General features: G+C 43.7%; 2 protein-coding genes and 1 pseudogene across 4 annotated transcripts; 2 read left to right on the forward strand and 1 right to left on the reverse strand.

Moving 5' to 3' along the window:
• Positions 1-2,813: 2,813 nt before the first annotated feature.
• On the reverse strand, positions 2,814-37,295 carry Enoph1 (enolase-phosphatase 1). 2 transcript variants are annotated; one of them, XM_045142754.1, is made up of 6 exons: positions 37,141-37,295; positions 15,473-15,574; positions 13,194-13,396; positions 10,349-10,481; positions 5,897-6,020; positions 2,814-3,850 (listed from the first exon to the last, which is right to left on the reverse strand). In XM_045142754.1, the coding sequence occupies exons 1-6, from the start codon at positions 37,222-37,224 to the stop codon at positions 3,669-3,671; spliced, it is 828 nt and encodes a 275-aa protein (XP_044998689.1). In that variant the 5' UTR covers positions 37,225-37,295; the 3' UTR covers positions 2,814-3,668. The 2 variants fall into 2 exon arrangements, with proteins under 2 accessions (XP_044998689.1, XP_044998690.1); XM_045142755.1 differs by having other exon boundaries at positions 2,814-3,808; positions 37,141-37,288.
• Positions 37,296-38,106: 811 nt separating this feature from the next.
• Hnrnpdl (heterogeneous nuclear ribonucleoprotein D like) lies at positions 38,107-43,138 on the forward strand. Of its 2 annotated transcripts, none has more exons than XM_004653387.2 (8): positions 38,107-38,573; positions 39,232-39,400; positions 39,494-39,655; positions 40,294-40,425; positions 40,543-40,657; positions 41,014-41,184; positions 41,653-41,745; positions 42,882-43,138. In XM_004653387.2, exons 1-7 carry the CDS (start codon positions 38,122-38,124, stop codon positions 41,721-41,723), a joined length of 1,272 nt encoding a protein of 423 aa, XP_004653444.1. In that variant the 5' UTR covers positions 38,107-38,121; the 3' UTR covers positions 41,724-41,745; positions 42,882-43,138. The 2 variants fall into 2 exon arrangements, with proteins under 2 accessions (XP_004653444.1, XP_004653445.1); XM_004653388.2 differs by lacking the exon at positions 42,882-43,138 and adding an exon at positions 42,111-42,270.
• A 1,635-nt stretch (positions 43,139-44,773) lies between these two features.
• On the forward strand, positions 44,774-55,012 carry LOC123458688 (annotated as a pseudogene).
• Positions 55,013-71,155: the final 16,143 nt, after the last annotated feature.

The following is a 71,155-nucleotide window of genomic DNA, read 5'->3' on the forward strand; positions in this document are numbered from 1 at the left end:
GGAGCATTGGAATCTTACCAGTGGCTACAGAACTTCAGAAAATGTCTCTCCCTCCCCCAGGAGCAACAGATCCCTTGGGAAGGGTGGGCCCCGCACGGCCGCCCACCTCCACAGCAGTTGCTTTGACCAACTGAATCTGACAGTCCGACTTGCTTCCACGGCTTGCTGTCCTCACACTGCTGCACCCCACACTGACACTCGTCACCCTCCCCTGCTGTGCACGCACTGAATGCCTTCCACTCAAAATTCAATCCCATGTGCAAAGTATTTCTACCTCTGCCGCCTGCCCATGAATGTGTCCAGATAGTGTATGGAGTTAATTCTTATTCCCACTTCTAAGATGTGCTTAAATTCCTGACTTTCTATTCTTACCTTGATCGTCTGTAGGATTCTGCCCTGCCCCCCATCCCTCCCCCATGTGGGAGACAAGCAAAAGGGTAAGGGGCAGGTACAGGGGACTCAACCCTGTCTCGGAAAAGCAGCCAATGATGAACTGGTCCTATTGAGGTGGGATAGAAAGACAGGAAAATAAATTCTAGTGACATGGGAATAAGTGCCTAGACTAGGGAGGAGGCTGTCTCCAAGATCTAATCTTTTGCATCTGGAAAAGGCAGGAAACTTCAGATCCACTGACTAGCCAAACGGCCATCCCATCTAAGGGTGTTTTCTTTTTCTCTGCCTATTAAATAATTAAAAGGCAGGAAACTGGGCTAGAGAGTTGGCTTAGATGTACTTGCTTGCAAAGCTGTAGTACCCAGGTTCGATTCCCCAGTGTACCCAATAAGCCAAATGCACACAGTGGCGCGTGCACCCACAGTTCATTTGCAGAGGCTAGACAGCCTGGCGTGACCATTCTCTCTCAAATGTATGTGTGTGTGTATATAGATATTGGAGGTAGGCTCTCACTCTAGCCCAGGCTGACCTGGAATTCACTATGGAGTCTCAGGGTGGCCTGGTACTCATGGCAATCCTATCTCTGCCTCCCTAGTGCTGGGATTAAAGGCGTGCGCCACCACGCCCAGCCAAATAATTTTTTTTAAGGCAGAAAAGTACTTAAAAGTATAAAGTTTATTTCAAAGTAACAGGAAAGAAAGCTGAGAGAACAGACTCCTCTGGGAGGGGGCTTCCAGAGATGGGAAATCCGCAGTTCCAGTGGGAATTGGATTTTTATTGAGTTGGGGAAGTCCGCCCATCCAGAGTCCATGATTGGTCAACTTAAAGGAAAGTGGCTACTACAAACCTAAATTATCACAGAAAATCTTTTAGAACACCTATTCCCTCATATTTGAAAGGCTTTTTCTTATTCAAAACATCCCTAAAATTTGTTCACAGTAACAGGAAGCCCTGGCACACCCATGCTCACTCTGTCTGCCTCTTTCTCATACATAAAATAAAATGTGGCTAGTAAGTTAAAAAGGAGACATAAAGGGAAGAGAAAGGAAGGAAGGAGGGTACTTAATAGGTTGATATCGTATATATGTAAGTACAATGATTGTGATGGGGAGGTAATATGATGGAGAACGGAATTTCAAAGGGGAAAGTGTGGGGCGGGAGGGAATTACCATGGGATTTTTTTTATAATCATGGAAAATGCTAATAAAAATTTTAAAAAAATAATAAATAAATAAAATGTGAAAGGGGGCTGGAGAGATGGCTCCGTAGTTAAAGGCACATGCTTGCAAAGCATGCTAGCCTTATTTCTATTCTTTGGTACCCATGTAAAGTCAGGTGCACAAAGGGGTGCATGTATCTGGAATTCACTTGCAGTAGCAAGAAGCCCTGGTGTGCCCATATTCACTTCACTTACTTTCTCTCCTTGCAAATAATTTAAAAAAACAAAAGGTGGTGGAGGGCTGGAGAGATGGCTTAGCAGTTAAGGTGCTTGCCTGCAAAGCCAAAGGACCCAGGTTCAATCCCCCAGAATGCATGTAAGCCAGGTGCACATGATGGTACGTGCCCCTGGAGTTCATTGGCAGTGGCCAGAGGCCCTGGGGCACCCATTCTCTCTCTCTCTCACTGTAATAAGTAAATAAAAATATTTCTTTTAAAAAGGTGGGAGAGGGCTGGAGAGATGGCTTAGCGGTTAAGTGCTTGCCTGTGAAGCCTAAGGACCCTGGTTCGAGGCTTGATTCCCCAGAACCCACGTTAGCCAGATGCACAAGGGGGTGCATGTGTCTGGAGTTTGTTTGCAGTGGCTGGAGGCCCTGGTGCGCCCATTCTCTCTATCTGCCTCTTTCTCTCTTTGTCCCTCTCAAATACATAAATTTTTAAAAATGAACAAAAAATATACATACTAAAAAAATGCTGAGATTACACATGTGCGCCTCCAGATAGTTGAACAGTCAGATTCTTAATACTTAATGGATTATTTATGTTCTTAAATAACAACCTTTATTTCTGCAACCAAAAATTTAAATAAATTGTAAAGCATTTTAAAAAAAAGGGGAGAACACTGAACTCCAAGGCTGTCTTCTGACCTCCACATTGTGTCATGACATGAATGCTCCCCACACAAAGTATTTCTCCAGGAGTCATTAGTTTCTTGACTAATGCAGAAAATAATCACCTCCTTCAGGCCTCATCTTACACATTAAAACAAGATTCTCAAATACAAGAAACTCTCCTCAGTGAATGCTTGTATCTGAATGAAGTAGTGACCACATACATACACAGGATCCAAAAGCCAAGCCACTGCCTCCCCAATGCGCCACTAAAATGCACCCCCACCCGCACCCTTCAAGCAAAGCTGAAAGCAAGTACTTCCGTTACTTCCTTTCCTGCCTTGTGGTATAGTTCACACATTTTCGTAAAACTGAGGAGAAAATGCTTTTATTGATCACAACATGAAACTGACATGGAATCCTGTTAGAATGGAACCAGGATAAATAGTGCCGTTACAAAATTTGTATTTTCACATCTATTTTAGAGGAAAAATATTACATATTAGGGCCTTTCTTAGTGTTACGGATTGTTATCAATAAAAACTTTCTTGGTAAAAAATAGTAATTAACATATATTCTCAAACTATATGCTAAGACCCTGCCTGGTTAACAACTGGCAGGGCTAGGAGTTCTCATCTCAGCCGCTGCGCCCGCACTTCCTTCACGTGGGCAGGGCTGGCTCCCCGGTACTGCAGTTAGGAAGCCGCCTCCTACGGAGCAGGCCCAGCGAGTTCCCCAATTCTGCTCTTTGGAGCAGGAACAACTGCCTGTGTCTTGCATGTTCAGGGACACAGATCTGAAGGCAGCTGCTATAACCTTCTAGCACACAATTAAATGGGGATAAGAAATCAACTCTTGGGAATGCCTCTTAATCACTTGCAGTTTTTAAACTGTAAGGCTTCTGAATATTTCTCAAAATCAGCTTCCCATCTGGTATATGTGATAAACATTTGAACTGTATTTTAGCAATTTCTTCCATCAACTACTCTGCCTTCATTAGGACTATATAAAGTATCTTTAAATAAGTTTTGTTCTCACTGAACTGAAGACTTTTCCTCACTTCTGTGCCCATGGAAATTAATTTGAACATATATACACATACATACACATATATATATATACACACACTGGTATACAGATGTGTCTACATATAAGTAAGTCACTCTTACAATTAGAATAAAACTAGACACTAAGGGGAACAGTCTGGTCGTCCTCAGAAGTCCTGCTCTATGCCAAAGAAGGCAGGTTCAGTTCGCTGAAGGATGTGATGAGACTGTAGCAGGTTTTCTCGTCGTCCGTCAACCCCGCATTGCCAGGTCTCACCACCACAGCTACGTGGACATCTGCTTCCTCGGCAGCACTGGCCTCTGCGAAAGTCAAAGAGGAGGCCAGACAGGCCAAAGCAAAAACTGAAGAGCATCTTGGCTGAGCCCACCCACCCACCCACCCACCCACTCACCTCTCTACCTGCATTTCCCCTGGTTACACAGGGAGCCTATTTCCTCATTCTTTCCTTCTCTGGAGTCACATCTTTACGTAGATGCTAGAGTATGGGTTTTTGATTTGGTTAAAACCACAACAGGTGGGACTACAGAGGGAGTTCCAGGCGAGCCTGGGCTAGAATGAGATCCTGCCTCAAAAATGCAAAAACAAGAAAACCTACAATGGGGGCTGGAGAGATGATGGTTCAGCGGTTAAAAGCACTTGCTTGCAAAGCCTGGCAGTCTGGGTTCAATACGCCAGTTTCCACATTAAACCAGATGCGCAAAGTAGCACATAGGTCTGGAGTTCATTTGCAGTGGCAGCGAGTCCTAACGCACCTACACTCTCTCTTCTTTCCTCCCTCTTTATCTGTTTCTTTCTGTCTTAAATAAATTTTTGTTTGAAGACTACAAGTGGAATCATATGTATTGCCAAATATGGACAGCACACAGTTCTGTTCACTCAACCCTCAAGAAATAATGTATATTGGGTTGGAGAAATGGCTTAGCAGTTAAGCGCTTGCCTGTGAAGCCTAAGGACCCCGGTTCGAGGCTCGGTTCCCCAGGTCCCACGTTAGCCAGATGCACAAGGGGGCGCACGCGTCTGGAGTTTGTTTGCAGAGGCTGGAAGCCCTGGCGCGCCCATTCTCTCTCTCCCTCTATCTGTCTTTCTCTTTGTGTCTGTTGCTCTCAAATAAATAAAAAATTAAAAAAACGTTTTAAAAAATAAATAAATAAATAAATAAAAGAAATAATGTATATTGCTAGAGCTGGCTTGAACCTCAGTGGTAGAGTACTTATCTATCATGCATAAGGCTCAGCGTGCAATGTCAAGGTACCATATATAAGAAGAGCTGATATTGTTTTAACTGCAATGTCCCCCACAGGTTCATGTGTGTAAATACCTGGTCCTCAGCTAGGCTGGGGAGGCTGTGGAACCTTTAGGAAGCAGAGCCTACCTGGTAGGTTTAGACCACTAAGGATAGGCACAGGCCTCGAAGGTTAGTGCCCAGCCCTGCTTCTCGTTCCCTTTCTGCGTCCTGATCTGCCAAGGTGTGAAAAGTGGCAGCCGTGCTAGTTACTATGCCTTCCCTCTGACTTGTGAGCCAAAATCTCTCTCTCTTTCCTCAAAATCACTATCACAGTGACAAAAAGAAAACTAATGCAGAGATCATGCTGGGTTAGGGAAATAAAAAAAAGAGCCAGGCATGGTGATGCACGCCTTTAATACCAGCACTCAGGAGGCAGAGGTAGATCACTGTAAATTCGAGGCCACCCTGAGATTACATAGTGAATTCCAGGTCAGCCTCGACTACAATGAGACCCAACCTCAGGGGGAAAAAAAAGTGTCTTTGAATAGGTGAACCATGTACAACAAAGCCCCAGGTTTACATCCGAGGGCCTGAGGCACAGAGACTGGCCGGGGAGTTCCTATTCAGGAAGGGGTTGTGTGACAGCCCACACTGCAGAGTTCGCATGTGCTTCCCCCATCTGAATGTCTCTTCAGTATCACTTCTGGTAAACAGAAAGGGGTGTTTCAAGGACATCACTGTTGCTTTTTATGCAATTATCTTATAAATTCTCTCTCGAAAAAGCCGTTTTTTTTCAAGCTGGGCATGGTAGCCCATGCATGCCTTTGGTGCCAGCACTCAGGAAACTGAGGTAGGAGGACTGGAACTGCGACCCAGACTGTGGCAACACATTGAGTTCCAAGTCAGCCTGGGCTAGACTGAGACGCTGCCTCAAAATCAATGAATGAATACACAGAGAAGTAAAGCTGTGTTTGGACTGCCAGGTTGCACTCCTCCGCTGGAGTAGGCATTGTAGGAGGGCAACTGAATGGGATGTTATGGACCTCGAGCCCCAGCTACCTCTGGGGCCGAGGAAGAACTCACTTGAGTCCAGACGTTAGATGGCAGCCTGGGCAACAAAGGTATAATTTCAAATAAACAAAAACAATGTCCAATTACTCACCTAAAGTAACATCTGTCAAAAACAAGATGTTGTTGGTTGAGCACCCAATGCTGTTTGCAATCTTCCGGTAACTCTCACTCTCTACTTTGTGTCCAATCTTGGTATCGAAGTGACCGTCAACAAGCTAGACAAAGAGAAGCACTGTCACTTGAAATATACCTTACATCCCTCTTGTCCCTTTTCTCTGAAAAACATGGCAAACAGTGGCTTTATACCATAAATGTTTGCTGAGAACTTATCTAACAGAGAACTTACAAAGGCTTGCAGATTACGCTGCTAGGCCTGCCCACTTTTCTGAGTTCTAACTATAAAGTATAGCCTTTCCTTTTCCCAATTTTTGAAAATTGTATTTATTTGTGAGCACGGGGGCAGGGGATGAAGAGGGAGAATGAGTGACAGCCAGAGCCTCTTGCTTCTACAAACTCCAACACATATGCTACTTTGTGCACCTGGCTATACATGGGTACTGGGAAACTGAACCCTGGGCCAGCAGGCTTTACAAGCAAGTGCCTTTTACCAGCTGAGCCATCACCCCCCAAAAACCAAAGTAGGGATGGTTCAGCAGTTGAAGGCACTTACCTGTGGCCTGGGTGTGATTCCCCAGTAAAGGTACACAATGTAGCAATACAGCCCATGCATGTGGAATTCATCGTGTGCAGTGGCAAGAGGCCCACGCACACCCATTCTTTTGTCTCTCCCTCCCCCATAACAAAAAAAGCTGGTGTGATAGCACACACCTTTGATCCCAGCACCCAAGAGGTTGAGAGAGGAGAATCACAGTGAGTTCCAAGTCAGCCTGGACTACTGTAAGACCCTGCCTCAAAAAAAAAAAAAAAAAGACAAAAATCAAGCCAAGTGAGGTGGCACATACCTTTAATCCCAGCACTCAGGAGGCAGAGGTAGGAGGATTGCCACGAGTTCAAGGCTACCCTGAGACAACATAGTTAATTCCAGGTCAGCCTGGGCTAGAGTGAGACCCTACCTTGACAAACCAAAAAAAAAAAAAAAAAAAGACAAAATAATAATAATAGGTCTGGAGAGATGGCTTAGTAGGTGCTTGCCTGTGAAGCCTAAGGACCCCACCCCAGTTTGAGGCTGGACTCCCCAGTACCCACATAAAGCAGATGCACAACGTGGCAATTGTATCTAGAGTTTGTTTGCAGTGGCTGGAGGCCCTGGTACGCCCATTCTTTCTCCCTCTCTCTCTGTTGTTCTCAAATAAATAAATATAAAAGAGCCAGGCATGGTGGTGCACACCTTTAATCCCAGCACTCAGGAGGCAGAGGTAGGAGGATCACCATGAGTTCAAGGCCAGCCTGAGACTACACAGTGAATTCCAGGTCAGCCTGGGCTAGAGTGAGACCTTACCTCAAAAAAAAAAAAAAAAAATAATAATAATAATAATAATGATAAAAATTTTTAAAAAGGCAAAAAAAAAATGAAAAGGTAAATTGCAGTAGCTGGAGGCAATGGCACGACCATTCTCTCTCTCAACCTGCCTCTTTCTCTCTCTGTCACTCTCAAATAAATAACTAAAAATAAACAAAAAAAACTTTTTTTAAAAAAAGGCTCTGGGGCTGGAGATAAGGCTTAGTGATTAAGGTGCTTACCAGCAAAGCCAAAGGACCCAGGTTCAATACCCCAGGACCCACATAAGACAGATGCACAAAGTGGCACGTGTCTGGAGTTTGTTCACAGTATCTGGAAGCCCTGGCGTGCCCATATTCTCCCTCTCTCTCCTTGCAAATAAATAAATTTTCATTTTTTTTTTTAAAGAAGGTTCTGAACATTACCCTTTTAATTCTAAGTAGTGGTACATGCCCACAATCCTAGCAATTGGGAGGTAAAGGTAGAAATATTGTTGCCAGTTGAAAGACAACCTTGTCCATATAGCCAGTTTCCGGACAGCCAGGGCTACAGTAAGACCAACTCACTCACTCCCTCCCCCACCCCTCTCTCTTACACACAAACACACACACACCACAAAACAAACAAAAAACGAAGAGCTGGGAGTAGTCATGCATGCCTTTAGTCCCAACACTCAGAAGGGAAAGGTAGGAGGATTACTATGAGTTCAAGGCCAGCCTGAAATGACACAGTGAATTTCAGGTCAGCCTGGGCTATACAAAAACGCTATCTCAAAAAAAAAAAAAAAAAAGAACGAAAGAAAAATAACTTTTCAGTCAGGGTCTCATGTACCCATGGCTGGCCTGGACCTTTATAACTCTTGATCCTCTTGCCTCTAACCTCACAAGGGCAACATGCACCACCACACCTGACTTCATTTTCTAGCACCTTTCTTGTTTTTTTTTTTTTTGGGGGGGGGGGTAGGATTCACTCTAGTCCAGGCTGACCTAGAATTTACTATGTACTCAGGATGGCCTCAAACTCATGGTGATCCTGCTACCTATGCCTTCTAAGTGCTGGCTTTAAAGGTGTGTGCCACCACGCCCAACTTTTTTTCAATACTTTCATTTATTTGTAAAGAGAGAGAGAAAATGAGAATATAAGAATGATCTGCCAGGGCCTCTAGCTCCTGCAAACAAATTCCAGATGCATGTGCCACTTCGTGCATCTGGCTTTATGTGCGTACTAGGGAACTGAACCCTGGTCGTTAGGCTTTGCAAGCAAGTGCCTCAACTGCTGAGCCATCTCTCCAGCCCCGTTTTCCAGCATCTTTGAACACTACCCTTGCTGTCTTAGACATAAATGGGAGTCAATGTGTAGCTTATAATTAACCAGTAGTAATTAACATAATTCATATTTCAGTTCAGCTACAATGGTATGATCTTCTGAATGTCTCCACGTCTTACAAACTAAAAAGCAAGTTTAATGATCACTCAGACAGAAAGGTACTATTAAGGTTTGGGGGAATTTTGTTTTCCTGAGGTAGGGTCTTGCTATAGCCCAGGTTGACCTGAAATTCACTATGTAGTCTCAGGGTGGCCTCTAACTCACATTGATCTTTCTACCTCTGCTTTCCAAGGGCTGGGATTAAAGGCGTGGTCCACCAACCCTGCTTGTATTACTTTTTTTCTCCCCAAGATAGAAGAGCTGGGTGTGGAGTGCCTGCCGGTGAACCCAGCACTTGGAAGGTGGAAGCAGGATGATCAGAATTCCAAGTTTGAGGCCAGCCTCAGTTACATGACACCTTGTCTTAAAAAATAAAAATAAATTTAAAAACACAGTATACACCAGGCATGGTGGCACATGCCTTTAATCCTAGCACTCGGGAGGCAGAGACATAGGAGAACTGCCATGAGTTCGAGGCCACCCTGAGTCGACATAATGAATTCCAGGTCAGTCTGAGCTGGAGTGAGACCCTACCTCAAAAAAAACAAGAAAAAAAAAAAAAAAAGAGGACAACCACAGAACTATGGTATAATTTTATCAAGTATATATAAATATTAGCTATTTTTTCTTTTTCTTTTTTACTTCCTTGAGGCAGTGTGATTTCACTCCAGCCAAGGCTCTGCAGCTCAGGTTGGCTCCTGAGCACTAGTATTAACGGCCACCACACTTAGCCTCTTATCTAATCTTATATTTTCTTTTGAGCTGTTGATTTTTTAATATTCATAAGACAACTGAATTACACATTAGTTCCTGAGTTAGCGGGCATACACATCCATATACTTTTAAAAAATATTTTTATTTATTTATGGGGGGCAGACAGAGAGAAAGAATGGGTACACCAGGGCCTCTCGTCACTGCAAACAAACCCCTGAGTCCTTAGGTTTTGCAGGCAAGCACCTTAACCACTAAGCCATCTCTCTAGCCCTGCAGTCATATATGTATTTTTCACAAATATAAAATAACTGGTTCTAGTACAACTTTAACCAGAATAATTTCGAGGAATATTTAAATGTAGACTTCTGGCTGGGCATGATGGTACATACCTTTAATCCCAGCACTCTGGAGGCAGAGGTAGGAGGATTGCATGAATACAAGGCCACCCAGAGACTACAGAGTGAATTCCAGGTCAGCCTGAGCTAGGGTGAGACCCTACCTCAGGGGAATTAAAAAAAAAAAAAAGAGTAGACTTCTCACCTCCATTGCCTTTCTAGGAAAAACTGGAGTCTATTTTCCCTTCGATTTTTCAAGAGAAGGTCTCACCATGTAATTCATGCTGGTCTCCACTCATGATCCTTCTACCACAGCCTCCTGACTGAAGGGATTACAGGTATGTGACCCAAATCTGGCTTTAATTCTACTTTTTTCCAGGTTGACCTGGAATTCACTATGTAGTCTTAGGTTGGCCTCAAACTCACAGTGATCCTCCTATCTCTTCCTCCCAAAAGCTGGTACCACACAAAGCATGTCATCCTTTTATGTAAGAGAGTGCCCAGGGTTTCAACTTCTCAGTATATATAAATGCAATTGTGTACGAACATTCCTCTAGCATTTGGGTATTTCATGCCTTGATAGTGTCACAACAAAAGAACTAGAGCCTACCTCAAGAATATCCCCCTCTGTAGAATGGCCAAACAGCAGCTTCTGCGCCTCCACGCTCCCCGAGGAGTAGACATACACCTTCCTTCCAGCCTCTCTCCACTTCCTAATGGCTGGAACGACATCTGCAAAGAACCTATAGGGCAGGCTGCATGATTATCAAGTAGGAACACATCACTTGGCCAGGTGAAATCAGACAATATACAGGTGCCACACAGTTCTTAGCTACACTCAAATGGTTATCTGAGAACCAACTCCATGACAACGGAGATTCCTGCAGTTCTAAAATGGGTTGGTTACGAGAGTTCTGGGATCACAGCAGATGTGAAGCAACAATTTGGGGGGAGAAACTAGTTTTTGATAGTAAAACTGCATAATGGAATGAAATAAGGAAGTAGAACCAAATGTGGTGCACGCCTTTAATTCTAGTACTAGGAAGGTTGAAGCACGAGGATCACCATGAGTTCCAAGAAAATCTGGGCTACAAATTAAGTTCCAGGTCAGCCTGGGTTAGAATGAGACCCTGATTCAAAAAGAGAAAAAGGGAGGGGAGGTGGCACACACAATCCCAGCACTCGGGAGGCAGAGGTAAGGAGGATTGCTGTGAGTTCAAGACCACCCTGAGACTATATAATGAACTCTACATCAGTCTGGGCTAGAGTGGGACCCTACTTCAAAAACCAAAAAAGAAAAGGAAGTTAAACTTGGGCTGCAGAGATGGCTAAATAGTTAAGGTGCTTTTCTACAAAGCCTAACACCCAGGGTTTGATTCCCCAGGGCCCACATAAAGCCGGATGCACAAAGCAGAGCATGTATCCAAAGCAGTTTACTTGTGGCAGCTAGAGGTTCTAGTATGCCCCTTCCGTCCCATTCTCCCTCCCCCTCTCTGCTTGCAAGTAAATAAATAGACATATTTGAAAGAGCCGGGCGAGGTGGCAGATGCCTTTAATCCCAGCACTTGGGAGGCAGAGGCAGGAGGATTGCTGTGAGTTTGAGGCCACCCTGAGTGAGGCTACAGAGTGAATTCCAGGTCAGCCTGGGCTAGAGCAATACCCTACTTCGAAAAACAAACAAATAAATAAATAAATAAATAAAGATTAAAAGAAGCTAAACTTATTTAAGTCTGGACTTTCTATTTATTTAACACAGAAAGGGGGGGGGGGAGAATGGACACACCAGGGCCTCTAGCCACTGCAAACAAACTCCAGATGTATGTGCCACCAGGTGCATATGGCTTACGCGGGACCTAGAGAATCGAACCTGGGTCCTTAGGCTTCACAGACATGTACCTTAACCACTAAGCCATCTCTCCAGCCCTAAGTCTGGACTTTTTGAATGAAGGAACCAAGGGAAAGGCTAACTAGTGGGAGTACAATCTCCTGGATCTACATTTGTGAATATTTTTCAGCATGAATCACCTTAGATTCCCAGATTACTGGCATATCCCAATTTTCAATACAACCTTTAAAGAGAATCCTTGTAAGAGGTATGAAAAAATGACATCATTTTACAAAATGGAATACACGAAACACAAAAATTTCAGCTGGAAACGGTTTTGGATCTGAAGGTATACATAGAACAACTGACTAAAATCCTTGATGACAGCACGTTATCAAGGACTCCTGGGTCAGCCGGGTATGAAATATGGAAGCACAGGTATATAAATCCCAGCAGTGGGAAGGCTGAGGCAGGAGAGTCCAAGGTTGAGACCACCTTGGGCTACACAGCAAGATCCAGGCCAGCTTGGATTATATATGTACGTATAAATAAGACCCTGTCTTTTTTTGTTTGTTTTATTGAGGTCGACTCTCACTCTAGCCCAGGCTGACCTGGAATTCACTATGTAGTCTCAGGGTGGCCTTAAACTCACAGCAATCCTCCTACTTCTGCCTCCCAAGTGCTGGGATTAAAGGCATGCGCCACTCGGCTCAGCAAGATCCTGTCTTTTATTTAAAAATCTCAACAATACAATACTTGGCAGTACAGCCATCAGAAATCTCATAACCGAGGCACATAGGTGCTCAAACGCACGTGGAAAAGGGACAGTGCTGATGTTAAGTCCCAGAGGCAGTGGGTACAGATCCCTACCCAGCATTCTCACTGCTCTTTATCAGAAGTAACAGGTGTTCACATGGTCCTGGGAAGCATACCAAGAGGTATAATCATTCATGTGCTACAAACAATATGCACTTTGTTCAAGAAATTACTGCCAGGCGTGGTGGCATATGTCTTTAATCCCAGCACTTGGGAGGCAGAGGTAGATGGATCGCCATGAGTTAGAGTGAGACTCTACCTCAAAAAACAAAACAAAACAAAAAAGCTGGGTGTGGTGGCACACACCTTTAATCCCAGCAATGGGGAGGCAGAGGTAGGAGTATCACCATGAGTTCAAGGCCACCCTGAGACTCCATAGTGAATTCCAGGTCAGCCTGGGCTAGAGAGAGACCCTACCTCGAAAAACCAAAAAAAAAAAAAAAGAAAAAGAAATTGCCACTTCTTTCTTTTCTGTGTTTGAAAACAAGGTAACTACGTAACAGACTGGCCTTGACAGCAACCCTCTTGCCTCAGCCTCCTGAGCACAGGAATTACAAACATACAACACCATGCCCGGGTCAGGTTATCATTTTCTATGGAGCTGTTTTAAAGTCCTTCAGCCACCCACAAAGCTAGACATACAGACCTGGTGGACTGAGCTGAGAGAAATGCTTTAGCTCAGCAATGAAAAAGGAAAACATAACTTGTTTGCTAGCATGAAAGCAATGTTGACTTTATCTGTTTCACGAATTGTGCAACTTCAAATAGAGAACTAGTGAGAGGCTTATTTGGATGTGGAGCTAAGACAACGTACTCTGCTTTCATGTGGCCAGCCGTGAATGCCGCTCTCCACATGTGGCCCTGTAGCTGCTTGAGAGCCGTGGTCTTCCGGTCAAGAGACATCTGCCAGCACACATTATCTACCACGGCCTGGATCATCTGCTGCAGGTCATCTTCCCCGTTCCCAGATGCCGCAGGGATCGGAACAGCCCCGTCCAGCTGGGCATCTTCTTCAGCCTTTAAATCAGAAACAACGTGAAGTTTGTTTTATGTGTGTTTTTAAAATACCATTAAAAATTGCCAGGCGTGGTGGTGCATGCCTTTAATCCTAGCACTTGCAAGGCAGAGGTAAGAGGATCACCATGAGTTCAAGGCCACCCTGAGACTACATAGTTAATTCCAGGTCAGCCTGGACCAGAATGAGACCCTACCTCAGAAAAAAAAAAAAAAAAAAAAATTGACACTCTGAGGACTGGAGAGATGGCTCAGCAGTTAAAGGCACTTGCTTGCAAAGCTTGATGGCCCAGGTTCAATTCCCCCAGTACAGATGTGAACAGATGCCCTAAGAGGCACATGCATCTGAATCTGGTTTACAGTGGCAAGAGGCCCTGGCATGCCCATACTCTCTCTCCTAAAAAATTAATACTATGGGGCTGGGGAAATAGCCCAGCAGCGAAAGGGGCTTCAAGCTTTTAGGCTGAATTGCTTCCACCTAAAATAAACTACATTTACAAGTTTACATTACCTTTCTTAGATTACTAATGCTCAAGAGGCATGCTATATACAACAAGAAAGAGTGAATAATGGTATAAGAAAGCCCGGCTCATGCTTATTATCTCAGCATTCAGATTGTGAGATAGGAGAAGCCCTGCCATGAGTTCAAGACCAGCCTGGGCTAGAGACAGACCCTGAAAAAGAAAAAGATGGCAGGAGAACCTGGTTTAAGTTACTCTGTAGGATCAATCAACCAGGACTTCAGCTTTTTTTTTTTTTTAAAGTATACATCTTAGCACACTCCCATTTCAGGAGTACCTTTTACTTTCTTAATAAATAGTCTATTTCTAATACTTAAAAATAAAACAGAGGCTAGAGAGATAGCTTAGTGATGAAGGTGCTTAAATGCCATGCCTAAGGACCCATGTTTGACTCCCCAGATCCCACCCCATGTAAGCCAGATGCACAAGGTGATTCAAGCATGCAAGGTCACACATGAGCATTAGGTGGAACACACATCTGAAGTTCAATTACAGTGGCTGGAGGCCCTGGCATGCCAATTCTGTCTCTCTCACATTAAAAAAAGGGGGGAGGAGGGCTTAGCAGTTAAGGTACTTGCCTGTGAAGCCTAAGGACCCAGGTTCAATTCTCCAGGTCCCACATTAGCCAGATGTACATCGTAGCACATGTATCTGGAGTTTGTATGCAGTGGCTAGAGGCCCTGGCGTGCCCATTCTCTCCCTCCCTCCCTCTTCCTCTGTCCCTCTATATCTAATAAATAAAATTATTTAAAAAAAAAACAACAGAATTTCAACTAACTCTGGTCATTTTTCTCTGCACTGGAACTAAAGAAGTAAGGTCGAAAGTAGCAGAACTGGCTCACATCTAGCATCATAGAATCTCCTACATCCTGCAAAACCCCAACAGGTAGAAAAGTATTTCAGATCAGCCTTGAGTTACCCAGAAAATTCAACAAATCCAAATACCCGATGACTCAAAGGATGTGACTATGTTTCTAGTCTTAACTTCTCACATTAAATATGCATAAAGAGCATTACAATACAAAGAAACTGCCAGTAAATGCTATACAACAAGGAAGCTATCTGCCACTGAAGCAAATTTTAATAAGGAAATCAACAGGAGTTCCACAGCATACAATCTGGAAGGTAAGGTGGATGGGCTGTAGGGCAACAAAGAGCATAATGGTGTACATGCGACCAAGGTATGTCTGAAGGCTGGGCCAGGGTGAGCTGGGTGAGAAGTGTAAAGAGGTGCCTGAAGTATGAGGACTTGGGGAGCAGGAGAGCAGACCATGACAAGGCACTGTCAGTTGGTGACATTAATGAGATGTAATGACTGCACATACCTTTTGCATTCCAACCAGAAACACATGAGGCTTTTAAGAGGCAATTCCATAAACAATAATAAGCTGTCATGATCTGGCTGTTTAGTTTTGTGGTGTGAATTCCTAAGAGGCTAGTCACAGCAGTGCTATCCCTGCGACTCCAGGGCATTGATTTTATGTATGCTCAGAGCACTCTCAATCTCCAGGCATCTTCCACCCTAAGACACTGGAATGTGGAAGAGAAATGTCCCAACCTGCTTCCTCAGAAGACTGACGTCCTGCTGGCACTCCTCTTCTTCCCAGTGTGTCTGCAGGTACTCTTTAACATTTTCTTTGACATAAGGAAATAAAATGTCCTGTAGAAAGGAGTGAAAAGAATAAAAAACGTGTTACGTTTTGTTAATTGCCTGACATCCATTTCTTCTATAATCTCATATTAATTGTAACAAATTAGGCAATACCATTTTTTAATGGAGATTGCTCCTGCTTTCATGAATGGGTCTGAAACAGAAATCAAGAACAAGTGAACTAGGGCTGGAGAGATGGCTTAGCACTTAAACACTCGCCTGTGAAGCTTAAGGACCCCAGTTCGAGGCTCAATTCCCCAGGACCCATCTTAGCCAGATGCACAAGGTGGCACATACATCTGGAGTTCGTTTGCAGTGGCTGGAGGCCCTGGCACACCTGTTCTCTGTCTCTCTCTCTGCTTCTTTCTCTATCACTCTCAAATAAATAAAAAATAAATAAATAAACAAGAAAAGAACAAGTGAGCTAGACCAGAAATTGGTGTACTTGAGACTGCACACTCAAATCAGGTCCCGTTTTCTGTTAATGAAGTTTTATTGTAACACAGAGATGCTCATTTATTTACAGTGTCTGGCTACTTGGGGACTACAGTGGCAGAGTTGAGGACTTGGACCAAGACCATATGGCCCACAAAGCTTCAAGTGTTTGCTATCTGGCTGTTTATAGAAAAGTCCACTAGCTCCTGAACTATATATCATGAATGGCTCACACCTATAATCCAAGCATTGAGAGGCCAAGGCAAAACTACCTCAAGTTCCAGGCCAGCCTGGACCAAAGAGTCAGCACATATCTTAGAAAGGAGAGGAAAGGGAGAGGAATGACTGGAATGAAGCAATGGGAGGAAGGGAGTCAGGGAAAGGGAAAAGGAAAGTAACAGAGAGTAAGGGAGGGGGGAAAGTAGAAAAGAGGGCACATGTGCCTGGCAAGAGACTTTGGTGCACCTGTATACGTATGTGCAAATACATAAATGATCTTTTAATTATTTATTTGAGGGAGAAAGAAAAGAGAGAAAGGGCATGCCAGGGCCACTGCAAATAAACTCCAAACACATGAGCCTCCTTGTGCATCTGGCATTACGCGAATACTAGAGAATCAAACCTAGGTCCTTTGGCTTTGCAGACAAGCACCTTAACTGCTGAACCATCTCTCAAGCCCCATAAACGAGTTTTTATAAAGATAAAACAATGGACAAGTGGCTAGAGGCCCTGGTGCACCCACTCTACATAGGAAATCCCAGGTCAGCCTGGGCTAGAGCAGGCCTCGAAAAAGCAAAAAAAGAAAAAAGAAAGAAAAGAAAACAAGTAGCAGGAAATGGTGGTGCACACCTTTAATCCCAGCACTTGGAAAGCAGAGGTAGGAGGATCTCTGTGAGTTCAAGGCCAGCCTGAGGCTACTACACAGTGAATTCCAGGTTAGCCTAGATTAGAAAGACCCTGCCTCAAAAACCAAAAAGGGGGGGGGGGGCTGGAGAGATGGCTTAGCGGTTAAGTACCTGCTTGTGAAGCCCAAGGACCCCAGTTCGGCTCTGTTCCCCATACCCACGTAAGCCAGGTGCACAAGGTGGTGCACACATCTGGAGCTCGTTTGCAGTGGCTGGAGGCCCTGGTGCGGCCATTCTCTTTCTCTCTGCCTCTATCTCTCTCTCTGTCTGTGTGTCACTCTCAAATAAATAAATAAATTTTTTAAAAGATTAAACAAAAATGCTAATAAAAAATTTTTAAAAAGATTAAACAAGTCACCATCTACCACCAGTAAAGTTAAAGAGCAAGTCAAGGGGACTGGGCGGTAAGAAACATTCCAGTGCAGCATGATGGGTGAGGCAAGCAGAGGGCAATGGGATGTTGTATGAAGCCAGAGTGCACTGGCTTAGTAAGTCTTAGGAATAGCCATTTAAAAATACCAAAAATGAGCGTGTACTGTCTGAACCATGGCAGAAAAGGCCTAACATTTTCAGTGAAATTCTATACAGTGGAATTCATGGAGTCTGTTTAGATTCACTTAAATATTTTCTGAGGGTCTGGGAGACAGCCTGTCACACAAGCCTGAGGAGTTGAGTTTGGATCCCTGGCATATGCAGGTTAGCTTGTACAGCTGACTGGATGAGCTCCAGGTTCAGTGAGAGGCATTGTCTCAAAATATAATATGGACAGCAACTGAGGGAGATAGCCACTTTCGACCTCTGGCTTCTACAAAGCATCCACATTCATGTGCGTTCACATACACACAAACACCCTCCCCCCCAAAAAAGAGAGTAATGAATGTCTCTTCCCTTTTGAGACGAGTGCTCATCATGTAGCCCAGGCTGACCTCAAACTCACAGTCTATGCCACAGCCTCTGGAATGCTGACATTACACATGTGTGCCAACATGCTTGGCTGAAAGGCATATTTTTGTTGTTTTTAGGTAGGGTCTCACTCTAGTCCAGGCTGACCTGGAATTCACTACATACTCTCAGGGCAGCCTGGAACTCACAATGATCCTCCTACCTCTGCCAAGACTACATAGTGAATTCCAGGCCAACCTGGGCTATAGTGAGAGCCTACCTCAAAAAACAAAAAAGTACGTAATACTTCTTTTGTATGTGTATGTACATGTATGGAGACCAGAGGTCAATGTTGGGTGTCAACCTCTACACTCCATTTTATTTCTTGAGTCTCACTTAAACCTAGACCTTACCAACTGGGAGAGAGAAGTTATCCAGAAAGCCCTAGGTATCCTCCTGCCTCCACTTCCCCAACACTGGGATTACCAGTGCATGGATGCAGGGGATCCAAACTCAGGCCCCATTCTTGTATGGCAAACACTTGACCCACTGAGCCATCTCCCCAGCCCAAAACTTAAGTTGTGTTCAGTGTGCATCTTGTTACCTATGACCAAAACAAAACAGAAGTTCGGCCACATATAAAGAACAGTGTATCTTGTGTGTGCAGTGTTGGGGACTGAACCCAGAGCCTTGAGTACGTGAGGCAAGGGGTCTCATTAAGTTGACACCCTAGTCCTAAAATCTGTTTAGTATTTCTGAAAACCAAAATCCAAGTTCAACTTCCAAATGAACATAAACAGCACAAGAGTTATTATGACCTTTTTAATGGTAGGACTGAAGTGTTTACCTCCTTGCATATTTCATTATACCGATTCCACCTACCCCAAATTTTTAATAAAAATAAATAAGATCATTCATTTGCTATTCTCACGTAGCATCCTAGTAAGGCTCAAAAGCACACAAAACAGTGTGATAAGGCAAAATTTTCAGCATACATGGCAGAGAAGCCTTGATTAAACTCACTAAAACTCATTCGTGATTGGAAATAATGAAAATGAAGAGCTAAAATTCATAATTTCTTTTCCTGAAAGACTTCTTTCACCCTGCTGATAACCTTCCTATGTTGAGTACTTCATTTTCCCACTCTACTCCAAATCCTGCCCCTCACTCCTCCTTCCTCTCCCGTTTAATATCTTCCCCCCCACTCACAAGCTCTGTGGTAACACTGCAAACCGGCTCCCTCCTTGGGAAGGCCACCTGAGCCGCATGCACAGTATTCTATAAAGGAAAGCTTACTGCAGCACTGGATACACTAACAACAGAACTAGATACACCCAAATCTTTAGAGCTAGAGGATGAACAAAATAAAGTATTTGCATACCATAAAACATTATATCAACACCGGGCATGGAGATGTGCTCCTGTAATGGCCAGCAAAGGATGAAGAGTCAAGGCCACTGGCTACACAGCAAGCAAAGGCCAGCCTGTGTACTACATGAAACTCTGCTTCAGCGATCAAAATAAACAAAAAATATATAGCACTTAAAAGTTGGGGCTGGCAGGCCAAATGAGCAGTGCAATAGTGACACGTCTTTCATGGTGGAAACGAACTGCCCTCTAAATGGACTGGAGGCCCGCTCCATGGGGGGAAACACATCCCTAATACTGAAAACTTAAAACAGGGGTAGCCATGAGCCCTAGGGGTATAAAATCTGCTGATGTCTGGATAAGTGTATATACCTTGCTTATCAAACTGCCCAGTAAGCATTTCTCTTAATATTCATACCCTTATATTAATGCTACTCTCCCTTTGGGTGGAGAATCTTCTCTTTTCAGATGGCAGTGAACTTGGGATGACTCAGAAGGTAACATAGTGCTGGAAAGAAGTGACTGGAGTACTGAGTAACATTTTGATCACACCTTCCAAGGCTCAGAGTCTAATGGGGAAGAGGTGGCAGAAAGAACCTAAGAGCCAAAGGAAGGTAGGACTCCTTACAACATGCTCCTCCAGACCCAAAATGGCCTGGGTATCCATGACTTCACAGTGCCTGACACTACCTACATAAGACCATCATAAGACGAGGAAAAGATCATGACATCGAAATAAAAGAGAGACTGATTGAGATGGGAAGGGGATATGATGGAGAATGGAATTTCAAAGGGGAAAGTGGGGGGGAGGGTTATTACCATAGGATATTTTTTATAATCTAGGAAAATGTTAATAAAAATTGAGGAAAAAAAGGCTGGGGATGGAGAATTGGCATAGCGGTTAAGCACTTGCCTGTGAAGCCTAAGGACCCCAGTTCAAGGCTCGATTCCCCGGGACCCATGTTAGCCAGATGCACAAGGGGGCGCATGCATCTGGACTTTGTTTGCAGTGGCTAGAGAGGCCCTGGCACACCCATTCTCTCTCTCTCCCTCTCTCTTTCTCACTCTGTCACTTTCAAATAAATAAATAAAAATAAACAAAAAATAAAAAATTAATGTAGTAAAGTTATATTTCTCAACATTTGAATACAAAATAAGACATAGTATGTGTAATGTGTAATATATGAAACTTTATGATCTGAAACACTATCAAAATCTTAGTGGTAGTAAGTGAACATTTCATTAGCCTGTATTTCATTTGCCTCCTCAAAATATTCCACAATTACAAAGAAACACGCCAACCCTGATCTTTTATCCTATACCTGGTCACCCTCCTACAGCATTCCCTGACTTACAACCAAACGTCTTCCTAAAGAACTGCCCGGCGTGGTGGCACACACCTTTAATTCCAGCACTCAGGAGGCAGAGGTAGGAGGAGTCAGCCTGAGCTAGAGTGAGAACTTACCTCGGAAAAACAAAACAACAACAACAAAAGAAAAAAATAGAAGAAAGAACAAAGAGAGAAAGAAAGAATAGTACTGGTTTGTACATTCAGAGTTTCCCAGTAACCAAAGAAATAAAGCCCCGTATGCAAATGAGTGCAACGTTCCATGAAGTCCACTTTCCCACTGTCAGCTTTAGCAGTACCAAGAATAACTCATGAAGGGTCTACAGACCAAGATGCCCAGGCCCCACCACCTGCTGAAGAAGCCGGCTCCAGGCAGCAGCCCAGGCTGGGGTGGACTTGCCTTCACTAGCTGTGGGATTCATCCTCAGTTCTCACTGGCCAGACAGGAATGGTGCCATGAGGACTCTCCAGCACTGACATTTAAGTTGGTAAGGATCACCTCTGGCTCAAAGTTAGTGATAAACCACAGTGGGGAAGTTCCCAGAGGGTCAATCACAAGCACAGCTTTGTTAGTAACCTTTGTATGACTGTGACAAGATCCCTGAAATAAACAACTTATAGCTCACTGCGCTGGCTCATGAGTGCTGGAGATCTCAGAGGCCACCCGGCACACGGCACTACAGCAGGACAGAACATCACCTCCTGGCAGCAGGAAGCAGTGGAAAGAATGAGTGTGCCAACAGCCCCTTGAAGCAGGCACCCAATGACTTCCTGCAACTAGGCCCCGCCTCCTCGTCTCCCACCCCTCCCGGAATAGCACCAGCAGCTGCGGATGCTGCCTTCCACACACCGGCTGTGTGGGGGAAAGGAACATTGAGATCCAAACCATGAGCTCATTCAACCAACATTTACTAAAGGTTTGTCCAGTGCCAGACACTACCGACGAAGTATTGCCAAATCTCATGTCTTTAATCCCAACACTCAGGAGGCAGCAGTAGGGGGACCACTGTGAGTTCGAGGCCAGCCTGGGACTTCAGAGTGAATCCCAGGTCAGCCAAGGCTAGAGTGAGACTCTACTCTAAAAAAATGTTGCATGCACATCCACTCTCCTCTGAGAAGTCACAGAAACTAGAAGTGCACGGATTCAAAACATTCTGAACTTCTGGAGAAAAGCATTAAGACATTGATTATTTTTAAATTCCTGATCATCCAAATTGCCCTCCTCTGTGTACTAAATAATCATGTACTTAGAATTAGTGTACTTACTGGCTAAACATCTAGAACATTAACAGTATCTGGGGTCAACATGTTAGCAAAGTATTCTACTTGGGTGCAAAAGTATTACATAGCATAAAAGTAAACAATAAAGTTGACTCAATTTTTTCAACACATTCATTGAACTTAAAAATACATGCTTATTTTAAAAAGGCAGTTAGGGGGCTGAAGTGATGGTTTAGCTGTTAAGGAGCTTGCCTGCAAAGCCTAAAGACCTAGGTTCGATTCCCCAGTACCTATGTAAGCCAGATGCACAAGGTGTTGTCTGGATTTTATTTGCAGTAGCTAGAGGCCCTGGTGCATCCACTCTCTCCTTCTCTCCCCCCATCTTTTTCTATAAATAAATATATAAATGAAATATATTTTTAAAGGCCAGTAGAAGCACAGTGGTGGTACACAGCTTTAATCCCAGCACTAGAGAAACAAAAGGAGGCAGATCATTGTGAGTTTGAGGCCAGCCTAGAACTAAAGAATGAGGCTTTGCTTTGAAAAACCAAAATAAACAAACAAAAATAAAAAGTCCAGTAGCGCTGAAGTGATGGCTCAGCACTTTGTGGTGCTTGATTACAGAGCTGCCCACCCAGGTTCTATTCCCCAGTACCGATGTAAAGCCTCACAGATGCAGTGCGTGTGTCTGGAGTTTACCCAGTGGCAAGAGACCCTGGCATGCACACACTCTGACTCTTTCTTAAATCAATAAATAAAATATTTTAAAGGAAAAAGGCCAGTAATTATAGCATAGCCTGGCATATACTATGATACACACATATGCTTGTTCTAAAGCACACATTTTAAAACTGGAACTAGGACTGGGGATGAGGTCAATGGTAGAGCAACAGCATGTTCAGCATGGCATAGGCCCCAGGATCCATCCTCAACATCACTTTAAAAAACAAAAGAAAAGGAAAAAAGGGAAAATTAGTACTTAATGTATAACCCTATCCAGTGGAAATCTTTAAGCCTAAAAAGTAATTCCAGAAATAATAACTGCTTTAATTTCAGCTACAACCCATTTACTGGCAATTTCAAATTACCACAATATGAAAAATGCTGCAACTGACCCAGGATTCTACAAGTAAGTTTATGAAGGTGTTTCGTGCAGCAGATAGAAGGGGTTGTTACGGCTCCCGGCAGTACATGTAACAAAAGGTCAGGGAGGACTTGCAGCACACTAATTAGCCGCTTCCGCAGCATGTGCAAGGCCCTGCCTTCAGTCCCTGCTGGAGCTGGGGAAGTTAGAGAACGAAATGAGAGTGCTTGCTTTCCAGGGAACTATGACTAAATTCTACTAAATGCTGGCAGGGATACTATGTAATACGACACACAGCTCAAGGAAAGAGTTCCTTGAAGCCACAAAATTTCTACAGCTCTAATTAAAGAAGTTGCTTCATAAATGTTCACAAGTTGAAATACAGAGGTGCTTTATGATCATGTTTACTTTAATGAGAAAAGTCATAGAAATTGGGTAATAAGATTCCTCCTAAGAATAATAATACTAAGAGTACAGCATTATAAACACATTTTGAAAGTCTTCTAAGGGAACCACATAGTACAACTGGCAATCCTTGAGAACTTAAAAGTTTTTCAGACAGAAAATAAAAAAATACAAAGGCAATATTGGTGGGCATACCATCTCATTAACCTCAGAGAACAAAAAGCAAGGAAAATCAAATGGCTTAATGTGTCTTAAAAATAAATCACATTTTCTAAGCAAGAAGCAAAACTTGTTATTAAATAGCTTATAAAGTAAAATCCTATTATTGACAATATAGTTAATAGAAGAAAATGAAGAACAAGTGTTTACAAAGATTTTCTCTGAATTGCTCATAGCATTACAAAAAAAAAGGACACTTTCTTGCCTATCTAATTGTTTGTTTATTTATGTTAGTTCTTTGAGAGAAAGACAGAGTGTGTATGTGTGTGTGTGTGTATGGAGGTACCAGGGCCTCTGGACGCTGCAACTCCAGACACATGCGCCACTTTGTGCAAATGGCTTTACATGGGTACTGAGAAACCAAATCCAAGCTGGGTAGGTTTTGCAAGCAAGTGCCTTTAACCCCTGAGCCATCTCCCAGGCTCTCTATATTTTTTTACCATTTAAAAAATTTTTTTCTTGTTCATTTTTCTTTATTTAAGAGTGACAGAGAGAGAGAGAGAGAGAACGAGGCAGATAGAGAGAAAAAAAAAAATGGGCACGCCAGGGCTTCCAGCCACTGCAAAGGAACTCCAGACACGTGCGCCCCCTTGTGCAACTGGCTAACATGGGTCCTGGGGAATCGAGCCTCGAACTGAGGTCCTCAGGCTTCACAGGCAAGCGCTTAACCACTAAGCCATCTCTCCAGCCCAGGCTCTATATTTTTAAAGCAAGATCTCAAATCTATACTAGGCTAATGCAGAACTTACTTTGTAGCTTAGTTCATGGTGATACTCCTACCTCAGCCCTTCCACATGCTAAGGATTACAGGCATCTTGTTGTAATCCAACTCTATTTTCTACAATAAAAATGTGTATTAATAAAACACTATGTTAGTAAAAAAAAAAAAAAAAAAAAAAAAAAAGGCTTGTCAAGGTAGTCTAGCCTAGACTAACCTGGAATTCACTGTGTCGTCCCATGCTGGCCTCGAACTCACAGTGATATTTCTACCTCTGCCTCTCAAGTGCTGGGATTAAAAGCGTGTGCCACCAGCCCTAACAGATTTTTAGTTTTAAAAAGTCAGTGTGCCGGGCATGGTGGCGCACGCCTTTAATCCTAGCACTTGGGAGGCAGAGGTAGGAGTATCGCTGTGAGTTTGAGGCCACCCTGAGACTACAGAGTGAATTCTAGGTCAGCCTGGGCCACAGTGAGACCCTACCTCCAAGAGGCCCCCTCAAAAAAAAAAGTCAGTGTGTGTGGGGGGTGATGGCTCAGAGGTTAAGGCACCTGCCTGCAAAACCTAACATCCTACGTTTGAGTCCCCAGTACCCACTTACAGCCAGATGCACAAACTGGCTCACACATCTGGAGTTCATTTGCAGTGGCTGGAGGCCCTGGTGTGCCCATTCTGTCAGTCTCGATTGCTCTCTGCTTGCAAATAAATAAAAATATTTAAAATAAATAAATAAAAAGTCAGTGGGGGATTGGGGAGATGACTCAGCACTTAAAAGACACTTGCTTGCAAAGCCTGTTGGTATGAGGTCGATTCACCAGTACCCACGTAAATCCAGATGCACAAAGTGGCGTATGTGTCTAGAGTTTGTTTACTGTGACAAGAGACCATTCTCTTTAAGTAAATAAACAAAAATATTAAAAAAAAATAGAAGCGGGTACTTCGGCTTTTAGCCAGGCGTGGTGATGCACACCTTTAATCCCAGCACTCGGGAGGCAGAGGTAGGAGGATCGCTGAGAGTTCGAGGCCACCCTGAGAATACAGAGTGAGACCTGACCTTAGAAAACCAAAAAATAAAAAATTTTAAAAAATAAAAAAACAAAGCTGGGCCTTTCCTCAGATGCTACCAAGGTGCTTGGTTCTTCCGAGGAAGCTAAGGCCGCGTTTGGGGCGAGGCCCTCACTTCATCTGACAACTAGCACCTCACCTGGCAATCCACACCATGGCCTCGGTCTCTGAGCTCACCAGCATCTGCTCGGCCCTCATCCTGCATGACAACAAAGTGACCAAGTGACCATCACTGAGGACAAGATCAATGCCCTCATTAAAGCAGCTGGTGTGGCTGTTGAACCTTTGTGGCCTGGCTTGTTTGCAAAGGCCCGGCCAATGTCAACATCGGGTGCCTCATCTGCTACGTAGGGGCTGGTGCTGGTGCTGGTGGGCCCGCTCCCATGGCGGGTGCTATGCCCACAGGGGGCCCTGCCACCTCCGCCCCCGCTGAGGAGAAGAAAGCAGAAGCGAGGAAAGAAGAATCTAAGGAGTCTGATGATGACATGGGCTTTGGTCTTTTTGACTAAACCTCTTGTCACACACTCAATAAAAAGTCTGTTGTTGGTCAAAAATAAAAAATAAAGCCAGTCATGGTGGCGCATGCCATTAATCTCAGCACTTGGGAGGCAGAGGTAGGAGGATTGCCCTGAGTTCAAGGCCACCCTGAAACTACCTAGTGAATTCCAGGTGAGCGTGGGCCAGAGTGAGACCCTACCTCTAAAAAACAAAACAAAACAAAAAAAAATAATAATTAGTCAGTGGTCTAAGGAGATGGCTCAGCAGTTAAACATGCTTGCAAAGCCTACTGACTCAGGTTCAATTCCCTAATACCAACCAACGTAAAGCCAGATGCACAAAATGGGGCGCGCATTTGTTCATAGCAGCAAGAGGCCCTGGTACTCCCATACTCCCCTGTCCCTCTCCCCGCCAAATAAATAAGTATTTTCTTTCAACAAGTCAAGCCATAGTGATTAAGGTGTATGCCCGCGAAGCCTAAGGACCCAGGTTCTATTCTCCAGGTCCCATGGAAGCCAGATGCACATGGTGGCACATGCATCTGGAGTTTGTTTACAGTGACTAGAGGCCCTGGCGCGTCCTTTCTCCCTCCCTCCCTCCCTCCCTCCCTCCCTCCCTCCCTCCCTCTCTCTCTCTCTCTCTCTCCCCCCTCTCTCTCCCTGTCTCTAATAAATAAATACATAGAAATAAAATCTTTAAAAAGAAAGTCAAGCCAAAATGATGCAAGTATGCAATGTCGCACATACACACGCATTTGGAGTTTATTCACAGCAGCTAAAAGGCTCTGGCACACCCATTCTTTCTCTCTTAAAATAAAATAAAACAAATAAATAAAAGTCAAGCTGGGCCGGACATGGTAGCGCATACTTTTGATCTCAGCACTGGGGGGGGGGGGGCAGAGATAGGAGGAGCATCACTAGTTTGAGGCCAGCCTGGGACTACAGAATAAGTTTCAGATCAGCCTGAACTAGAATGAGAAACTACCTCGTAAAAATAAAAAGTCAAGGCAGGGGCTGGAGAGACGGCTTAGCAGTTAAAGACACTTGCTTACAAAGCCAAAGGACCCAGGTTCTATTTTCCAGGACTCATGTAAATCAGATGCACAAAGTAACCATGTGTCTAGTGGCTGAAGGCCCTGGTGTGCCCATTCTCTCTCTCTCTCTCAAATAAATAAAAATTTAGATAGACAGATAGACGACCGACAGACAGCTATAAAAGTCAAGCCAGGTGTGGTGGCGCATGACTATAATCCTAGCATCCGAGAATTAGTAACAGTTCAAAGCCTGCCTAGAATATGTGAGACTATAGTCTCAAAAGTTAACAAAAGATGCGATATTTTTGCTGGCCTCTGTTTTTGAGACATGGACTCACTCTTTAGCCCAGGCTGGCCCAGCTTTTACATAGATGCTAGGAATCCAAACTGAGGTCCTCATGCTTGCTCACCACCAGCAGACATCTCCCTGTACCCAGTTCCTAGGCATTTTGTTTAAAAAAGCTACCCCTGCCAAAACAACAGTTTAGGTTTTCATATATGTGAATTATAATTTTACTTTTTCCTCTTTCAAAAATAGTACTGGAGCCAGCCCTCAGCAGGCAGAGGTAGCAGGATCACCGTGAGTTAGAGGCCACCCTGATACTACCTAGGGAGTTCTAGGTCAGACTGGCCTAAAGTGAAACCCTACCTTGAAAACCAACAACAAAGTAATGGAGTGCTGGGAGGGTAGTTCAGTGGCTAACGGTACTTGTTTTCAAAGCCTGTTGGCCTGGGTTCTCCCAAGCCCCCCATGTAACCTGGATGTAAACAGTGGCACAAGCATGGCGAGAAGCCCCAGCACACCCATGCACACACACATGCAAAGCAAATAAATGGGAATGGTCTAGGCATGATCTAAGCAGTGAAGTCTGAAGCAGAGCTATCCCCTCAGGCCAGGAACTTACTTGGACTAAGGCAGTGTGCCTTGCTCATTCTACTTCTAATGTTTGGCTTTGTTTGAGACTGGGTCTAATGTGCCCAGGCTTGCCCTGAACACATGACCTTCCTGTTCAAGCTTCCTGAGAGCTAGGATTACAGGGATATGACACCATGTCCAGCTCTAAAAAGAAATCTCTTAAAATTGCTTTCCAAGCTCTGAGCACTTTTAACAACCGAATTTACTGCTTTGAACGGCCCATACCATCCGCCAGTTATAGTACCAGAACTCCTTCTTAACTCTTCTGGGGCTAGGGAGATTTCTCAGTGGTTAAAGGCACTTGCAAAGCCTGCAGGTCTGGGTTCAATCCCCCCCTTCATACACATAATGCTGGGCAGGCATTCATTTGCAGTGGCAAGAGACCCTGCTATGTGCGCCCACAAACAATTGTCTCTCATGAAGACCAAGCCAGAAACTAAAACGAAATTTCAGTGTTCTGACTGCTACGCTGGCAGTCATAAAGTCTAACTATCACCTGTGTCTTCATGACATGAGCAGGGCAGAACCCATACCACCTATGTCCCTTCTGAAAACTGAACTTTAGCCACTAACTTACATCTGCATTCAAAATGAATTAATAAATGGGTTGCTGATTTTAAAAAAAGTCTTCTAAATCCCATGAAGTTAAACTATAATTAGAGAAAGATAAACTATAATTTAATTAAATGCAATGAATGAAGGTTATTATTAGCAGGGGCTAAAAACTAGAATAAGGTTTTCAAAGCGAGCTCAAGACTGATATCAGCATCTTCAAGGAGTTCCAGAAGGAACTTGACTGGTCTAGGGTGCGAGCCTGTAACCTGGAGAAGGAGGAAAGAAATTCAATTATCTCCTCGAATAAACCTGAAAGCCCTACAAAGATGATGCTTTTCATAGACAAAGCCAAGGTTCAGAGAGGCCTACTACTCATATAAGCAGAATTCCAAGTCTCCTGAATCAAAATGCCAGGCCTAGTGGAAAGGACGTCAGGAGCACAACTCAGCAGCACTCCCTCCCTGGATTTCATATTCTACTCCAACTGCACATTTCTAGTAGAGCTTTAGATTCTCTAAGAAAATTTTAACGGAAAAACTGGAGATTTTTGGTTAATCTGGCAGTTGCCACCATTACTAGGTTAATTTTTCTCTCAGCGACAGTATTTTCCTTTCCTTATTCAAAACAGCCAAGTATCATTCTGTAAGCTAAAACTCCATCTACCCCAAAATTCTGTCTTCAACAACCTGAGCAGCACAGCACTTTCCCAAACAAAACCTGGCAACTCTTGTTGTACTATTTTATTTATCTGAGAGAGAGAGACAGACAGACAGAGAGAAGTAGGCAGACACAGAGAGAGAGCATGGGCACACCAGGGCCTCCTGCTATTGCCAACGAACCCCAGACACATGCACCACTTTGTGCACCTGGCTTTATGTGAGTACTGGGGAATCGAACCTGTAACAAGCTTCACAAGCAAGCACCTTTAACCACTGAGCCATCTCTCCAGCCCTCAAACCTGTCTAATCTTTTTTAAAATGTAGATTATAGACAACATTGTAAACGATAATTTTTTTTAAATAGACCTACCATAAGTCTAACAGCTGTGTACCAAGAATTAAACTGGTAATCCTGAACCAGTCTCCAAGCCCTTCCTAGGAAACATCACTGCACAGGGACACTTACTTGGTTGTCTGCTTTGATTTTCTAATATTTTTATTTATTCATTTAATTTAGAGAGAATGGGCATACCAGGGCCTCTTGCCACACTGCAAATAAGCTCCATATACATGTGGCACTTTATGCACCTGGCTTTATGTAGGTACTGGGGAACTGAACCTGGGCCAGTAGGCCTTGCAAGCCCTTTCCACCTTTAAGCACTAAGCCATTTTCCTAGGTTCTGCTTTGTTTTTTGGAGATAGGGTCTCCCTATGCAGCCTAGGATGAGCTGAACCTTGTAATCCTCCTGCCTCAGCCTCCGAAATGCTATGAGATTACAAGCACATGTCTCTATGACCAACAAAAACAAACCCAAAATCAATATTCACAAGACCTTTCAAGGTCACATGTGCATGCATGCCTAGTGAAAATTTTTCATTGAAAGATATGTACATTCCCAGTCAAGGATGAACAAGTGACATTCACTCCCATATTACAAGCCGTGGCTTCACATATCTAGTGCCGTGCTTTTCTTTTTTCTTTTTGGTTTTTCAAGGTAGGGTTTCACTCTAACCCAGGCTGACCTGGAATTCACTCCTACCTCTGCCTCCCAAGTCTCCCAAGTGCTGAGACTAAAGACATGCACCACCACCCCTGGCTTGTTTATCCATTTTTGTTGGTGACTCTGAAGCAAAGAGCTGGCCACTGTCTAGTGCTCTTCAGGACAAGAAGGCTGCGAGGTGGTAGAGAAAGTCCCTGCATTCGTAAAAGCTGTCTGTGTATGCAGCACATATAGTCGTACTGTTTGTTGGCTGTGCTTCAGCATTAATGAGTCAATAGTATATTAAATAAGATAAAAGACACATAGAACAAGGTTATGCATTGATCAGGAGCAGAGCCTTGTTTTGCTCTTTAGGGGAATGATTCAGAATTCACTAAGTAGTGGTCACAGCACCTTTATAGAGTGTAACTATCACAACTGTTATTCCACATACTAAAAGGAAAAACACAAAATACACAGCATGTTACCAAACAGATAATTTCCCCCAAATTCAGAAACAGTAGCTGAAGGTTCCTAAATAAGGTAACCACAGGGACAGCTGATGGTATTAGTTCATAGGTGACTAGAATGAGACAATGCCTATGACATCACCAGAGGACGGTCAAGTGTTCCTTAATATGGTATGTACACCCCAGAGGGCATACTAGACGACTCCATGGATACAAGAGATCATAGGGTCACTCATACCAATCATTAATTCAATTATATTAAATTGAAATTAATGTTATTTTTAATAATTTATTTATGAGAGAGAATGGGTGTGCCAGAGCCTCTAGCCACTGCAAATGAACTCCAGATCTATGTACCACCATATGCATCTGGCTTATATGGGTTCTGGGGAATCAAACCTGGGTCCTTAGGCTTCACATGGAAGCACCTTAAAAGTTAAGCCATTTCTCCAGCCCAATTTTAATCTTTTTTTCCTTTTCGTTTTTGTTTTTCTAGGTAGAGTCTCACTCTTGCCCAGGCTGACCTGGAACTCACTCTGTAGTTCCAGGTTTGTCTTAAACTCACAACAATCCTCCTACTTCTGCTTCCTGAGTGCTGGGATTAAAAGCATGCACCACCATGCCCAGCTAAATTGCAAGGGCCATAGAAGTGCTTTAGTGTCTAAAGGCACTTACAAAGTTTGACAGCTTCATGTTCAATTCCCCACTACCCAGGTATAGCCAGATGCACAAAGTGGCACATACATCTAGAGTTTTTTTTTTATTTTTCATTTATTTATTTGAGAGTGAGACACACAGAGAGAAAGACAGACAGAGGGAGAGAGAGAATGGGCGCGCCAGGGCTTCCAGCCTCTGCAAATGAACTCCAGATGCATCCGACCCCTTGTGCATCTGGCTAACGTGGGACCTGGGGAACCGAGCCTCGAACCGGGGTCCTTAGGCTTCACAGGCAAGCGCTTAACCGCTAAGCCATCTCTCCAGCCCTACATCTAGAGTTTATTTGCAGTGGTAAGAGGCCCTGGCATACCTGTGCCTATTCTCATTCTCTCTGCCTGCAAGCAAATAATTTTTTTGTTGCTGTTGTTTTCTGAGGTTGGGTCTCACTCTAACCCAGGCTGACCCGGAACTCACTATATAATTTCAGGGTGGCTTCGAACTCACGGCAATCCTCCTACCTCTGCCTCCAAAGTGCTGGGATTAAAGTCATATATCAACACACCCAGCTAAAAAATTTTTAATAAAAAAAACTTAATAATGGGGCTGGAAAGAGTGCTCAGTGGTTAAAAGAGCTTGCTCACAAAGCTTTACAGGCCAAGTCTGATCGCCCAGTACCCATCTGCACAAAGTAGCATGTATCTGGAGTTGGTCTGCAGTGATAAAAGGCCCCGGCATTTTCATTCTCATAATTCTCTCTCTTAAATAAATAATTAAAAAAAAAAACTCAATAATGGGGCTGAAGAGATGAGTTAGCTGTTAACATGCTTGCCGGTGAAGCCTAAGGACCCAGGTTCAATTTCCAGAGTTTGTTTGCAGTGGCTAGAAGTCCTGGCATGCTCATTCTCTCTCTTCCTTTTTCTCAAACAAATAAGTTTTAAAACATTAATAACGGCTGGAGAGGTGGCTCAGTTGTTAAAGATGCTGTCTACAAAGCCTGACAGCCTCAGTTGATTCCCCAGTACCCACACAAAGCCATATGCACAAAGTGGTCCATCAATCTGGAGTTCACTTGCAGCAGCTAGAGGCCCTTGGTGAGCCCATTACCCTCCTCCCCCTCTACTTGAAGCACTGGTGCCTTTAAGGATGCAGATGCAACAGGAACCTCTAAGGACAGCTGCTCAGCTCCAACCAGCCATGATGATCTTTACACAGGACATTGCTCAAGACTTAATCATGAGATGATGCAAGCTATGAACCCTTCCTGCTCTAGAAATGTAAACATCTGTAATTCATAAAATAAGATATAATAAATGCTAAGAAAAAGCACTTTTTGTGTTGCTTGGAATACCAGGACTAAAGGAGCAACCTGGTAAAGCAACAGAGAACACCACTTCCCAAACTTTAAGTGTTTGGCAATAAGGAGAACAGGAAAAACAGTGCCAGCAGTCTGTCTGTTATTCTATCCAGTGAAAACAACAAAACATTCTGGCTGCATTTGACTTACTTAAAGACGGAAAGTGACTTTCCAAAGGGTAGTGCCCCCTTAAAGGTACTTCGACGGCAATTCTTGTTAATGCTCTTTGTTTTCTGAGCAACCACAGAACCAAACATGCAAAGAAGATAAGACTCAACTATATCTGTCTGGTTTAAGGATCTACATCTAAATCTATCATTAAAAGGCAGGATTAACTAAAATTTTTCCATATATTTTTATGGTACTTCATGTCAACTGTGTCATTTAACAAACACAGCAGCCAGGCGTGGTGGCACACGCCTTTAATCCCAGCACTTGGGAAGCAGAGGTAGGATCTCTGAGTTGGAGGCCACTATGAAACTACAAAATGAGTTCCAGGTAAGCCTGGACTACAGCGAGACCCTACCTCGAAAAAAACAAGCAAACAACAATAAAAAAGCAAAAGACTAAAATAAATAAATAAATAAATAAAAATAAAATAAAAAAGGGCTGGAGAGATGGCTTAGCGGTTAAGCGCTTGCCTGTGAAGCCTAAGAACCCCGGTTCGAGGCTTGATTCTCCAGGTCCCACGTTAGCCAGATGCACAAAGGGTGCATGCGTCTGGATTTCGTTTGCAGTGGCTGGAGGCCCTGGCGCACCCACTCTCTCTCTCTCTCTCTACCTCTCTCTGCCTCTTTCTCTATCACTCTCAAACAAATAAATAAAAAATGAACAACAACAACAAAAAAAAGCAAAAGACTGCTCAAACACCCTGGTCCCACTACAATGTTAAGTTCAATAAGGGGAGAAGGTTGTTTTTGGCTTCTGTGACTATGTTTTGTGGGGGGAGGGTTGTTTTTTTGAGGTTTCATGTAACCAAGGATATCCTTGAACTTGCTATGCACCTGAGAATGACCTTGAACTACTTCCTGCCTCCACCTCCAGTGTATTAGAATTACAAGTGTTCATCAACCACACCCAGGGGCTTCATGCATGCTAGGCAAGCACTCCACCAACTGAGCTACAACACATCCCCAGTTCTGTGGTTTTAAAAAATATTTTATTACTTATTTATTTGAGAGAAAGAAACATGGGGGGGATGGGTGCACCAGGGTCTCCAGCCACTGCAGATGAACTCCAGACACAAGCGCCACCTTGTGTATCTGACTTACATAGGTCCTGGGGAATCGGACCTGAGTCCTTAGGCTTCATAGGCACATGCCTTAATCACTAAGCCATCCCTCCAGCAGCCCCCTCCCCCCCAAAAAACTAGGGTTTTTGTTGTTGGTGTTGGTGGTGGTGTTTGTTTTCCAGGTAGGGTCTCACTCTAGCCCTGGTTGACCTGGAATTCACTATGTAGTCTCAGGGTGGCCTCAAACTCACAGCGATCCTCCTCGTACCTCTGCCTCCCAAGTGCTGGGATTAAAGGTGTGCCACGCCCAGCAACCAAGACTAAATTTTTAAGTACAACAATTTATGTTCAAATCCCAAACAGATTATTCAACTTTTCAGAACCTTAAAAAAATGCAGACAGAGAGCATACCGAGTAATTCTTGAAAATGAGTCAAGAATTACCCGACATCTCACCTGTGTATTTAGAACTCGTTTCCATTTTCCTTCCATCATTCCCAGGGAACAGGGCTGCGATCTCACACCTACTCCAACAAAGTTTTGAACTCAGCGCCATGCTGAGAAGTTCAAAAAGGATAAAACTCAGGAATTCTCATTTTAAAAATTAGTCTGTAATACTCTACTGAAGCCTTCAGGTTCAATTTAAGAAACACTACTTTACTGAAGACTCATAAGGAAGGTATGTGCATGCAGGCTGTAAAAAAAACTTAAAACATGATCAGACTAGCATTTTCCCAAAAGTTCACCTAATGGAATTTTTTTCTATATAAATACCATGAATTTCCACAGCATGTACTTTTAGAAGTATTGGTTTTGATAAAATTCATGTTTAACAAATAATTATTGTAGAAGACAGAGCCCAGTAAAGACCCTACTTATTTCTTAAAATAAGATCTTGGTGGTGGTCTGGCTGACTTCAAATTTGCAATCCTTCTGCCTCAGCCTCCTAAGTGGGATTACAAGGATAGGCCATTATAATTGCTAAAAATAAGCCTTCAGGAGATTCCCGAATCATTGTTTTGCAGGTAGCCTTAAATCTGCATGTATTCTACCATTTTTTGCCTTTTTTTTTTTTTTGAAGTAGGGTGTCACTCTAGCCCAGGTTGACCAGGAATTCACTATGTAGTCTCAGGCTGGCCTTTAACTCATGGTGATCCTCCTATCTGTCTCCCCGAGTGCTGAGATTAAAGGTGTGTGCTAGGATTAAAGGTGTATGACACCATGCCACGTTATTCTATTATTTAATTATCTAGATCACTAAGGCATTTTTGTTTTTTTTTCCCCCCCAGGTAGGGTCTCACTCTTGCCCAGGCTGACCTGGCACTCACATCACTAGTTCCAGGTCCAGCTTTTTAAAAACATATCATCTTTTTGTTTTTGTTGTTTTCTTTTTTCCACTAGGGCATTTTTATCCTCAGATTTCAGAATAAGTCTGTCATAAGCACTCCACAAAGTGGCTCACAGTAATCTAATGAAGCTGGGAGAAAAAGGTAGGGAGCTTTTTAGCTTTGTTACCAAACTGATTTGTATAAGGTATGCCTTATCCCCAAGTCAACTTCCCAACAACAGTACATATCTAGTGCCACAGCACAGCCTCTGTTACCCCCAGTATCCTGCTGGACAGCGGGGAGCAAGGAACAGAATAAAGAGGGAGCTACGGACTCTAAACACAAAGTCTTTCTTTTCCCCCTGAAAACCAAGAAAGCAGTTTATGTGTGACAAGTTAAAAAAAAAATTGACACAATTTAACAGCAACCTTGACAATTTCCACAGGTCTCTGGAATAATTTTAAAATGTGGGGGTGGGGAGGGAATATGGAAAAAATATAAAATAACATTTCTTCAGAATCTGCTAAGTGTCTAAAATACTCTGATTCAGGCTGGCAAATGGCTAAGCAGTTAAGGCACTTGCCTGTGAAGCCTAAGGACAGTTCCAACTCCCCAGAACCTGTAGGCCAGATGTGTAAGGTGACACGTGTGCACAAGACTGCACAAGCTAGAGGCCCTGGCGTGCCAGTTCTGTCTCACTAAAAATAAATAAAAAGTACGTGATTCTTTTAAAAAATGTGTTAGCTGCCAAGCATAGTAGCACACAACTGTAATACCAGCCTTTGGCAGAAAGAACCACCTGGAGTTTGAGGCTACCCTGGCTAGATACTCAGGCCAACTGAGCTGCAGAATTGAAAATAGTTGGAACATTTATTTGGAATCCTAAAAATGCATACAGATTTCCTATGATGGCCTACATCTAGAAAATCAGGAAAATGTAAAACAGAACTTAGGCTGCTTAGTTTCTTGGACAATGAGTGCTTCATACCTGTATCCTAAAATAGCAAAACTATGTCATCCGTAGTTAATACTGTGTCTAAGGAAATACATACAAGAAAGGTGGCTGCTTTAATGCAAAGTTATAAGCCTGTGAAATAGGTCGACATGTCTTGATTGACAGAAGAAATGCTTTGGATAAAAGCTTCAAGGAACTTGCCTGCAGAGCCTAACACCCCTGGTTCTATTCCCCAGAACCCACGTAGATGTACAAAGTGGCACATGCATCTGGAGTTTGTTTTCAATGACAAGAAGCTCTGGCGTGCCCATTCTCTTTGTAAAAAAAGAAAGCGCCAAGGCTAGTCAGGCATGGTGGTGTATGCCTTTAATCCTAGCACCAAGGAGGAAGTAGCAGAAGGATCTGTGAGTTTAAGGCCACCCTGAGACTACATAGTGAATTCTAGCCTGGGCTAGAGGGCGACCCTACCTCAAAATTAAAAGAAAAAGAAAAGGCTTCAAGACTTAGCTGGACACGGAGATGACTTTTAATTCCAATCTTTGGGAAGCTGAGGTAGGAGGATCACCTTGAGTTTAAAGCCAGCCTGTGCTACAGAGTGAGTTCCAGGGTCAGCCTGGGCTACATTGAGACCCTGCTTCAAAACGAGAAAAAAAACGGCACCAATTTCCTAAGGATTTATGAGTTTCTAAGGATGCCATTTAGAAGCACCCTTGCACTCAGCAAATCGATGCCGTGCACTGCAACGCCTAGTGAAGAAAATCCCTGGAGTTCTCCACTAACAGCACCAGTGAGAAGCGGCGAAGAGCAAGTCTTTCTTCTTGCCCAAGGTACAGACCTACCTGAAAACTCATTTGGGGGGACTAGCGCTCGAAGACCACTAAAGCGAAGCCACACCACTCCAGGCCCAACTACGCGTGGGTGCTCACCTTCTGGCTGCCTGGGGCCTCACCTGCCAAGCGGAAAGCGCTTCTATCCTTACACCTCGCCCCAGATGACCTGCTCCCCCCACGCCTTTCCAGTGACCACCACCATTTCGTCCTACCCATCTCCATCAAAGCACCAACGAGGGCAGGGCGGGGCGGGGAGAGAGGAAGATGGTGGCACCAGGAAAAGGAGCCCCGCAAGCTGCCCACACACAGCCTCTCTCTTCCTCATTCCGGAGGACGCAAAGCCACGCCGCCTCGCCAGAACCCGGGATCTCGTAGCGCAAAGTCTGCAACACTTGTAACAAAAAGAATCTCTGTTCAATCGTTTTCAGGCACAAGGAACTCCCCGCTCCCTTCCGCCCCTCACCTTCACGAAAGCAATCGGGGTTGTGGTACCTTCGATATCTAACAGGATCACGGTGACTTCGGCGGGCACCGAGAGCACGACCATCTCCCTGCCGGATGCTGCACGGCCTCGGCCGGCTGGAGCGGAGGGCGGCGCGCGCTGCTGCTGCAGCCCGGGACCCGCGCGGCTTGCCGCGATGCCCAGCCACGAGGCGGGGAGGCTGGCGAGGGAGAGCGGCCTCGTGCGCGGAACCCGCCGGGACAGAGGAGGTCGGTCCGCAGCGAGGCGGCAGGCCCAGACCACGCGGGCAGCACGGGGGCGGGCCTCGCAGGCGGGGCCCCGGCGCCCATTGGCTGCCTGCGCGTCTGCACAGCGCTCAGGGCTGCAAATGGACCTCGCGTGGGCGGGAACACAGCCGCGACCGCGGGAGCCCGGAGCGCGCGTCCAGGTAGCCCGGCGGAGCGTAGTGGAGAGCCCCGGGAGGGGCGTGCCGGGGATGTGAGCGTCCCTGGCCCCTTCCCCGCCCACTGCCTCCGCTCAGCCTAGCGATTGTCATCTGACCGTGCCAGTCGTCCGCCGGCGGCTGCACCCGGCGCACCTAGGTGCCCCGAGGCGGTAGCGGAAGAGCCGCCCCCCGCAGCCCCCAGGGGGGCCTTCCCGGGTCTGCTTCCTGTTCGGCCGGTTCCAGCCGGCGCGAGGACACAACACGCGTGCGCGCCGGCGAGCACGCTGGCTTGCTGCATCCGGGCGCGGAGCCCGCCTCTTCCCGGAGCAGCAGCCGCCGCAGCAGCTCCCGCACCGGGAAGAGGAGGGCTCGTTGACCGTACACCACCGACAAAAGGCTCTCCAGGCAAGAGGGATCGCAGCTCTGCGACGGCGCTGCTCGGGATTCCGGGTCCCAGGATTCGTCACCGCTTCCTTTTGTGCCTCTGATTCTCGTGTGGTTTCCAGGCCCGCCCCCTTGCCCAGCGCGCGACCTCGCTCCTCACCGGGAGCGCCGCGATGGAGGTCCCGCCCCGGCTCTCCCATGTGCCGCTGCCGCCGCCGCCGTTGTTCCCCTCGGCTCCGGCTACTCTAGCCTCCCGCAGTGTCTCCCATTGGCGGCCGCGGGCGCCCCGGCAGCTCGCCCCGCTCCTCCCTTCGCTCGCTCCCAGCGCCGCCCGACAGGGGGCGCGCCGGACCCCTCGCTACGTCACGGCCCAGCAGCCCTCGCGATTGGCGGACGGGGCGGCTATAAAGGGAGGGCGCAGGCGGCGGCCGGATCTCTTCCGCCGCCATTTTAAATCCAGCTCCATACAACGCTCCGCCGCTGCCGCCGCCGGGACCCGGACTGCGCGCCAGCATCCCTCTGCCGACAGCTCCGCCATCATGGAGGACATGAACGAGTATAGCAACATAGAGGAATTCGCAGAGGGATCCAAGATCAACGCGAGCAAGAACCAGCAGGATGACGGGTACCGCACGCTCCTCCCCTCCCCCAGAGCCCCGCGCGCGCCCTGCGTCCCCAGGAGCCGCGCGCTGTCCCCAGTGTCTTCCCGAGTCGCTTCTCCGCGTGCCCGCTGGACCCTACTAGCTTGGAGGGAAGAGGAAAGTAAGACGGGGTGACTCGAGAGGCCCGCCGCGGTGGGGGCTGGGCGGAGGGGCTCGTGGAAGGCGGCGTCCCGAGTGCGCAGGCGCCGCGTGGGCCGGGCGGGGGGGAGGGGCCGGCTGGCTGCGAGTCCCGCCGCGGCAGCTGTCGGCGCGGCTTCATTGTGTGTGTATGGACCGTCTCGGGAAACTTGTGGTCTGGGCGCCGGGCGACGGCTGGTACCCGGTTCCCACGGCGCATCGCGAGGTCTCGAGACCCGTGTTGTGAGATCGGAGTGCCTAGTGGTGCGTTTGTGGTTTCGGAACCTCTACCGTGTTTGATTGACGTCTTGAAAGTTGTGCGGTCTGCAGTGTAGGAAGCAGGCTGCTTGCTGGTTCGACACGATGAAATCTTGAGGGTTTCTTTTTCTGGTCTGTTTATGCTTTTGTAAATGAAGTAGATGAAAATTATTTGCACTTTGTGCGCTTAACCCTAGGGTTGAAGTTGGTGCTAAGCATTTTTTTTTTAAATAACTTTGTTTCTAGTAAAATGTTTATTGGAGGCTTGAGCTGGGATACAAGCAAGAAAGATCTGACTGAATATTTGTCTCGATTTGGGGAAGTTGTAGACTGCACTATTAAGACAGATCCAGTCACTGGACGATCGAGAGGATTTGGGTTTGTGCTCTTCAAAGATGCTGCTAGTGTTGATAAGGTAGGGATGTGTTTTGCACTGTGCCAACTTTTGTGTTTATTTGAAAATTGTCTGGAGTTCGTGTGTTGCTGTCAAATGTAATTTGTCTTCTAGGTTTTGGAACTCAAAGAACACAAACTGGATGGCAAATTGATAGACCCGAAAAGGGCCAAAGCCTTGAAAGGAAAAGAACCCCCTAAAAAGGTTTTTGTGGGTGGATTGAGCCCAGATACTTCTGAAGAACAAATTAAAGAATATTTTGGAGCCTTTGGAGAGGTGGGCTGTGTTTGTTTACATGTCGTCTTGATGGATTTATGAATGTTCACCCCTGGTCCATTTTGGGTGGAGCTAATAAATGTTTAACTCAGTGAAGTGAATTGAATTACAACTTCTCAAGCGCCTTCTAGTCACTGGATCTTAATTGCTGCTTTCTGTGCTATAGTGGAAACGAGTATCTCCTAGTCGGTCCAAGACCCAGATGCTTTATGTGCTCAGCGCTCGGACTGGGAACTAGTGGTAGTTATTGGGTGTGATGCTGCTAAAGGATGTCTTACTCTGGGTGTTTCATGTATACAACACCTTTTTAAAAATTTGCTTGAGGGGAGGGGCAGATAGAGCATGGGCATGCAAGGGCCACCAACTACTGCAAATGAACTCCAGAAACATGCACCACCTTGTGCATCTGGCTTACGTGGGTACTGGGGAATTGAACCTGGGTCCTTAGGCTTCTCACACAAATGCCTTAATCACTAAGCCATCTATCTCTCCGGCTCTACAACATCTTTCTTTAGTTTGAGGTGTGTATCTAGAAGTCATCTGGTTGGAATAACATGTTGAAGTTTGAAAAGGAACCGTAGTGTACTAAGCTCATTTTTTCCATTGCTGGGTGTCTTGAACATACATTTTGCTTTCAGATTGAAAATATCGAACTTCCAATGGATACAAAAACAAATGAAAGGAGAGGATTCTGTTTTATCACATACACAGATGAAGAGCCAGTAAAGAAATTGTTAGAAAGCAGATACCATCAAATTGGTTCTGGGAAGGTAAAACACTTCAAATTGCGTTTTATGAAAAATTTGAAGATTTTTAAGTGAAGTCCACTTGAAGAAAAATGGCTTGTTAGTGAAAATTCTAATTTTGTGTGCTAAATTTGTCTATAGTGTGAAATTAAAGTTGCACAACCCAAAGAGGTATATAGACAACAACAGCAACAACAGAAAGGAGGAAGAGGTGCTGCCGCTGGTGGACGAGGTGGTACTAGGGGTCGTGGACGAGGTGAGACTCAGTTTAGGAAAGAACTTAATGATTTAAGCTACTAGGGTAACTAGGCCCATTAGAAAGCAGAGCTAGATTCAGCTTGTTTTGGGTGTGTGGGGGGGTGTTAAAGGAGCTCATGGCTTAACCTGAGAAAAGCTTGACAGTGTCATTGAGATTTCTTCAGGAATCCTTTAAGACAGAACAGCCTACCCATCTTTAGTTGCAGTGGGAAATGATTTTCTGTTACACTTAGGAAGCTTGATACTAGCATACTTGGACTTAAGATTGTAGAGTAGGGACCAGAATGCATTGTTATGTGTTAGGATTGTGGTTGGAGCAGTCAGAAGTTTCCTAACAATTGTGCATTGTTTCAGGTCAGGGCCAAAACTGGAACCAAGGATTTAATAACTATTATGATCAAGGATATGGAAATTATAATAGTGCCTATGGTGGTGATCAAAACTATAGTGGCTATGGCGGATATGATTATACTGGGTATAACTATGGGAACTATGGATATGGACAGGGATATGCAGACTACAGTGGTAAGGATACTTAACCTAATTTTATAAACCAGTGGTATTAGAATTGAATTTTTAAGTGCATCCTTAAAGTTTGTTTTCTGTTTATCAAGGAGTTAAATTTTTAAGGGATATTATAATCATAGGATAAGGAAAAACTAAAATACATGGTTTATAACTAATTCCTAGTGACTTGAAATTGACTGGTATACCATGGTGCGGGCCTTACCAGAACCTCCTGCTGCTGTAACTGGAGGCTTAAGTGCATGCACCCCTTTATGTGTCTGGCTTTACATGGGTCCTGGGGAGTTAACTGGACCAGCTGGCCAGCTTTGCAAGCCAACTGCCTTTAACCAGAGCCATGTCCCTAGCCAGTGGCTTAATGATATGTAGTACCATGCAGGGTTTTATTTGCACTGGATAAACTTTTTGATGCTTATGAAGAAATACTTTTATAGGAAACATAATGAAAATTTTATCCTTGCAAAATAGGTCAACAGAGCACTTATGGCAAAGCATCTCGAGGGGGTGGCAATCACCAAAATAATTACCAGCCATACTGAAGGAGGACAGTAGAGAAAGCAGGTGTGTATAAAAGTACAAGAAACCAGTGGAAGTGCCTAATTTAATTTAAAGATCAATAGACAAATAAAAAGAAGGAAAAACAAAATACTGTGTAGTCTTTTGCTAAACTGTTAATTTAATTGCTTTATGAGCCTGTTTTGCCTAAAGTGTCTATAGATCTTTAACTTTAAAAGTCTTACCTCACCTTTTTTAGTATTACAGAAAAACTTAAGAGTTTTTCTGTTTGCTTTGTGTACCAGGAGGTCTAGAGGAATAATTAAACTTTTAGAGCTATTAACAGGTAAAGTACTGAAATGGGTACAACTTAAGGAAAACAAGAATGTTGTCTTCTAACTCTGACATTATACCTTGTTTGTACCCGCCAGCGGGAACTTCATTGCAGGCCGTGTGTCACCCTGACCACGTCTATCTCTGGGGGTCGCACGTTGCGGGCAGAGCGCAAGGCATACACCAGAAAACGCTGTCCTGTGGTATGGTCTCTTCCAACTTCATGTACCAGCGTAAAGATTAAAGTGGAAAACTTCAGACTTTGGCTTCTTTTTTTAATCTTTTTGGAGATTAAGTGTCTTAACTTAAATGGTTTTTTACAGGAGTTAAAGTACATAAATGCCTTTTTACAGCTTAATCATTTTGGTCTTCTGTTTAGTGTTGTATTTCAATTGTGGAGCCTCATTTTAAGTGTTCATTCTTTAAGATTTAATGCTTGCTTTTTCTTTTTATAGCTAATAGTGAAATCTACCAACCAAAACAAGAACTTTTAAATCTGGGATATATGTTAAAGATCATATGCACAAAACAATTCATTGTCTTTATATGATGCCTGTAAGAAATTTGTGGTTTCAATAGTATTTTACTTGGCTTACTAGAGACATTTCTAGTAGGCCTTGATCTGTTCAACCTGTGACTATGGGAAGATTGCATTCCCAGATTAAGTGAATAAATTTAATTGAATATCATTTGGAAACTCCAGGATGAGTTTCAGTTACCCAAACTGCACTTTGCTAATGAACATGCATGTGATCTTTAATTATTGAAGAAAAGAATAAAGTGAGGACTTAAAACAATTCATGAAAATGGACCTTTGGAAGCTTGCCGGAATTGCACAAATCTAATTGTTATTTTGTTTTTATTTTTAGGAGATGTAAAGAAACCATCTTACAGGACGACATTGAAGATTGCTTGATCTTCTGTTGATCTAAGATGACTATTTTGTAAAAGACTTTCTAGTGTACAAAGACACAGATGTGTCCAGCTGTATATAGCCGCCAATTAGTTTCTTTGTTTTTACTTTGTCCTTTGCTATCTGTGTTATGACTCAATGTGGATTTGTGTTTATACAAATGTTATTTGTATGATTCCTTGTTAAACCTCAAATAAATGCTTCCTTAAGTGATTTTCTGTGTCAGGTACTACATAGTTCTATGTAAGTATATTTTGAAGAAGCAATAATTAAGGCACAGTTTGTTTTGTGTTAACTATTCCATAGGGAGAACTGGCCTTCTATGAAGAGCTGGTCACAATGTCATTTTACTCCCTTTTTTGGAGGTGAATTCTGCATTCCAACTTCCATTTTGAGATTTATAACACACCCCTGAAGTGTTCTCTCTCCATATCTGGAGACTGAAAGACCTAAGTCAAAGGGTTGTGGTTAGTGGAATGTTCAGCGGTACATGTTGTATCTGTGAAATGACTGTTTTAAGGAAACATCTTTTAGTCTGGGATTGTAGACTCCATAATAAAGTGTTTGCCTAGCATGTGTGAGGTCCTAGGTTCAATCCTCAGTACCATCAAATTTGGCAAACCGTGTATATTTTACAAGTTTGAACTAATCAGTTGGCTTAAAAAGGCATTAGCTAACCCATGTCACGACTTACTGGTAACAAAACATACTGTCAGGATGGTGGTGGGAGTTAGCTTGAGAGCAATAGTGTGAGTTCTTAGTGTCATTAGTAAATCCCACTTTCAGTGCAGTTAGTGCATGAGCTGGGTAGTTAGGATATTTCTACGTTCACGGGAGGCAGGGGGAAAGAAGGCTTAAGGCTTGGGTGTGTTACTGTAAGTCATGTTACTACAGCATATTGTTTGGTACATTCAAGGGAGACCTAGGTTGTAGCCAGAGCAATATAAACTGAATTTTACACTGAAATAGTTGGAAGGCTGTTGCCATGGTTCCACACAGAAGCTAGTTCTGGCATATAGAGGCACTGACCTGAAGGCCAGTTTAAGGGTTTTCTGTTTGGGTTTGGGGTTTTTGGTTTGTTTTCAAATGCCTGCAACTCTGCTCCAATGATAACTGTACTTGCTGGACTACTAAGTTGGCCTTGGGTGCTATGGCCAAGTAACTAAAAAATTGTTCAACATGGAAGGCAGATCATTTCAAGTTATGTTGATAGTAGGTATGGTATGTAGAATAGTTAATTCTGTTCATTCAAGCTTATGATTAGGTGGCAAGCTAACATTGAGATTGTCCTTTTTCCTTATCAAAATAAAAGTTTTTAAAATAACTTCAATTAAGTCTTGATATGTCGTGACTCAGAAAATACATATAAAGGTAATTGAGATGACGTGAAGACCTTGAACTTGAGCTTCAACCGGTTGGTTAACTGAGAGATTTGAATCTGCCAAGGCTAAGTACTTTAGGCACCTCACAGTTGTTACCATTGGGCTTCGTTTCTAAGAGTTAGTTCAGAGCTACTTAAGTAGGTTTGAATGTCAAGTGGGGGAGTAGAAAATTCCAGAGTATTTGTGAATGAATTTGTTAACTGATTTTTTATTTTGATTTTTGTTGGTATGCTTCTGGTTTGTTCCAGCTAAGTTCTGTGGGGCATTACTCAAGAAATAAGAAATTTCATCAGTATCCCACTCATAATTTATATGTGCTAACATGTATACCTCTTTGCATCTGGCTTTATATGAGTGCTGGGGAATTGAACCCCGGCACAACTGACTTTACAAGCAAGTATCTTTAATCACAGAGCCATCTCAGCCCTACTACTTTAGCATTGTTTTGTGTCTTTGGAATACAAACATGGGTGAGCAGCCTCATTCCATCACCATTGAATGTCTGCTTTCATGATAGTGGCAGGGATAAACGAATATAAAAAGGCACCTCAAATCATTACCAAGATTTACTGATCAAATGATTCACCAGTTTAAACATAGGAAACTATATATGGTTTGTTACAAAAGGTGTGTGTGTGTATACGTACCGTTTGAATTGTCTTGAATGAATTGGGCTGGAGAGATGCCTCAGTGGTTAGTTAAGGTGCTTGCTGGCAAGTACAAATGGCCTGGGTTCAGTTCCCCAGTACCCACATAAGCCAGGTACACAAAGTGGCACATGTGTCTGGAGTATGTCTGCAATGGCAAGAGTCTGTCTTTCATTGCAAATAAAATTATTTTTAAAATTTAGGAATTACTCATTGTAGAAGTCTCAAATCTTTTAGCCATCTATTGTCTTCAGTGGTCTCAGATTTTGAGCAAAGGCGGTGCTTTGACATTTTCAGTCATTAGAAATTGTATTCCCATGAGGTTATGGGCTATCTTCCTCCCCAGTAGTCTCCCTTTAGCTCAGGCTGGCTTCGAACTCAGGAATCCCTTTTTCTCTCATAAATGAATGCATTTTTAAAAATAAACATCCTTGAGCTGGAGAGATGGCTTAGTGGTTAAGGTATTTGCAAAGCCATAGGACCCCAGTTTGATTCTCCAGGACCCACATAAACGAGATGCACAAGGGGGGACCATGCATCTGGAGTTTGTGGTGGCTGGAGGCCCTGGCACACTCATTCTCTTTCACTCTAAATAATAATAATAAACATCCTGGCCAGGCATGATGGTACACGCCTTAAAGTCCAGGAGTTAGGGGGAGGAGATCGAGGCTACCCTGAGACTACATAGTGAATTCCAGGTCAACCTGAACTAGAACAAAACCTTACCTTAAAAGCCAAAAAAAAAAAAAAATTGCCTTTTGTAGGGGTTGTAGAATTGGCTCAGCAGTTTACAGACATTTGCTTGCAAAGCCTGCTGGCCCAGGTTCAGTTCTCCAGCCACGCATGTAAAGCTGTACACGAAAAGTACAGTGAAAAGTGGGTGTAGTGGTGCGCACCTTTAATCCCAGCACACAGGAGGTAGAGGTAGTATCACTGTGAGTTCCAAGGCCAGCCTGGGACTGCAGAGTGAGACCTTACCTTGTTTTAAGAAAAGTAGTACAAGGGTCTGGTTTTCAGTTGCAGTGGCAAGGAGACCCTGGTGAGCCCGTACATCATCACACATACAAAGAACAGTGAGCTCTGTGACATTTCCAAGCTCTTATTGCAGTCTCTTCTCCCCAGCTGTTATGGTAGCCTTGGAAAGCACCCAGCACTGCAACCACAGCTGGGTGTAGAAACATGATTCCTCAAAATCCCATCCCTGCAGAACTGCAGATTTCAGATTCAGAGGTCACACTTTACAAAACCTGGACCCTTAGGCCATTGCTGAAAAACACTCTGGTGGCAATTAACAAGGTGGAAGTACAAGCCAGGCTAATTATAGGCTGACAACAAGTGGCAAAATGTGCTAGGAAATGAATTACTCAGTAAGCTTTGAAAAACTGCACGGTCCTGGGAATTTATAGACCACATGCATAGGCAGAGCAAACACATGCCCAGGAACTAGCTAAGAAGGCAGTAATCTATCTACCTGTTGCCCTGCCTTGAGGTTATATCCAAGCTTGAAGAAAAAGTTCCGTGTAGGGCTGGAGAAATGGCTCAGCAGTTTAGATGGTTAGGCCTGCAAAGCCTAACAATTGGGGTTCAAATTCCCAGTAACCAAGTAAAGCCAGATGTGTAATGTGCATGCATCTGGAGTGTGTAGTGGCTGGAGGCCCTGGTGTACCCATTCTCTCTCTCCTCCCCTCCCCCTCTCTTTCTGTCTCTACTTGCAAATAAAATATAATTATTTTTTTAAAAAGGGCTGGGCATGATAGCACACATGCCTAATTCCCAGCACTGGAGAGGCAGAGGTAGGAAGATCGCTGTGAGTTTGAGACCACCCTGAGACTACATAGTAAATTTCAGGTCAGTCTGGGCTAGAGTGAGACCCTACCTTGAAAAAAAAACAAAAAAAGCTCCCTGTGAACCACCTATTGGAGCATCCAGAGCATTCTGTTGGTTTGAATATGAATGTCTCCCACACGCTTACATGTTGAACGCCTGGCACCCAGTTGGTGTGCCATTTGATGATGTGCTAAAAACTTTAGGAAGTGGGGTTTACCTAGAGAAAGGAGATCCCTAGAGACTTGTCTTTGGGGACTAGATCTTGTGCCAGTCTTTCTGTGAGTCTCTTGTCCATCAGATGAATTTCTATGTTCCACCATGATAGATGGAAGCTTCTGGATCATGAAGTAAAAGAAATCCTTCCCTTAAGTAGTTGTGATTGTTAATCTTCATTGTCGACCTGAATAACCTAGATGTGCCTCTGGGTGTGTCATGGAGATGTTTCCAGAGACTTAACTGAGGAGAGAAGACCCACCCTGAATGTGGGTGGTGCCATCCCACAGGCTGGGGTTCCGGTATGAATAGAACAAAGAAACTGGAGAAATAAGCTGACCTGAGCAGGAGCATTCATCTCTCTCTGCTTACTCACTGTGGGTACACTGTGACCAGGTACCTCACACGCCACCCATAGCAAGGAAGCACCCACATAAAGCCAGATGCACAATGTGGTGCATGCATCTGGAGAATGTTTGCAGTGGCAGGAGGCCTGGTGCCTCCCCCCCCAACCCCCTTTGCCAGAACTAGTGAGCCATGGCCTAGATGACAAAAGAAAAGACTACAGGCCAGGCATGGTGGCTCATGACTTCAATCCCAGCACTCGGGAGGCAGAGGTAGGAGGATTGCCTTGAGTTTGAGACTGCCCTGAGACTCCATAGTGAATTCCAGGTCAGCCTGGGCTAGAGTGAGACCCTACCCTACCTAACTCCGGGGGGGGGGGGGGGGGAGACCATAGAATGCAGACGGAGAAACTGATGAATGGGGACTGGAGAGAGAGATGGCTCAGCAGTTAAAAAGGCACTTACATTAAGTGGAACTATGTAACAATCATGCATACCTATACACACACACACACATAAATAACTAATGTAGATTTTTTAAAAAATTTTTTTGTTCATTTTTATTTATTTATTTGAGAGCGACAGAGAAAGAAAGAGGCAGATAGAGAGAGAATAACTCCAGACACGTGCACCCCCTTGTGCATCTGGCTAACGTGGGTCCTGGGGAATCGAACCTTCAACCGGGGTCCTTAGGCTTCACAGGCAAGTGTTTAACTGCTAAGTTATCTCTCCAGCCCATTTTTAAAACTTTTTTATTGGCAACTTCCATAATATTAGACAATAAACTATAATTCACTCCCCTCCCCCATTTTCCCCTTCATAAATCCACTCTTCATCATATCCCCTCCCCCCAATTAGTCTCTCTTTTATTTAGAGGTCATAATTTTTTCCTCCTATTATGAAGATCTTGTGTAGGTAGTACTAGGCACTGCAAGGTCATGGATAGCGAGACGAAACTGTGTCTGGAAGATTGCATTGTAAGCAATCCTACCGTTCCTTTGGCTCTTAAATTCTTTCTACCACCTCTTCCACAATGAAGCCCTGAGCTTTAGAGGGTATGATAGAGATGTTTCACTGCTGATCATTCCTCTGTCACTTCATCTTAGCACTGCAGTGCCTTTTGAGTCATCCCAGTGGTCACCACCACCTGAAAAGAGAAGCTTCTCTAAACAAAATTGAGAGTAGCATTAATATATAGGTATGAATGTTAAGAAAAGTGTTTTACAGGGTTGTTTGGTGAGCATAATAGATGCATTTAGCTGGATAACAGCAGGCATTACACCCTAAAGGCTTGTGACCTCCCCTGACATAAGCTTTTGACTGGGTTTTCAGTACCAGGCATATATATTCCCTCCCAGGGAGCGGGCCTCCAGTCCATTAGAGAGTGGTTGGTTTTCCCCATAACAGATGCTACTGCTGCACCCGTTGACTCATTTGGTCTGGCTGGAAAATTTGAGACTTTCGGTGTCCACTGTTGTTTATCACCAATGATGACCTCTCTCCCATAGGGCTGCATGCAGTGTAGCTTTATCCAGCTTTCTCTCATCTGGTCTACACAAAGGAGGTTTTCAGCTCAGCTTCAGCAAGATTTCTCAGTGACCTTGGACCCCAAGTATATAGAGTCTTCAGCAATAGGGATTTACCATCTATTCCTGGTGGGAAACCAAGAGTCTCAGCAATGACCTGTAATGTTTAGGGGTATCAGGGTCCTCCCTGGCCAACACCTCACTGGAAAGTACCCCATCCTGGCACTGAGATTTTTCTAATAACAATCTATGGCTTCAGTGTGCACCATTATTCAAAAAAATAGATTTCCATATAGCTTATATATAACATCTTAAATTTTTATTAACCCTCCCCCCACATTTATTTTACTCAATCTCTTCCCTTTACCTCACTTAAGCCATTCCATCCCCATAATCTGCTCATCTACTTACATATATACAATGCCCTCTCTCCTTCATCCCTTATCACCCTTTTCTAGCTTACTGGCATCTGCTACCAATTTTACTCCAACTCACAAGTCTAAACATTTGTAGCTAGGATTCGTATATGAGAGAGAACATGGGGTGTTTGGCTTCCTGGGTCTTGGTTACCTCACTTAGTGTTCTCCTTTCCAGATCCATCCATTTTCCTGTAAATTTCATAATTTCAATTTTCGTTAACCACTGAATAGAACTCCATTGTATATACCACATTTTCATTATCCATTCATCAGTTGAGGGACATCTAGGCTGGTTCCATTTCCTAGCTATTGTGAATAGAGCAGCAATAAACATGATTGAGAAAGTATCTCTAAGGTAGTGAGAAGAGTCATTAGGATATATGGCCAGGAGTGGTATAGCTGGGTCATATGGTAGATCTAGTTTTAGCTGTCGCAGGAACCTCCACACTGATTTCTACAATGGCTGTACCAGTATACATTTCCACCAGCAATGTAGAAGAATTCCTCTTTTTCTGCATCCTCACTAGCATTTATTGTCATTGGTTTTCTTGATGATAGCCATTCTGACAGGAGAGAGATGGACTCTCAAAGTAGCTTTTTATTAAATTTTGTATTTATTTATTTACTTATTTATTTATTTATGTAAGAGAAAGAGAGAGAATGGTTGTGCCAGGGCCTTTAGCCACTGCAAACAAACTCCAGATTCATGTGTCACATTGTGCATCTGGCTCACTTGGGTACTGAGGAATCAAACCTGAGTTCTTAGGTTTCACAGGCAAGTGCCTTAACAGCTAAGCCATCTCTCTAGCCCTCAAAGTAGTTTAAAGTTGCATTTCCCTGATGCCTAAGGATATAGAACATTTTCTTAGATGTTTATATGCCATCTGTATTTCTTCCTTTGAGAACTCTATTTAGTTCCATAGCCCATTTTTCCCTGCTATGGGAGTATTCAACTAGGGTGAGTGGAATAAAACACCAGTAGATTCTAAAAGTTAACTAAACACTGTACCCATTCAATCAAAACAGCCCCAAGTATGTATGCCAGAGTAGTTATTATAACAACCAGATCCTCTATCAACATAGAGGTTAAGATTTCTGGTCTGTTGAGGGATCCAAGTCAGCTTGTGACCAAGTGAGACCCTTCCCTGGTGCAAACCCAGTTACCTTGGATGAGTTTGGTCTCAGTCAAGTTGCTGCCTGGTCATCGGGCTGCTGTTCTGATTTCTGGAGCTGGGCACTGGCTTTTCCTGCCTGGCAACTGTGGCCCTGCAGATCAGCACACCTGCTGCTGGAACTGCTGCTGCTAAAGCTGCCTCTGCTGCTGCTGCTGCTGCTGTAGCTGCCACTTCTGGAGCCACTGCTGCTGCTGAGGCTGCTGCTGCTGCTGGATCTGCTGCTGTCGAGGCCGCTGTTACCGGGTGCCGGAGCCGCTGATGTTGCTCCCGGACTCTGCTCCTGCTTGGGTCCCTCTGTCGGCTCAAGTTGGCGTGGCCGGGTCCCGGGCCGCTGCTCTGTTTGCCAGAGCTGGGCTCAGATAGTGGGGGAGGGGAGGGAGCCGCAGCTGCTCTGGTTCTCTCTGTTCCACGTGTTCTTCTACCTCGCGGTCTGCTCCTCCGCTGCTCGCTGCCGCTCTCCCCTCACATTTCCCGAGTTGCGGAGAGCGCGGTGTGAGGGGAAAATCCCGCACCTGGCTTTTCCCGCAGCTGGAGCCGAGCCTGGCGGCTTCTGGTGCGCCGCAGCCTCCGTGGTTGGCGGAGCTGCCGGAGCCGCTTTTCCCACCTGTGTGTGCGGCCTCTGGATGCTCTGGATCTCTCCTACTTCTCCGCTGCTGCTTCAATTTCCTATACACCTCACTTTTTAGTAAAGGTGTGTATTTTGCTGAGTTTTTTTGGTCTTTTTTCCCTCCTAGGCTGCTTTGCCATGGTACCTACACCGCCATCTTAACCGGAAGTCTCTCCCATAGCCCATTTTTAATTGGGTTGTTTGATTTCTTATTATTTAGTTTTTTGTGTTCTGTGTATATCCTGAATATTAATCCTCTGCAATGTATAGCTGGCAAAGAGTTTCTCCCATTCTGTAGGTTGCCTCTTTGCTGTATTCAGTTTCCTTTGCTGTACAAAAGATTTTGGGGGGTATTTTTGTTTGTCTTGGTCTGGCCCAGGATGACCTGTAATTCACTGTGTAGTCCCAGGGTGGCCTTGAACTCATGGTGATCTGCCTACTCTGCCTCCTAAGAGCTAGGGTTAAAAGTGTGTGCCACCATGCCCAGCTACAATAGCTTTTTAATTTCATGGAGTCCCAGGACTGATAAGTGGTTTTATTTCCTGAGCAACTGGGACGATATTCAGAAAGTCATTGCCTATGCCAGTATGTTGAAGTGTTTCCCCTACTTTTTCCTGTAGCAGTTTCAGAGTTACAGGTCTGATATTAAGGTCTTTGACCCACTGGGACTTGATTCTTGTGCACTGAGACAGATAAGGATCTATTTTTATCCTTCTACATATATATAGCAGTTTTTCTAGCACCATTTATTAAGAAGGCTGTCTTTTCTCCATGATTTTTTTGTCAAAAATCAGATGGCTGTAGCTGGCTGAATTTACATCTGGGTCCACTATTCTGTTCCATTGATCTACGTGTCTCGCTTTGCATCAGTCCCATGCTGTTTTTGTTACTATGACTCTGTAGAATAGCATAAAATCAGTTATAGTGATACCACCAGCCTTATTTTTGTTGCTCAAAATTGTCATGGCTATTCAAGGATTTTTCTTTGTGCTTCTAAATGAATTTTAGGATTGTTTATTTTCTATTTCTGTGAAGAATGCCATTGGAACTTTGATGAAGATTGCATTAAATGTGTAGATAAGTGGCCAGGTGTGGTGGCCCACACCTTTAATTCCAGCACTTAGGAGGCAGGGGCGGGACAATAGCCATGAGTTCGAGGCCAATCTGAGAATACAGTCAATTCCAGATCAGCCTGGGCTAGTGAAACCCTATCTCAAAAAAACAAAAAACAGTGTAGATTGCTTTTGGTAAGATTGCCATTTTCACAATATTGGTTCTTCCAATCTAAGAACATGGATTGTCTTTCCATTTCCTTGTGTCTTCTGCAAGTTCTCTCTTGAGTGATTTAAAGTTTTCTTTGTAGAGATCCTTCACTTCCTTGGTTATGTTTATTCCAAGATACTGTGTGTGTGTGTGTGTGTGTGTGTGTGTGTGTGTGTGTGTAGAATCTTGGTCTAGCCCAAACTGACCTGGTATTTACAATGTAGCCTCAGGATGGCCTTGTACATCTGCCTCCTGAGTTCTTTATTATTATTTTTCTTTATTATTATTTTTTGAGGTAATTGTGAATAGGAGTGAATCCCTAATTTCATCGTCAGCATGTTTGCTGTTACTATATAGGAGACTACTGATCCCTGTGTGTTTATTGCATCCTCCTGTGTTGCTAAAACTGTTTTTTGGCTCTAACAGTTTGCTGATAGAAACTTATCATCTGCATCTGATTTCTTCGTTTCCAATCTGTATCCCTTTTATGTGTGTCTCTTGCCATATTGCTATGGCTAAGACCTCCAGTATTATATTAAATAAAAGTGAGGACAGTGGACACCCTTGTCTTATTCCTAATTTTAATGGAAAAGCTTTACATTTTTCCCCATTTAGTATTATGTTGGCTGTAGGTTTGTTTTAAATAGCCTTTACTATGTTGAGAAATATTCCTTCAGTTCCCAGTTTCTTTAGGACTTTTACCATGAAAGGATGTTGGATTTTTTTGTTGTTGCTTTGGTTTGGTTTTTGTTTTTGTGAGGAAGGGTCTCACTCTAGCTCAGGGTGACCTGGAATTCACTCTGTATTCTCAGGGTAGCCTTGAACTCACCGCGATCCTTCTACCTCTTCCTGCCAAGTGCTGGGATTAAAGGTGTGTGCTATCATGCCCAGTTGACTATGTTGGATTTTGTCAAATGCCATGGTTTTTATCTATTAAAGGTGATCATGTGATTTTTGTCCTTCAGTCCATTTATATGGTGTAGTACATTTATCAATTTGTGTGTGTTGAGCAATCCCTACATCTCTGAAATAAAGCCTACTTGATTGGAGTGAATCACCTTTTTGATTTTTTAGTTGGTTTTTTTTTTTTTTTAAGTAAGGTCTTACTCTAGCCCAGGCTGACCTGGAATTCAATAAGGAGGCTCAGGGTAGCCTCAAACTCATGGAGATCCTCCTACCTCTGCCTCCCAAGTGATGCACCACCATACCTGGCTGATATAGTCTTGTATTCTGTTTGCCAATATTTGGTTAAGAATTTTTGCATCTACAGGCTGGAGAGATGGCTTAGTGGTTAAGTGCTTGCCTTTGAAGCCTAAGGACCCCCGTCTGAGGCTCGATTCTCCAGGACCCACCTTAGCCAGATGCACAAGGGGGTGCACGCATCTGGAGTTCGTTTTCAGTGGCTGGAGGCCCTGGCATACCCATTCTCTCCTCCCTCCCTCTCTCTCTCTCTCTCTCTCTCCCTCTCTCTCTCTCTCTCCCTCCCTCCCTCTTTGTCTGTCACTTTCAAGTAAATAAATAAATAAACAAGAATTTTTGCATCTATATTCATGAGGGACATTGGTCTATAATTTTTTGTTGATTTATTCTGTCTTTGTCTGGTTTTGGTATCAGGGTAATGCTGGCTTGATAGTATTCCTTCCCTTTCTGTTCTATGGAAATGTTTGAGAAGAATTGGTGTTACTGCTTCTGTGAACATCTGGCAAAATTTGCCAGTGAATCAATCTGGGCCTGGACTTTTTTTTTTAGTTGGGGGGTTTGTTATAACTGCTTGGATCTCCATACTTGTTGTAGGTCTATTTAAATGGTTTATCTCTTCTTCATTTAATTTTGGTAGGCTATATAAATGTAGGAAATCAACCATTTCTGTCAAGTTTTCAAACTTAGTGGTGTAAATGTTATTAAAGCATGTCCCCTCTTTTGTTCGGTTGAGGGGGAGGAGGGCGGTCGGGTAGGCCTAGGGTAGGCGGCTTCAGTGAGGGGCTCCGGGCCACTCCGCTGGTGGCTTTCCCGGGTGCCACTCCCTCTGCCCTCCCTACAGGACGCGCTGGCGAGCGCCCCACGCTCCAGGGACGCGGGCGCTGCTGAGAGCAGCGTCACCCTTTACACTACAAAGCTGGCGGGCACTATGGGGAAAAACAAAACAAGAAGAAAGTGGAGGAAGTGCTTGAAGAAGAGGAAGAGGAATATGTGGTGGAAAAAGCTCTTGATCGACGAGTTGTCAAGGGAAAAGTAGAATATCTTCTAAAGTGGAAGGGTTTCTCAGATGAGGACAATACGTGGGAGCCAGAAGAGAACCTGGATTACCCTGACCTGATCCCTGAGTTTCTACAGTCACAGAAAACAGCACGTGAGACAGATACATCAGAGGGAGGAAAGCGAAAAGCCGGCTCTGACTCTGAAGATAAGGGAGGGGAGAGCAAACCAAAGAAGAAAAAAGAAGAGTCAGAAAAGCCACGAGGCTTTGCCGAGGTTTGGAGCCAGAGCGGATTATTGGAGCTACAGACTCCGGTGGAGAGCTCATGTTCCTGATGAAATGGAAAAACTCTGATGAGGCTGACCTGGTCCCTGCCAAGGAAGCCAATGTCAAGTGCCCACAGGTTGTCATAGCCTTCTATGAGGAAAGGCTGACGTGGCATTCCTACCCCTCAGAAGATGATGACAAAAAAGATGACAAAAATTAACTCTCTTGTATATCAGCCCCTGTCACCTCTTGACTGTGGGCTTCAAGGGAGGAGGGAAGGAATTCTACTTATCTTCACACCATACAGGTGGCTTGACAAGATGTCCTTTGAAGAGCCAGCATAGTTTCTGTGCCCTGCAACAGCCCAAGTGCTTTAAAGCTGTTCCAAGCTGTGTAGTTTGTACACCCATCCCAGTGGAGGGGACAGTGTTTCAAGGCAACCCATTCTGCACTTTGCTGAGAAAGGCAAAAGGCCTTCTATGAAGGACAAAACCTGCAGAACTGGGTGTGTGGGAGAGCAAAAAAGATACTGTTGATCTTCAGAAAGCATCTCCACAACCCACAGCCTTCTTCCCAATAGTGTTAACTGCATTTTTACAGAGTAGCATGTGTGTAGTTTTTGGCTATTACTGGTGTATTAATGGGGGGGGTGGGGAGGGATGGGTCAGGGAGGAGATGGACAGGATGATTGTGGTTAAAATTAGGGGCCTGGTTGGGGAAATGGTGAAGCAATGGAAAGAACAGCTAACTGATGATTTGGTTCTAGGTTCAGAACACTTTACCTTTTCAAAATATTTCATTGGCACCAGAAAGGTGGACAGTGGGAGACTGCTTCAAACCTGTGACGTTTTCTTCCTGAGCATCATGATGCCCATAAAGGAGAAAGCCAGTTCCTACATTAACCAAAGCTGACATTTTAAAGATGGAAACTGAAGCAGGAAAAGTTTTAATTGGAGAGTATATTCAGGCAGATCATTTTGCCTCAGAGGTGCTAATATTGAAGTTAGGAGGGGAAAACAAAAAGACCCTTCATTTCCAATCATGGAGTTATAAATAGCAGTTTTTCAACCACTGGCTGAAGCATTGTGGGAAGGGCGGAGGGTGGCACAGGAGATAGGAAAACACTTGGAGCCTGTTTTTTTTCAACATTGAACTCTGAAACTTAGTGGCAGTGTTCAGTAACTAACAACATAAATTTCATTGAGTCAATTCAAGGGTTGAATACTTCAAAAAGCCCTGATCTCAGGAAACAAATAGTTTTCATATTGGGGTATAGATTGACTTGAAAACACAAAATAAAACCTAAAGATTAACAATACCCAAAATGCTCTGTCTTGAATCATAAGACCCATCAATTCTTGGTATTGTCTAGACCTACATCTAGAGCTACATTGTTAAATCATTTTAGGCATGTGTTAGATGTCTGAAAATTTTGTTTAAATGTAAACTTCATACCATACTGTCAGTTTTTGTCTTAATAAAACTAGAGATTTATAAAGTATGTCCTTATGATTTTCTGAATTTCTTTGGTATCCTTTCAGAGAACCAACTCTTTGTTTCATTGATTCTTAGGTCCATTTCTTCTATGACATCATTTAATCCAGATGCTTCTCTGTTTTTTTGTTTGTTTGTTTTGTTTTGTTTTCTTTTGTTTTTTTGAGGTAGAGTCTCACTCTAGCTCAGGCTGACCTGGAATTCAGTATGTTGTCTCAGGATGGCCTTGAACTCACAGCACTCCTCCTACCTCTGCCTCACAAGTGCTGGGATTAAAGTTGTGTGCCACCACACCCAGCTTTCTCTGTTTATTTTTTATTTTTTTATTTTTTTTTTTGCCAGAATGACCTTACAATTGATGAGAATTGGGTATTGGAGTCACCAACTAAAATTGAGTTTGATGTTACCTGTGTACTAAAGTCTAGTAGTGTTTGTTTGATAAAATTGGGAATGCCCATGTTAAGTGCATATATATTTAGAATTGTAATGTCCTCCTGTTCAATTGTTCTTTTAATCAACATAAAGTGACCTTCTTTATCTTTCCTAACTAATGTTCGTTTGAAGTCTATTCTGTCAGATATTAAGATAGTAACACCTGCTTTCTAGGTACCATTTGCTTGAAAAACCATTTTGCACCTTTCATTCTAAGATAGTGTCTGTCTTTTATGAAGAGGTGGGTGTTTTGGAGGCAACAAATAGAAGGATCCTGCCTTTTAATCCAGTCTGCAAGCCTGTGTCTTGTGGTTGGGGCACTGAGGCCATTAATATTAAGAGTTATTATTGCTGGGCGTGGTGATGCATGCCTTTAATCCTAGCACTTGAGAGGCAGAGGTAGGAGGATCTCCATGAGTTCGAGGCCACCCTGAGACTACGTAGTTAATTCCAGGTCAGCCTGAGCTAGAGTGAGTCCTTAACTTGAAAACCAAAAAAAAAAAAAAAAAAAGTTATTATTGAAAGTTATGTATTTAGCTGGGTGTGGTAGCACACACCTTTAATCCCAGCACTCAGTTGGCAGAGGTAGAAGGATCACTGTGAGTTCAAGGCCACCCTGAGACTACATAGTGAATTCCAGGTCAGCCTGGGCTACAGTGAGACCCTACCATGAAAAATACAAAAAAAGAAAAAAAGAAGGAAAGTTATATATTTATTCTTGCCATTCTTGTTTTGTAGTGATTCCTGTTTCTTCTTCACTCTCTTGTATTAACTATTATTTGAGTGTAGTTTATTTTTTTCTGTTTCTTCATGTGTGTGCTTTCCTTTCTCTTCAGCAAGTATTCCCTGTAGAGCTTGCTTAGTGGATACTTTCCTTTAGCCTGTTTTGTTGCAGAATGTCCTTATTTCTCCAACAACTTGGAAGGATAGCTTTGCTGGATATACTAATCTTGGTTGACAGTTGTTATTTCTCAGAACTTGGAATACAATTCCCAGCCCTTCTGGCTTTTAAAGTTTTTGTGAGTAATCTATTAGCCTTATGTGTTTGCCTTTATAATTGACTTGATGTTACTCTAACTACTTTCAAAATATATTCTTTGGATTGTGTGTTTAGTACTTTAATTACAATATGACAAGGAGATGGTCTTGTTTTGTATGTTTGGTGTTCTAAAGGCTTCTCTTTCCCTATTTGGTGGAAATTTTCTTCTGTGATTATGTTGAAAATACCTACTCTGCCTTTGGAGTGAAATTCTTCCTCTTCTACTATGTCCTGAATGCTTATGTTTGATATCTTCATAGTGTCCCAAATGTCTTAAAATTTCTATTCATACCTTCCTATTAGTTTGTCTGTATTAGATCTACCACCTAGTCTTCTACTTTAGATATTCTGTTCTCTCTTTGATCCACTATTGGTGAGACTTTCTACAGAGTTTGTTATTTGACTTACTGTGTTTTTCAATGCTAGAATTTCTATTTCCTTATTCATGTCTTGTATTGACCTCCTTATATCTTTAAGCTGGTGTCCTGAGTTCTCCTTCAGGTATTTGTTATCTTCTTTGATCCCTTTGATTTCTTTGAACTAGTTATAACCATTCTTTTCAAGTATTTGATAGGAATTTCATCTGAATCAGTCTTGTGGAAGGTCATTCCTGATGGATTTATAATTTTTGGTGGAATTACATTGTCTTGACTTTTTGTGTTTCTTGTATTATAATGTACAGATTTTTGCATCTTGGGTTAAATTGATACTTTGATTTTCTAATTATCTGAGGTAATCTTAGGCATGTAAATCTGGTGTTAAATATTCGACTGAGGGCTGGAGAGATTGCTTAGCAGTTAAGATACTTGCCTGCAAAGCCTAAGGACCCATGTTCAATTCTCTATATCCCACATAAACCAGACAAAGATGAGGCAAGCACAAGGTCACACATGCCTGCTAGGTAGAAGCATCTAGAATCCGATTTTAGTGGCTGAGGCCCTGGTGCACCAATTCTCTCCCTCTCTGTCTCTCTCTCTCTCTCCCTCTCTCTCTAAAATAAAAAAAAGAAGCTGGGTATGGTGGCGCATGCCTTTAATTCCAGCACTCAGGAGGCAGAGGTAGGAGGACCGCTATGAGATCGAGGCCACCCTGAGATTACATAGTAAATTCCAAGTCAGCCTCGGCTAGAGTGAGACCCTACCAAAAAATAAATAAATAATCTGAGCAATATATTTAATGAAACTCACTATGGAGTGTTTATGTAAGAGCGGGTATTAAAACAGATAACCTAACAGAGTCAAAGTCCATAAGGGTATGTGTTGCCCCACACCGTTATTGCTGTCAACTGGGTAGCTGAGAAACCTGGTCTGTAAAGGGTTCCAGATCAGCCTGGGAGTGAATAAGATCCTGCTCCCAAGAACGACAGAAGAAGAAAAAAGCATAAATCAGGAAGCAACCAAAGCCAACCTGAAAATATCGCTCTTTAGTAATAGGAAAGCTGGTGACTTGTGGTTAAGATGACAGCATAGGAACCACACCACAGCAGCTTAGGGGAGAAAAAGCAACTCCCCCCCCCCAAAAAAAAAAAAAAACCAGCAAATATACTCTTCTACTGAAAAGTGAGGTTTATAAGGAATTATGACTGCAGCAGAGAAGTAGGAGAGACCCAGAGCATCCAGAGCCCACACAGGCAGGCAGAAGCGGCTCCAGCGGCAGTGGCACCAGGTCCACATGTCAATAGCTGCGAGGCTCGGATTGAGCCACAAGAAAAGCCAGGTGAGGTGATTATCTACTCACACCGGAGCTCCTCGCAAACTCAAGAACCCAGTGAAAATATATTGAAGAGAGAGAAAAAACAAGTTACAAACAAAAGTAAGCCCATCAGGATCATAGCAGGTTACTCAACATAAACTTTAAAAGCCAGAAGGGCTTGGAGTGATGTATTCCAAGTTCTGAAAGATAACAACTGTCAGCCAAGTTTACTTTACCCAGCAAAGAGATACATTCAAATAGACATACATATAAGGACATTCCACAACAACACCAGGCTACAGGAATATTGAAGAAGAAAAAACCAGCTCCACAGAAAATACTCCATGCTGAAGAGAAAGAAAAGCACAGATGTAAGAAACCTAGGAAAAATAAGCCATGCTCAAATGCTGGTTAATACAAGAGAGCAAAGGTAAAGCTAGAAGAAATACAAAAAAAAAAAAAGGCAAAAATAATACACACCTTGCAATAATATCTCTTAATATCAGTGGCCTCAGTGCCCCAACCAAAAGACATAGGTTTGCAGACTGAGTTAAAAATCAGGATCCTTCAATTTGTTGCCTACAAGAAATTCACCTTTCTACAAAGGATGGGCACTATCTTAGAGTGAAAGGTTGGAAAACGGTGTTTCAAACAAATGGGCCTAGAAAACAAGCAGGGTTGCTATCCTAATATCTGACAAGGTAGACTTCAGTCCAACATTAGTTAGGAAAGATAAGGAAGGTCACTTTGTGTTGATTAAAGGCACACTCCATCAGGGGAACATTACAATCCTAAACATATATGCACCTAACATGGGGGCTCCCAATTTCATCAAACAAACACTATTAGAACTAAGGTCACAGATAACACCAAACACAGTTGTAGTGGGTGACTTAAACACCCCACTCTCATCAATTGTCAGGTCATCCTGGCAAAAAATAAACAGAGAGGCATCTGGATTAAATGACCTCATAGAAAAAATAGACCAAACAGATATATACAGGACATTTTATCCAAATGCTGCAGAATATACATCCTTTTCAGCAGCACAGGGAACATTCTCTAAAATAGATCATATATTAGGACACAAAGCAAATCTTAACAAATTCAGGAAAATTGAAATAATTCCTTGCATTCTATCTGACCACAATGGAATTAAACTACAAATCAGTAGCAAGAAAGGCTATAGAGCACACAGCTCTGGCAGTCAAGTGGGAAGAAGGAGAGGGCTCTTTTCACCTAGAGCTTCCTTAAATGAAGTCCCTCTGTATGTGGGGCTGTTCGCTCTGGGGGACGGTTCACTCTAGGGGAAGGACTTCCTCCTTCAGTTAATCCTTCCTGTAAGCAACCTCAAGGATCCACCCAAAAGGGATTTCTGTGGATTACTAAACAGATCAAGTTGCCAACATCTTAGCTATCACAGATGCTAAAGACTACAAGCAAACTGTGGGAGCTGATAAACACCTATAGCCAGGTAGCAGGATATAAAATAAACATGGAAATCAGTAAACTTCCTATATGCTAACAACAAACATACAGAGGATGAAATCAGAGAAGCACTCCCATTCACAATTGCATTAAAAATAAATAAATAAAGCACATTGGAATAAACTTAACCAAGGAAGTGAAGGATCTCTACAAGGAAAACTTTAAAACACTCAAGCGAGAAATTGCAGAAGACATTAGAAAATGGAAAGACATCCCTTGTTCTTGGATCAAAAGAATCAATATTGTGAAAATGGCAATCTTACCTGATTTTAACCTATACTACAGAGCCATAATTGTAAAAAAGCATGGTACTGGCTTAAAAGCAGACATGTTGATCAATTGAACAGAATAGAGGACACAGATGTAAGTCCAGGTAGCTATGGCCACCTGATAATTCAATAAAAATGCCAAAAATACTCATTGGAGAAAAGATAGCCTCTTCAGCAAATGGTTCTGGGAAAACTGCATATGTATCTGTAGAAGGATGAAAATAGAGTCTTCTCTGTCTCCATGCACAAGAATTAAGTCCAAATGGATTAAAGACCTTAACATCAGACCTGAACTCTGAAACTGCCACAGGAAAAAGTAGGGGAGACCCTTCAACATATTGGTCTTGGCAAAGACTTTCTGAATACAACCCCAATTGCTCAGGCAATAAAACCACAGATTAATCACTGGGACCACATGAATTACAAAGATTTTGTACTGCAAATGACACAGTGAATAAAGCAAAGAGGCAACCTACAGAATGTGACAAAATCTTTGCCAGCTATACATCTGATAGAGAATTAATATCTAGGATATACAAAGAACTCAAAAAAATAAATAATAAGAAATCAAACAGCCCAATTAAAAAATGGGCTATGGAACTAAATAGAGAGTTCTCAAAAGAAGAAAAACAGATGGCATATAAACATCTAAAAAAATGTTCTACATCCCTAGTTATCAAGGAAATGCAGATTACAACTATGTTGAGATTCCATCTCACTCCTGTCAGATTGGCTACCATCGTGAAAACAAATGGCCATAAATGCTGGCTAGGATGCAGAAAAAGAGAAACCCTTCTACACTGTTGGTGGGAATGCAATCTGGTCCAGCCAGTGTGGAAATTAGTGTGGGGGTTCCTAAGACAGGTAAAAATAGATCTACCATGTGACCCAGCTATAGCAATCATAGGCATATATCCTAAGGACTCATCTCACTACCTTAGAGATACTTGCTCAACCATGTTTATTGCCACTCTATTCACAATAGCTGGAAAATGGAATCAGCCTAGATGTCCCTCAAGTGATGAGTGGACAATGAAGCTATGACACATTTACCTAATGGAGTTCTCAGTAGTAAAGAAAAATGAAGTTATGAAATTTGCAGGAAAATGGATGAATCTGGAAAGGATTATATTAAGTGAGGTAACCCAGGCCCAGAAAGCCAAACATCACATGTTCTCTCTCATATGTGGATCCTAGCTATAGATGATTGGGCTTCTGTGTGAAGGGAGAAAACTCAGTAGCAGAGGCCAGTAAGCTAGAAAGGATATATAAAGGGAATAGAAAGGAAGGGAGGGGGATACTTAATAGGGTGGTATTGTATAAATGTAAGTAAAAGAATAGATTAATGGGGGTGAAAATGCCTAAGTGAGGACAGGAGAAGAGATTGAGTAAAGGAAAGGTGGAGGGAGGGCTAATCAAAATCTAAGAGGATATAAATAAGTCATATGGAAACCTACATTTTTGGATAATAGAACACTCAGGAGCCATAGATTATTACTAGAAAATTTTCAGTGCTAGGGATGGAATACCTTCCAGCAAGTTGTTGGCCAGGGAGGTTCCTGATGCCCCCAGAACATTACAGGCCACTTATGAGGCCCTTGGTTTCCCACTAGGAATAGATGGTAGGACCCTATTGCTGAAGACTCCTTGTACTTGGGCTGCAAGGCCACTAGAAATCCTGCTGGAACTAAGCTGATAACCTTCTCCATGTGGACCAGCTGCCAGAAAGCTGGAAGAAGCCATTCTGTATGCAGTTCAATGGGAGAAAGAGAAATCACCAGTGAAGATACTCAACAGTGGATACTGCAAGCCTTGTATTTGGCCAGCCAGGCCAAATGAGCCAATGGGTGCAATAGTGCCACTTCTGTCATGGTGGAAACCATCTGCCCTCTAATTGGACTGGATGCCTGAACCATGGGGAGGAATACATCCCTGATACTAAAAAGCTAAATTATTGGTAGCCATGAGCCCTAGAGGTGTAACATCTGCTGCTGTCTGGCTAAATGTATATGCTGTGCTCACCAATCTGCCCAGAAAGCACTTCTCTTAATGTTCATACCCATATATTAATGCTACTCTCACTTTTGGTTAGAGAACCTTCTCTTTTCAGTGGCAATGATCTTGAGATGACCTAGAAGGCATTATGGTGCTGAGAAGAAGTGACAGAGGAGTACTCAGCACTGAAATATCTCTATCACACCTTCCAAGGCTCAGGATCCATTGCAGAAGAGGTGGTAGAAAGAAGGTAAGAGCCAAAGGAAGGGTAGGACTCCTTACAATGTGCTCCTCCAGACACAAAATGGCCTGGATATCCATGATCTCACAGTAACGGACACTACCTACACAAGACCATCATGATAGTAGGTAAAAGATGATGACATCAAAATAAAAGAGAGACTGATTGAGAGGGGGCGGGGATATGATGGAGAATGGAGTTTCGAAGGGGAAAGTGAGGGTAGGGAGGGCATTACCATGACATATTGTTTACAATCATAGAAGTTGTTAAAAAAAAAATTAATTAATTATAAAAAAGAATAGCAAAGCCAACCATCAATCGTATGTAACACATAACCTGCCCTGACATGCAAGGTGCGATTATCACTTCCAATGCAGGCCTATATATCAGGCTTTGGGGTAGGTATTGAATGGGTGCAAGTAGGCTATTATCTTTCGGAATGGCTTCAGGTCTCACCTATGCTGTGTGTCCACTTCAGTCCCTCTTAACTGTGCTGTGGGCTTGGCTAGGCTGGCTGGGTTGGTGGGTCCACTGCTCTGATTGCCAGTCTTAGACGCTGTGTGGCTTATCTCCCTTTTCCAGGTCTCCATTGGTTGCCAGCACTTGTAGTTGGTGGAGGGGATGCTGTAGCGGGTGCCTGAAGTTGTACTAGAACTGTGTGGCTGATCTGGTGTCCTCCTCCTTAGGAGCCACTCAGCTGTTCACTGCTGTCTTCTCCTTCACGTTTTTGTCTTTGTGAGGAGTCTGGTGTTGGTGGAGAGTCCCCCCCAACTGGGACCTGCTCCTGTGGCTCAGGCAGGGGCTGGCATGGCACAACTCTTCCTAGAGACCCAGAGTGGGACCAGCACCACAGCAGGAGCTGCTTCTGCCTGCTTCTGTGGATGCTACAAGCTCTGGGTCTCTCCTGCTTCTCTGTTGATAATTCCTCATACACCTTCACTTTTTGGTAAAAGAATATATTGTAGTGTATTTCTGCTTATTTCTCCCCATAGGCTGCTTTGGCATGGATACTATGCTGCCATCTTAACCAGAAGTCTCTAATATAGTTTTTAAAGTGATGAATGTGGGGCTGGAGAGATGGCTTACCAATTAAAGGTGCTTACTTAAGTGGAAGTATGTAACAATCATACACACACACATAATAATAATAATAACTAATTGGCTTTTTTTTTTGAGGTAGTCCAGACTGACCTGGAATTCACTACGTAGTATCTATCAGGTGGCCTCAAACTTGTGGTGATCCTCCAACTTCTGCCTCCCAAGTGCTGGGATTAAAGGTGTGTGCCACCACATATGGCAAATATAGTTTTTAAAGTGATGAATGTGGGGCTGGAGAGATGGCTCAGTGGTTAAAGGTTCTTGCTTGCAAAGCCTGTTGTTATGGGTTCAATTCCCCAGCAACCACATAAAACACGATGCTCAAAGTTGAGTTCATTTGCAGTGGCACCCATACATACTCTGTCCCTCTGTCTGTCTACTTCATTCTCTCTCTCAAATAAATAAATTTAAAATACAAAATTTTTTTAATTTTAAAATATTTTATTTTTATTTAATTTATTTATTTGAGAGAGACAGACACAGAGAGAAAGACAGGTAGAGGGAGAGAGAATGGGCACGCCAGGGCTTCCAGCCTCTGCAAACGAACTCCAGACGCGTGCGCCCCCTTGTGCATCTGGCTAACGTGGGACCTGGGGAACCGAGCCTCGAACCGGGGTCCTTAGGCTTCACAGGCAAGCGCTTAACCGCTAAGCCATCTCTCCAGCCCAATTTTAAAGAGTGATGAGTGTGTGTGTCTAATTAACAAGGCATATACCTGTGATGGCTCGTCTTCATTGTTAACTTGACTGGATTTGGAATCACCTATGAAACATGCTTTTAGACATGCCTAGGAAGGTAATTCTAGAGGATGAAGCCTCACCCTATATGTAGGCTGCATTATCCTAAGGGCTGGGTTCCTGGACTGAATAAGAGGAACAAAAGAGAAAGTGAGCTGTGTTTCAAGCACCAGAATTCATCTCTCTTCGCTTACTGAGGACTCACTGTGACCACTACGTCTTCCCCATCATGATAAACAGTATTGCTCTGAACTGTGAGTTAGAAAAAGCCTATCCTCCCTCGAGTAGATTTTGTTAGGTATTTTGTCACAGCAACAAAAAGGCTAACTAACATAGAAAATTGGGTGTGGAGAGGTTGCTCAGTAGTTAATGGCTCTTGTTTAAAAAGCCTGATGGCCCAGGTTGAATTCTCCAGTACCTATACGAAGTGGTACATGCATCTGGAGTTCTTTGCAGTGGCAAGAGGCCTTGGTACACCTTCTCTCTCTCTCTTTCTCTCTCTCTCTCTCTCTCTCTCCTTATAAATAAATAACTAAAATAATTTAGGCCTGGAAAAATGGATGACCAGTTAAAGCTTTCTAGTCTGAGTTAAATTCTCTCTCTCTCTCTTCTATCTCTCTATGTTTGCAAATAAATAAATAAAAATATTTTAAAATAAGAACAACAACAACAAAAAAAACCTTTTTGTTGTTTTATTCTAGGTAGGGTCTCATTCTAGCTCAGGCTGACAAAACCATTTTATTCATTTATTAGAGAGAAAAAGACAGAAAATGGCCACAACAAGATCTCCTGCTGCTACAAATGAACTCCAGATGCATGCACCATCTTTGTGCATCTGGCTTTATGCAGGTACCGATGAAATGAATCTGAGTCATTAGGTTTTGCAGGCAAGCACCATAACCACTGATCTAATCTCTCCAGCCCTAAAATACTTTTTTAAAATTTTATTTATTTATTTGTTTGAGAGAAAGAGGCAGATAGAGAGAATGGGCATGCCAGACCCTCCAGCCACTGCAAATGAACTCCAGATGCCACCACATGTGCCACCTTGTGCATCTGGCTTTATGTGGATACTGGGGAATTGAATCTGGGTCCTTTAGCTTTGCCAGAAAGCTTCTTAACCACTAAGCCATCTCTCCAGGCCTAACATAGTTATCTTGTTGTTCAACAACAACAACAACAAAAAAGGGCTGGAGAGATGGCTTAGCAGTTAAGCGCTTGCCTGTGAAGCCTAAGGACCCCGGTTCGAGGCTCGGTTCCCCAGGTCCCACGTTAGCCAGATGCACAAGGGGGCGCACGCGTCTGGAGTTCGTTTGCAGAGGCTGGAAGCCCTGGTGCGCCCATTCTCTCTCTCCCTCTATCTGTCTTTCTCTCTGTGTCTGTCGCTCTCAAATAAATAAATAAATAAAAATTAAAAAAAAAAAAGAAAGGAAGGAAGGAAGAAAGAAAGAAAAAGAAAAAGAAGAAGAAAAGAAAGAAAGAAAATTGGTACCAGAGGACTAAGACCATTGCTGTGATGACATGAAAATGTTCTTAGCCTGGCATGGTGGCACATGCCCTTAATCCCAGCACTCAGGAGGCAGAGGTAGGAGAATCACCATGAGTTCAAGGCCACCCTGAGACTACATGGTGAATTCCAGGTCAGTCTGGACTAGAGCAAGACCCTGCCTTGTACTACACCCCCCACTCCGACCAAAAGAAAAAAAAAAAAATTAAAAAACAAAGAAATGTGGTTCTTAAGCCTTTGGAACTTGTTTGTAGGAGAAATTTAGAAGTTTGAAAAATTAGTCTAGAAAAAGCCTATAGTGGTGTAAGCAGGACCTAACAGCTAACATAAAATCTCAGAACGCAAGGATTCCCACAGGAATGTGGACAGTGAAGATGGTCTCCTGAGTTTCAGATGGAAACAAATACTCCATTAGGGATTAGCCTAGAGGCCTTCATTGAAGGGTTAATGTGTCATAAAACAAACTGGAAAAACTGGTCTCAGTGAATGGTAAGAATTAAAGCCACCCAGAAAATCCCCAGGCTGAAGGCTGTAAATACTACCTCATAAGAATACCTGTGGTGCAGAAACCCCTGTCCTGAAACCATAAAGATAAATAGATCTGACCACAAAGAAAAACAGGCCTAATTGCAAAACAACATGGTTCCTTTTTATCTTTCCTCCATCTGTTCCCTTTTCCCACCCCTTATCTCATAAAAGGCCAGCTGCACCAGGGTGCAGCAGTATACATTCCTGCAGAGAGGCTGTGGCACTTCAGCTTTTAAAATTTATTTTTATTTATTTATTTATGTATTTAGAGACAGAAAGAGGGGTAGAAGGAAGAGAGAGAGACAGAGAGAGAAAATGGGCACACCAGGGCCTCCAGCCACTGCTAACAAACTCCAGATGCATGTGCATCTGGCTTATGTGGGACATGTAGTCTTAGGGTGGCCTCATACTCACAGCGATACTCCTACCTCTGCCTCCCGAGTGCTGAGATTAAAGGCATGAACTTCATTGTTTTAATAAAGGACAATCTGGGCTGGAGAGATGGCTTAGCGGTTAAGCGCTTGCCTGTGAAGCCTAAGGACCCCGTTCGAGGCTCGGTTCCCCAGGTCCCACGTTAGCCAGATGCACAAGGGGGCGCACGCGTCTGGAGTTCGTTTGCAGAGGCTGGAAGCCCTGGCGCGCCATTCTCTCTCTCTCTCCCTCTATCTGTCTTTCTCTATGTGTCTGTCTCTCAAATAAATAAATACATTAAAAACATAAAAAATAAAAAAATAAAAAAAATAAAGGACAATCTATTACTACTGAGGACAGATCCTACTTTCTTTTGTATTCACATTGCCTCCATCAGTCCTGATTCAACAACAGTTGGTGCTGAACACCGGGAGTGGTTTTGGGGTTTTTGAGCTGCAGCCTTTCCCTTTGGGTAACCTCTTTTTCTGACTCTCCTTCTTTCCCCTTTTTCCTTTCCATTGGGTCCCAGCAAGAGCTCTATTTCCTCAGGGCTTACTATGCAGGCTAAACAGCTGCCAGTCATGACCTGAAGCCTCTGGTTTTTGTAGCCTTTGCCTTTGTAAGTGGCACAAGTCCCATTCTGACATTTTATTGACAACTCAGGTAAACTAAGTTCCCAATCTCACTGACATCTCTCCTCACCTCTCTATCCCCCTCTGACCTCAAACATGCATGCACCACTTTGTGCATCTGGCTTACGTGGGTCCTGGGGAATTGAGCCTCAAACCATAGTCTTTAGGCTTAACAGACAAGTGCTTAACCACTAAGCCACCTCTCTAGCCCCATGTCCAGCTTTTTTTTTTTTTTTTTTTGGTGGTAGGGTCTCACTCTAGCCCAGGCTGACCTGGAATTCATTATATTATATAGTCCAGGATGGCCTTTCTACTCAGGTCTCCTTAAGCAATTATCATATTTGGCCTTGTATTAGTCAGGATTCTCTAGAGGAATAGAACCAATAGAATTAATTGTATTAAAAATGGGATTTGGCAAAATTCAAGATATTCTGAATAAGAAATGTACAAATCTACTTTCTTGAGTAATGGCACACCCAAAAGCCATCGATTGTTACTAGAAAATTTTCAGTGCCAGGGATGGGATACCTTCCAGGTCCCTGTTGCCTCCGAAACATTATAGGCTATTGCCATTGCCCTTAGTTCCCCATGAGAAAGAAATGGTACAACCCTATTGCTGAAGACTTCACATGCCTCAGTGACAGAGTCACTGAGAAATCAAGCTGGTGCTGAGCAGAAAACCCTCTCCCTATAGCCCAGCCAACTGAAAGCTGGAGAAAACTCCAGTATATGCAGCCTTATGGGAGACAGAAGTCATCAGCGGTGAAAACAATAGACACTGGAAACCTCAAGTTTGGCCAGACAGGCCAAACAACTGAACAAGTGCAATAGTGGCATGTCTTCTCTGGGGGAAACCAACTTCTCTCTAATTGGACTGGAGGCCTGCTCTATGAGAGGGAATACATGCCTGGTACTGAAAACCTAAACAAATGCCTATGGTAGAGGAGATCCCATAAGGTCCCAGGCCTTACAAGTATAAAGCCTGCTCTTGTCTGGATAAATGCATATTTTATTCTCACCAAATTGCCCTGAGAGCACTACACTTAATGTTCATATTCATATATTAATGCTATTCTCACTTCTGGTGAGAGAAGCTTCTCTTTTCAGATGGTGAAGATCACTGGGATGACCGAAAAGGCAACATGGTGCTGGAAGAAGCGACCTAGGAGAGTCCAGCACTGAATCATCTCACACCCTCCAAGGCTCAGGGTCCATTGTGGAAGAGGTGGCAGAAGGAATGTAAGAGCCTAAGGAAGGGCACCACTCCTTACATACAACTGTACAGACAGAACTTGGCCTCAATATCCAAGACCTTGCGGTGCCTAGCAATATCTACACAAGACTCTCATAATATGAGAAAAAGATGACATAAAATTAAAAGAGAGATGAATGGAGAGAGGGAGAGGATATGACGGAGAGCAAAGTTATGAAGGGGAAAGTGGGGGAGGGGAGAGAAATACCATGGTTTGTTGTCTGTAAGTACAGAAGTTGTCAATAAAAAATATATATTAAAAAATGGGGGCTGGAGAGATGGCTTAGTGGTTAAGCGCTTGCCTATGAAGCCTAAGGACCCCAGTTTGAGGCTCGGTTCCCCAGGTCCCACGTTAGCCAGATGCACAAGGGGGCACACGCATCTGGAGTTCATTTGCAGAGGCTGGAAGCCCTGGCGCGCCCATTCTCTCTCTCTCCCTCTATCTGTCTTTCTCTCTGTGTCTGTCACTCTCAAATAAATAAATAAAAAATGAACAAAAAAATATATATATATAAAAATGGGACTTCCGGTTAAGATGGTGGCATAGGTACCACACCAAAACAGCCTGGGGGGAGGGGGGAGAAAGACCAAAAAAACTCAGCAAAATACACACTTTTACTAAAAAGTAAGGTGTTTAGGAAATTGAAACGGCAGCAGAGAAGTAGGAGAGAACCAGAGCATCCAGAGCCCACACAGGCCAGCAAAAGCAGCCTCAGCGGGTCTGCTGACTGTGGCGGTGGTGCACCAGAAAGCTGCCAGGCTTGGCTCGAGCCACAGGAAAAGCCAGGTGCGGGGAGCTTCCACTACACAGCTGCGCTCTCCGCAACTCAGGAAACGTGAAGGGAGAGCAGCAGTGAACAACAGAGAAGCAGATCACAAGGTAGAGGAACACGTGGAACAGCGAGAGAACCAGAGCAGCTGTGGCTCCCTCCCCTCCCCAACTGCCTGTGCCCAGCTCCAGAAAACAGAGCAGTGGTCCCAGGACCCGGCCACAACAACTTGAGCTGACAGCAGGACACAAGCAGGAGCAGAGTCTGGCAGCAACATCAGCGGCTCCAGCACCAGCAACAGTGGGCCCCAGCAGCAGTGGATCCGGTAGCAGCAGCAGCGGCAGATCCAGCAGCAGCAGCTTCAGCGGCAGCAGCAGTGGACCCAGGAGCAGCAGCTTCAGCAGCAGCGGTGGCTCCAGCAGTGGCAGCTACAGCAGCAGCAGTAGACCCAGCAGCAGCAGCAGCAGCTACAGACCCAGCAGTGGAAGCTTTAGCAGCAGCAGTTCCAGCAGCAGGGGTGCTGATCTACAGGGCCACACTTGCCAGGCTCGGTTTGCCTCACAAGAAAAGCCAGTGCCCAGCTCCAGAAATCAGAACAGCAGCCCGACAACCCAGGCAGCAATGTGACTGAGACCAAAATCATCCAAGGTAATGGATTGCACCAGGGAAGGGTCTCACTTGGTCACAAGCTGACTTGGATCCCTCAACAGACCAGAAATCTTAACCTCTTTGTTGATAGAGAATCTGGTTGTTATAATAACTACTCTGGCATAAATAC

Source organism: Jaculus jaculus, chromosome 2 (genome assembly GCF_020740685.1).
Source record: "Jaculus jaculus isolate mJacJac1 chromosome 2, mJacJac1.mat.Y.cur, whole genome shotgun sequence".
NCBI lineage: Eukaryota > Metazoa > Chordata > Mammalia > Rodentia > Dipodidae > Jaculus > Jaculus jaculus.

Excerpts from the sequence above, each read along its gene's own strand:
- Enoph1 (XM_045142754.1), bottom strand. The coding sequence starts at position 37,224 with ATGGTCGTGCTCTCGGTGCCCGCCGAAGTCACCGTGATCCTGTTAGAT. Across the intron at positions 15,575-37,140 it reads CCCCGATTGCTTTCGTGAAG|GACATTTTATTTCCTTATGT; the intron begins GTGAGGGGCGGA and ends TCCTTTCTACAG. Across the intron at positions 10,482-13,193 it reads GCTGGCCACATGAAAGCAGA|GTTCTTTGCAGATGTCGTTC; the intron begins GTACGTTGTCTT and ends CCTGCCCTATAG.
- Hnrnpdl (XM_004653387.2), top strand. The coding sequence starts at position 38,122 with ATGGAGGTCCCGCCCCGGCTCTCCCATGTGCCGCTGCCGCCGCCGCCG. Across the intron at positions 38,574-39,231 it reads AAGAACCAGCAGGATGACGG|TAAAATGTTTATTGGAGGCT; the intron begins GTACCGCACGCT and ends CTTTGTTTCTAG. Across the intron at positions 40,426-40,542 it reads ATCAAATTGGTTCTGGGAAG|TGTGAAATTAAAGTTGCACA; the intron begins GTAAAACACTTC and ends ATTTGTCTATAG.